At 44.3% G+C, this 72,089-nt stretch overlaps 1 long non-coding RNA gene across 1 annotated transcript; it reads left to right on the forward strand.

Annotated features, from left to right (window-relative positions):
• The first annotated feature begins 19,320 nt into the window (after positions 1–19,320).
• On the forward strand, positions 19,321–43,136 carry LOC116984702. Its single transcript, XR_004415103.1, has 3 exons — positions 19,321–19,332; positions 29,345–29,354; positions 42,970–43,136. It is a non-coding gene; the product is annotated as an uncharacterized LOC116984702 (long non-coding RNA).
• Positions 43,137–72,089: the final 28,953 nt, after the last annotated feature.

Raw genomic sequence — 72,089 nt, forward strand, 5'->3', positions numbered from 1 at the left:
CAGTTTGAAGTTTGATCTGTATTTTATGAGGAGTTACGATGAGGGATTACGTGAAGAGCCCGCTCAGCACGCATGCGCGGCATACTTCAAAGCAGCGGTGTGGAATCACAGATAGACCCAGTTATTGAAATAAACATAGTAAAGAAAAGGAGACATCAGTTATCAGTTTGACCCATATTATTGAGGGTGGGAGCGGAGGGCACGTAATCCCTCATCGTAACTCCTCATAAAATACAGATCAAACTTCAAACTGGTAAGTTCTCGTTTAATCTTACTATTTTACTTCAGAGTCACGTGAGTGACTACGTGAAGATTTTAAAGCTCTGTGATTTCAAACCGTGTAACAGTTATTACTTCACTCACTGCCGAAGTCCTTGAGGGAGGAAGTGTGTTATCGTAATCAACCAATGAATCTGTTTGTAGAAAAACACAATGGTATTTTTTAACAATAACAACAAAGAAATTAAATTGCTCCCCTGGGTTTAAATTAAATATTTGCTGTCTGTAAAAAAATTTCTGCAAATAAAGCAGGTTTTGCCAACAGCTTATTATAAAAAATTCTGAACGGTCTTTCCCCCGACCATCCTGCTGTAGCCAGGATGTGGTCTATAGGTACGTCCATTCTTTTGGCCGTCGACGTGGATGCTGCCCTGGTGGAGTGAGATTTGTACATGTTAGTGTTTATCCCCGCAGCTTTTAGCACCTGCTTGAGCCATCTCGAAATGGTTTGGCTCATCACCCGACCATAAGGTTTTTTATGACTGACCCACAAGGCTTTTTCACTCCCTTGAATATTTTTGGTTGTGTCTATGTAGGACAGTAGGTGGGTCATGGCACATAACCGTGGTTCTGGCGGGTAAGCCCGGAATTCCACGACTGGATTAGGTGTTCCTGGTCTGCTCTGTTTGATCAGTCCCTGGATAATGACAGAGATCTGGTCTGGAGCTGTGAGCATGCTGTCCAGTCGCAATAGGTGTAGTGACTGGACCCTCTGTGCAGATACAAGTGCCATCAACATGAGTGTTTTGAGCATAGATTGTTCCAGGTTGAGGGATCTGGCTGGTGGCCATCCCCTGAGGTATGTCAGGACCACACTGACATCCCATATATGGGTGTACCTTGGCCTAGGGGGTTAGAGTTGTAAATACCCTTCATTAGTTTGACCACCAGCGGGTGGGACCCCATGGCCTGTTGTCCTGGAGCTTGTTTTAAATAGACAGACAGGGCACTTCTAGCTGTGTTGATGGCACTGTAGCTGAGTCCTTCATCGTGGTGAAGGTTCGCCAGGAATTCCAGTACGTTGGTAACTGTAGCGGTTGAGTAGATGGTCCCTGTATCCAAGCAGTACTCCCATTTTTTGATGTTGGACAAGTACTGTTTTTTAGTGGATGTTCGGAGGGATGCTGACATGGTGTCGACGGTTTGTTCTGATAATCCCAGTCCCAGAAGTGGTCTGTTCAGAATCTGCAACCCAAGAGTTTGATTTTTTCATGGCACGGGTGGCTTATGCCCGACACTGGGTGTTAATAACTCTGGGTCACTGGGGAATACCATTGGAGTTTCAACAACCATGTCATGGAGTATTGGGAACCATGGCTGCGTAGGCCAGTCGGGTACTATCAAAATACCTGAAGCAGAGTCCATTTGTATTTTGCGTAGTACCCGACTGATGAGGCAGAAGGGAGGAAATGCATAGAAGAAAAATTTCCCCAATCCAGCGCGAATGCATCTACCGCTGCTGCCTCAGGGTCTGGTTCCCAAGCGACATACATAGGTACCTGGTGATTTAGCCTTGATGCAAATAAATCGATATCTGGCGTGCCATATTGCTTGATAACTTTTGCAAATATTTTGGGGTTTAACATCCATTCAATGTTGTCATTAAATTTACGTGACCTGGTGTCTGCCACTGTATTTAGCTTACCTGGCAGGTAAGTTGCTGATAGCCAAATATGTCTTTCGACACACCATTGCCAAATTGTGTTGACCAACTTGTCGCATGATAACGATTTTATGCCGCCCATATGGTTAATGTAGGCCACCACCGTAGTATTATCTATTTGTAACCGTACATGCAAGTGATGCATATTCGATGCATATGCTTTTAAACCATAAAAGGCACCCAACATCTCTAGATAATTAATACCCAGTGTAAGTAGTAATGATGACTCTGGGTTAGTCCATCTACCACCTGTGCTGGATATGGAGTTAGTTGCTCCCCAGCCTTGAGCACTGGCATCTGTTTGGATAACTAACGTAGGGTTAGTGATGACAGTAGGGCTGAAACTATGCCAAACTTTTTTTGCCCACCACTGTAGTTCTGATATTGCTTCAGTGGGTAACTTTATGGCACGATCGTAATGACCTGTGTGTCTTTTTATTGCCCGTACCTTTGCTCTTTGTAAGTTTTGATAGTGCAAAGGTCCGAATTGTGTAGCCGGAAATGCTGGTACCATTTTCCCAATTACTCTTGCTACTTGTCGAATAGTTGGTCGTTCGTTGACCATTAAATTGTTGCATGATTGTGCCAATTCAACTGTTTTATCTCTTGGCAATGTTACAGTCATGTAGACTGAATTAATTGTGAAGCCCAAGTAGTCCATGGTTGTGGATGGCTTCAACTTAGATTTATCTGGATGTAAGACAAATCCCAGGGTTTCGAACAACTGTTTGGTAGCTAATACAGCTGACATAGTCAATTCCATGGTCTTGCCTACTATTAAGATATCATCAAGATATGCCATGACAATATGTTTTTGTCTTCTTAATATTGCCAGAGCTGGTTTTAGTATCTTGGTGAATAATCTTGGGGCTGATGTTAAGTCAATGGGTAACGTTTTAAACTGCCATAGCTGCCCCATCCAGGTAAATTTCAGGTATCTGCGATGATCCTTGTGAATGGGTACTGAATAGTAAGCATCTTTAAGATCAATGCTTGCCATGAAGTATCCTTTGGAAATTAGTTGTTTGGCAGTAACAAACTTTTCCATTTTGAAATGAATATGCTTAACAAACATATTTAGTGAAGTTAAGTCAATGATGATGCGACATCCACCATCTTTTTTGGGTTTAGTGAATATATTTGATACGAATTGCAAGGGTTCATTTTTTGTTTTTTCAATGATACCCTTTGTAATTAGTCTCACCAGCAGCTTGTCCCTCTCATTTTTCTTTAACTGAGAGGGAAAATACCCTCTGGGGTGAATGTTGAACTGGTGGCAATTTCTCTAGTATGAGTTGTATTTTGTATCCACTAATACCATTGAGTATATACTGATCACTCGTGATAGACTCCCATGCTTCTTTAAACAGGTGTAATCTCCCCCCTGTTAGTATTAAGGCCCTACTTTCTATATGCTGGTAGGAACCAGACCCACCTACCTCCATGGTTATGGGTATTTCTTCTGGTTCCTCCCGGTCCAACAAGTCTTGCGCGTTGTCTGACGTGGCGGTGATGTTGGGGGGTGGCGCATTTTCCATGGGGTCCGCTCTGGGCCCTGGTCTAAAGAAGACTTCCAGTGATAGAATGCGGACCCCGAGCTTTCACCAGTCCCATATGGTAGACGTCGACTGGTGGACGCGATGGGGTGCTGCCGCTTGGGAATTATTGTTTTTGGTTTGCTCGTCCCGGGGCCTGCCCTCATGAGACCAAAGGTTTTTGAGACCTCTTCCATATCCTTCATTTGCTTTGTGAGGTTTTTGCCAAAGAGCAGTGTGTCTGGCTCAGTGGCTGGGGTTTTGCACAACCCCGCAAATTTAGGATTTATGGCAGGTCTTATGATTTGTTTACGAAGGTTGTGGTCATCTCCGTATTGTCCACGGAACGAGCAAACGATGTGATGGCTGACGTCAGGAGCCTGAGGATCCGCTGCAGTTTTAGCTCCTGGTTCCGAATATTTGCCCCAACGTGCCCCCAGATTTGGCTGTTTACAGCCGGCACTTTAAGGGACTCACAGTTCTCTGGCGCTGTATACGTTTCTAAGGCCTCATTGACCACCTGCTCCTGTAGGGGCCTGTTGGAGAGGTGGTTAATGCTGGCTGCTAGTTTGGCCTCTAACGGCCTTCCTGCATGTGGGGCTGCCACGTAGCAGTCCACCACACCCAGCAGCTCTTCCTGTTCCTGCACCCCTTGCATACTCTCGACATCTTCAGCCAGCGTCCCCTCTTCTTGACCAGCCCAGTCCTGGTCACCAAAGGAGGAAGCAATGGGCAGTGCACAAGACACTGTGGAGGGAATGCCTGAACTCCCCCTGCGAGAGCGCCCCTCACGCAGCGCGTCTCGCTGGAGCACCTGCTCCAGGAGCCGCTCTATGCGGCTCAGGCGGCTGTCTCTCCCCCGTGCGGGTGGAGAGACGTCCCCGTCCGACAAGTCGGAAGCCACCGGCCGGACGCTTCTTCGGTAGCTTTACATCCAGCCCGCTGCTCAGGTGCTAGCGGGACTGGGCTTGGCACGGTGTCGGGGATGGCGGGGCGCCCGGTAAGCAGTCCTACCGCCTGTTGCTGCCCCCCCCAGATGGAACGCTCCCCGTTGGAGTCAAGCGGGGGACAGGTTTGTTGAAGAGCCTTTGTTCTCTGCCTGAAATAAAGCAGAAGGCTCTCCTGTGAAAGAAAACCCGACCTCAGGGTACTTACCTGACGGTCTGTTCTTTCACCCTGTAGCGGGAGCGCCTGACTCCCGATGCGGCCGCTGTTGCACTGCTGAACGCAATGCCGCGCATGCGTGCTGAGCGGGCTCTTCACGTAGTCACTCACGTGACTCCGAAGTAAAATTAGTGTCTAGTAGGAGCTCACTTACAACATTTAGGCTCCAGTGAAGTTGTTAAACTGTTAAAGTTTACATTGGTTACACTGTAGTATTGTTTCAGAGAGACTTCAGAGCTGCAGACGCCTGCGAATGGAAGTGTGAGGTTTTGACAATTGAAAATAAACACAGAGTGCTTGAGAAGCTGGAGAAAAGTAAAACAACTCTCAATTTGGAAGTGTTGAACGGATAATTTGAGATTTTAAAAAGAACAAGATGACAATAACTTTGTGTGCTATTTCAAAGGAAAATTAGTGGGCAATTTACGAGGATTTGTGCAAAGCAATGCTGATAAGGTTCCAACAGCAACACTGTGAACTACACCATGTCCATTCCAAATTGTGTTAAGCAAGTTACGTTTTTTTGATACTCTGACAATGGAGTGCAATGTTAATGTCTGGTCAGGATGGTCGACTCAGTTTCAAAAATTGATGTGACACGCACAAGATCAGAGTTCAAGAAGTGCAGACAAAGTCAGCTCATGATGGACCCCAACAGAACCTGTATTCATTGATGACGAGTTACAACCAGAATAGATTTACACTGCAGATGGAAAGGAACTTAATTGGAAAATATTACTAACAATAACTTTGGAGTCTACACCAAGCAACGTGTACTGGGCCAGAAGTGAGTTAAAGAGGGAATGTATAATGGTAGCAGCTCACATTAATTTAAGATACAGAGTCATAGAGTTATATAGCATGGAAACAGGCCCTTAAGTTCAACTTGCCCGTGCCGACCAAAATGCCCCGCTAACACTAGTCCCACCTACCAGCGTTTGGCCCACATCCCTCTAAGCCATTCATATCCACGTACCTGTCCAAATGTCCTTTAAATATTGTTATAATACCTGCCTCAATTACCTCCTCTGGCAGCTCATTCCATCTCCCCACCACATTCCCCACCACCGAAAAATTGCCCCTCAGATTCCAGTTAATTTTTTCCCCTCTCGCATTAAACCTACAGTATGTCCTCTGATTCTTGATTACCCCAACTCTAACTATGCATTCACCTATCTATTCCCCTCATGATCTTATATATGGATAGGATAGATTTAGAGGGATATATAGGCCAAATGCAGGCAGCTGGGACTAATGCAGATGGGACATGTTGCGCCAAAGGGCATGTTTTCACTCTGTATGACCATGACTCAATTATACTCCTCTCATCGTCATGGAGGATCACTCCTTATCCTCCTGTGCACCAAGGAATGTAGACCCAGCCTGCCCAACCTTTCCCCATTGCTCAGGTCCTCAAGTCCTTTCAACATCCTTGTAAATCTTCTCTGCACTCTGTATGATCTGCAAAATGAAAAAAAAGTTTTGATGCAAAATACTTTCAGCTCACGGCAAGTAGCATTATTACATGACTTGCAGGTTCGTGTTGTAATAAAAAAAAAAAATGAATAAATAAGAAGCATAAGCTCCGAAAGGGAGCAGTTTGGCGACCGAAGTTCGGAGAAGGCCAAGGCCATAATGGCAAAATATGTCCAAAAGGACAATCCTGGGCAGGAAGGTACTGCCTCAACATCCATTAAATATATCATCTGTAGGCTCTCAAGACTGGAAAACCCGATTGAGAGGTTGATCGAAGGGAATGTACTCCGCACATTGGCGAGCGATACAGGTAGTTCCAGTCAGATGTCTGCGGCAGCAATACCTGGTCCAGGGTTGCATTCTGATATATACCGCTCAGAGAAGGGGTGTTTTGAGGAGTATTACATGGTAGACTCTGACTGTGGGGAAGTCAATAGCGAACTCGAATTCCCTCAATAAGTGGATGATATGCTTCAACTCAAGTCTAAAAAGGGACTTTTTGGGACGACAGATGGCACAATGGGCTAAGTCGTGGTAAGTACACCACGGGTGTTGTACTTCCGGTGGCGCTGGTGCCAGCAGCCTCCACCTACAGCCCGGTATTTTTTTGTTTTTTTGTTTATTTAGTTATGTAAAAGTGTGTTTTTTTTGTGTTTTTTTTGTGTTTTGATGTGGGGGAAGAGGGCACGGTGCGGGGGATACCGTCCTTCAGCCGCTTCCTGGTGAAGACGCGACTATTATTCGAGTCGCGTCCTCGCCCCCCCCCCCCCCCCCCAGCGGCCTACCTACTGGATTGGCGTGGACTTTCCTGCCGGGATCGACCAGAGCTCCAGCAGCGGCGGGACAGCGCTGTAACATCGCGAGGCTGGCGATGCCTTACCGGGGGTCGCCGTCTGGAGCCCGGAGTGCTGGACCTGTGGCACCGACATCATGGAGCTGCGGTTTGCGGAGCTCCCAACGCGGGCGGCGCTGATGGACAGCGCGGGGTCCTGCGACTCCGCCCGGCTCGGCCTGCGGACTCGGGAGCTGCGGACTCCGGCTGCGGGAGACGGCTGATCGGGAGGTCCGGGCCGCTGAGGAGGAGGATGTTCACCGTCGGGGTTCGGTGTCGGCGTTCCACCAGCCCGGCGTGAGGGCCTGAACATCGGGCCACCCAGGGCGGCGACTGCGGGTGCTAGGAAGGCCTCGACCACGAGTGAACATCTGGGAAGAACGGAGGGGAGGCTGGCTGGACTATGGTGCCTTCCTCACCTTGGTGCCGCTGTGTTATGTTGTGTCGTGAACTTTCAGTGTTTGTGCTTTTTTAAAAATTCTATTTTATTTTTAATATGTTTTATTATTTATTATTATTTATTTATTTTTATTTTTATTTTTATGATACTGCCTGTAAGGGAAATTCATTTCGTTGTCTCTAACTGAGACAATGACAATAAATTTGAATACAATACAATACAATACAATAAATGTTCGGCTGGCAACCAGAAGGTAGCCGGTTCGAATCCCGCTTGGAGTGTATACTGTCGTTGTGTCCTTAGGCAAGACACTTCACCCACCTTTGCCTGTGTGTGAATGTGTGTGAATGTGTGTGAGTGACTGGTGGTGGTCGGAGGGGCCGTAGGCGCAGATTGGCAGCCACGCTTCCGTCAGTCTGCCCCAGGGCAGCTGTGGCTACAGAAGTAGCTTACCACCACCGAGTGTGACTGAGGAGTGAATGAATAATGCGATGTAAAGCGCCTTGAGTATTAGAAAGGCGCTATATAAATCCCATCCATTATTAAAAAGGAGCTGCCGGCATTTGTAAGTAAATTTGCCTTCCCCTCGGGGATAGGAGAATCATTAGAGAAAGTACTGGCAAGTAGCATTGGTTACTTGACTTCTCATCAGCTGAATGAGAAGAACATGCAGTACACTGCTGGAAAGTATGCTAGTCCTGATAACTACCAGACACTGGAGCTTCGAAGGTTAATACCATCATTTGGGGCAATCTGAATGGCAAAAATGTCAAAAGACTTAAAACTCCAGTGAGTTCGGAGATTTTTCACAAGAGGGATTCGGCCTTTGCAAGGTGGGTAGTGGGAACTCAGCTGTATGAGTTGCAGTAGATGCCTTAGCACTTCTGTGTAATGCACAATTTGAGCTCAATTGTGTTGCAAAGTATTTGTGCAAGGCAAGTAATATGCAGTCTGCAAGTATCTCTTTGGAGAAGATTTGGGCAAGCAAGTAAAAGTCACGGCTGCGGTGGGTGTGGTAAGACACCCTTTGTGGGTAAGACTCCCGGCTAATGGCGTGCATATCATCACTACCAATTTAGCGGCACTGAGGCTGGTTGGAGCATTAGGCCTACACAATTAATACCAAGCCAGAGGCCTTTTTTATGAGCAGGTTCACAGCGCTCACCATGGAGGCAGCGGACTCCACATACTCAGCATCGTTCCCCAGCAGGCCACGATGCCAGAGCCAAGGGGACAGAGCATAATCTAGGGTCAATCGACTCTATTGATCAACTACCTAAGGCCATTTTGGTGTTGTCAGTCTCAGGGGTTGCTGGATCTTGGTGGTGGGGAGTGATAATCACCTCTCTCCTATTATTTTATTGGCAGTCGTGGTGGTTTTTTAGCAAGCTCTTTCTTAGAAACTGCCTTGATCACACCTACAGCCACCGTCTGTCTCGTCATGGATAGCAAAGCGACCAAGAGGTGGGGGCTGGTGAGATATGCAAATATGTTTCCATCAGACGCATGAGATGTGCTGACGATATTCAGGTCGGAGGTAGATTGAGACTGTTCATAAACAGGTGGGGGCAGATAACCTTTGATCCTTTCAGCTTACTAATCACAAATGGTCATAAGATTGAGTTTCTAGCTGATCAATTTCCTCCGCAGCAAGGAAAGCCAAGACTCCTGTATATACGGTCGTAAGAGGAAACTATGGCTATCCAAGTTTAAATAGAGAAACTACACAAACAGGGTGTGATTGAGCAGGCTGCCTATAAACAAGAGGGGTATATTTCTAATATCTTCTCAAGATTGAAGAATAGTCAATGCCGGGGTCGCCTCGCTGGAGCTCCGGTGAGCTGAGACCGCCGAGAAAAACATCGCGGAGCTGCGGGACTGTGGAGCGGCCAGCTGCGGGCAGTGGAGCTGAACTTTAACATCGGGAGCCTGGGATCTTTCGCCGAGATCGCCAGTGGTGGAGCTCCATCCAGCGCGGCCTTGTTCCAGGTTTCCCAAGCTGCTGTGAGGATTCTCCCGAAGCCGGAGCACCATCATCCGGCGAGAACGGCCTGGAACAGGCCGCGCCTCACCTGTTCCCGGCTGCTCGCTGTCTCTGCTCACTGCCACTTGTGTTTGTTCTGTCTCTGTCTCTGTTCGTGTCGCTGTGTGTGCATAGTGCACAGTCATTTATTTCTTACGACCGTCGGACACTGCTGGACATTGGTGGAAGAAGCCAGGCGCTACTGGACATTGGTGCCTTGGTGGCGTGCTCTCGAGGCCCCGGGGCGAGGACTTTCCATCGTGCCGTGCATCGGAGATTTCCTGAGGCAGCCGTGAATGCGTGCTGCAGCTGTCCCCGCAGGCGCAGGCGAACCAGGAGACGGGGAAAACGGGGAAAACGGGCAGGTGTCTCGGTGAGGACGAGAAGGATCGCCCGCTCTCACTCCTGCTCGATCTCGGCATGCACATCTCCTGCACCATGGCTGTTAGCGCTTCCTGGTCCCGCTGCGAGGCCGTCGTGCCTCCGGTTGGTTTACCCAGACCCTTTGCCTCCACTCTGGCTGCCGGCTACTCCCGGTGCGGTGCTGTCATTCCTCCGGCTGGCTCCCCGGGGCACCTCACATCCACTCTTCCCAGACCTGTCGCGTCAGCTGGCCGTCCCTGACCGAGTTTGCCCGGCGTTCCAGCTGCACTGTACCCGAGAGAGGAGGAACAGGGGCGCTGGAGTCTGTGTGGACAATCTGCGGTCCGTGGACTACACACCTCTACCAACTCTACCAACTGTTGCAAATCATGCTTTTAATACAAATATGGCATTACTGAACATTAGATCACTAGTAGGCAAGTCATTTTTAATCAATGATTTTATTATTAAGCACAATCTTGACTTTATCTTTTTAACAGAAACATGGTTAAGTGTAAATAATAGTGACACAGTTTTGATTGAATCAGCACCTCCCGGTTTTATTTTTATAAATGAAGCCAGAATACACAGAAAAGGAGGTGGAGTCGCCATTTTATATAAAGAGACTTTACAATGCAAGAAAATGTCCTGTGGAAATTTCAACTCCTTCGAATATGTCGCTGCTCAGCTGAGTTCTCCCCAGCGAACAATACTTTTAACTATTTACAGGCCACCAAAATATGATGCACAGTTTTTTGATGAGATTGCCAAATTACTGTCCATTGTATGCATTGATTTCGATTGTGTTGTCTTAGTGGGTGATTTTAATATTCACATAGATAATGCAGAGGATGGAGGTACAAAAGAGCTCCTGAACATTTTGGACAACTTTGGACTTAATCAGCACGTAACAGAGCCAACTCACAATAGGGGGCATATATTGGATCTGATTATTTCCAAGGGTCTCGACATTTCTGATGTTATGGTGACTGATGTTGCTCTTTCCGATCACCACTGTGGATTTTTTTAAACGACCATCTCTGCTAGCAGTATCAGAAAAGAACCAGAGGTGATCGAAAGGCGCTGTATCAATGAAAACACCGGCGCATTGTTTGCTCAGGCCTATAGACCACCAGCAACTCTGCCCTCGGCCTCTGTCGATGACCTTGTGGATGGTTTTAGCTCCAATGTTATGACTCTTATGGATGCTATTGCACCACTAAAGACCAAGGTTTTATCTGGAAGGAAAAAGTCACCATGGAGAAATGCCACAGCAGTGAGATCCCAAAGAACAAAGTGTAGACAGGCCGAACGTAGGTGGCGAAAAACCAAACTACAGGTCCACTACGACATCTACAAAGACAACCTCCGTATCTATAATCAGGAATTGAAAGGTGCAAGGCAGTCCTTTTTCTCAGAGGTTATCAACAAAAATAATAATTCCCGCACCCTGTTTGCCATTGTCGATAGACTGACAAACCCCTCATCATCAGTCCCTCCTGAGCTCCTGTCCAGCAAGTCGTGCAATGACTTTGCAGATTTCTTCACCGATAAAATTCTGAAGATAAGACAAACAATGTCTAGCTCCACCTCAGGGAACATGGCTTTGTCACCTATGCCTCCAGATTCACTAATGAATCTACAACATTTTAAACTTTTAGATTGTGCATCTCTGACTGAAACTGTTCAACAGCTAAAGTCCACTACCTGCTGTCTTGATCTGCTGCCCACAAGCTTCTTTAAAAATATTTTTAACAGTGTTGCACCAGAAGTACTGAACATAGTAAACACTTCCCTTCAATCGGGGCATTTTCCCGAAGCCTTAAAAACAGCAGTGATCAAGCCCCTATTGAAGAAGCCTAATTTGGATGCCTCAGCTATGAGCAACTACAGGCCCATATCTAATTTAGCATTTTTGGCAAAGATTATTGAAAGGGTAGTTTACCAACAAATTTACTGCTTTATGACCCAAAACAATATTTTTAATGTTTTCCAGTCGGGATTTCGGCCACATCACAGCACCGAGACTGCACTCACTAAGGTCCTAAACGACATACATCTAAACAGTGATGCATCAAAAGCTTCAGTTTTGGTACTGCTAGATCTCAGTGCTGCTTTTGATACGGTGGACCACAACATACTGCTTGACAGACTGGAGAAGTGGGTGGGACTCTCTGGTTCTGTGCTGGACTGGTTCAAATCTTACTTGAAAGATCGGGATTATTTTGTTTCCCTTGGTAATTTTGAATCAGAACGTACAAAACTCACATGCGGGGTTCCTCAGGGCTCCATTCTTGGACCCATTTTGTTCAACATTTATATGCTCCCCCTAGCTCAGATCATAGAGCATTTTAACATATCCTACCACACTTATGCCGATGACACACAACTATATATCGCAGTGTCACCACATGACCATAGTCCCCTACACTCACTGAGCCAGTGTGTCAAACATATCAATGAGTGGATGAACCAGAACTTCCTCCAGCTCAATGCAAATAAGACAGAAATTATTGTCTTTGGTCCCAAAAAATCAAGGCTAGATGTGAGTGCTCAACTCGACTCAATTGCACTGAAAACCACAGACAAAGCCAGAAATCTTGGTGTAGTTATGGACTCGGATTTGAATTTTAACAGCCATATAAAGACCATTACCAGATCTGCCTATTACCATCTAAAAAATATTGCAAGAATCAAGGGATTTCTGTCCAAAGACGACACTGAAAAACTTGTTCATGCATATATTTTTAGTAGGTTAGATTATTGTAATGGCATCTTTACAGGTCTCAATAAAAAATCAATTAAACAACTGCAGCTTATCCAAAATGCCGCTGCCAGAGTCTTGACCAACACCAAGAAAATGGACCACATTACACCTGTCCTTAAATCTTTGCACTGAATGGTCTAGGTCCAAAATACATCTCTGACCTACTTGTTGTATATGAGGCGCCTAGACTCCTCAGGTCTTCAGGGACAGGTTTACTCTGTGTTCCCAGGGTCAGAACTAAAAAGGCGGAAGCAGCATTGGGTTTTTATGCTCCACACCTGTGGAACAAGCTCCCTGAACACCTGAGGTGTGCACAGACTGTAAGCGCATTTAAATCAGGCCTAAAAACACTGTTGTTTACTATAGCTTTTACATAACCCGACATGCAGGTAATCTTAACCATCTAATTTTAACCCTTTTATGTGCTCTTTAAAATCGTTTTATTGTTTCATTGACGTTGTTTTATTATTCATACATTTGTCGTATTGCTTATTTTGCAATTTTTAATTATTGACTATTTTATTTTTTCTTTCCTGTAAAGCACCTTGAATTGCTGTTTGCACGAATGGTGCTATACAAATAAATTTGCCTTGCCTTGCCTTGCCTAACATTAGCTACCCTCCAATCCACAGGAACTGATCCTGAATCTATAGAACATTGGAAAATGATCACCAATGCGTCCACGATTTCTAGAGCCACTTCCTTAAGTACCCTGGGATTCAGACAATCAGGCCCTGGAGATTTATTAACCTTCAGTCCCATCAGTCTACCCAACACCATTTCCTGCCTAATGTGGATTTCCTTCAGTTCTTCCATCACCCCAGATCCTTTGGCCACTAGTACATCAGGAAGATCTTGGGATGCAAGTCCATATCCGTGAAGGTGACAACACATGTAAATAGGATGGTAAAGATGTTCTATGGCATCCTTGCCTTCATTGTTGGGGCATTGAGTATAAAAGTTGATAGGTCATGTTGCAGCTGATTAAAACATTTTTGTTTGGTCACATTTGCGCGTCTGCTCGTGACCGAGATAAATTTGCCGGCATGTAGCATCTCTCTATTTGTGCAGATTGATTGGTCGCTCATGAGCAGTAATCCTCTTCTCATGAAGATCTACAGACTGCTCTTGTGTACGATTAGTGTCATTGAGAGCAGTAATCTGCTCACAAATGGCACCTTGCTTCTCAGTCAGAAACTCCATCCGTTAACACATGAACCCTCTCTGCTCAGTGAGGACATCAAGACCATCATACCATTTATACCTCACGCTGCCTCGGCAAGGCCAGCAGCATAATCAAGGATGAATCGCACCCTGGCCACTCCCTCTTATCCCCTCTCCCATCAGGCAAAATGTATAGAAGTGTGAAAACACACACCTCCAGAATCAGGGACAGTTCCCAGCTTTTACCAGGCAACTGGATCATCTTACCACAACTAGTGAGCAGTCCTGAACTACTATCTCCCTCATTGACTTTGCTGGCATTACCTTGCACTAAATGATATTCCCTTATCGTGTATCTGTACACTGTAAATGGCTTGATTGTAATCTTGTATTGTCTTTCCGCTGACTGAATAGCAGGCAACAAAAGCTTTTCACTCGATACATGTGACAATAAACTAAACTGTACAACTGTACAAGATGCTTCTCCTATTAGTCTTCTTGTACACTTTCAAACTTATTTTATGTGGCAGATACCAGGTCTCTGGTTAGTTGAACATGAGACTGCCTAGGAGTAGCAAGGCACCAAGACCTCAGTCTAGATCTTCTGCGCAGCTTTTGAGACCTTCACTAAGTAGACAACGCTTGAAGAGATCGTTGCTCATCCCCAGGAAAGAAATTAGGAATCAGCCACCTCTGTGCTACACAGACTGAGACATGCTAATTCAGTTTAAGGCAAGCTTGAAATGAGCAAGTCTGGGTGTCTCCATACCAAATGCAGGAATTACCTAGTTAGACTAGGTGATTGCTCTCCAGATCTCTACTTTCTTCGAACCTATTTCTACATTCCAGTATGTCTACCAAAACTGAGACCATTGAACAACACAGGAATAAGGTTAGATGAAAGAAACAACTAAACAAAAGTAAGGTGCTGCGAGATATATCTGGTTATTATAAAGCCATTTCTCCCAGTTTCAACTTAACCATGTATATCTCTTCTCAGACATTGAATTGCTATTAAACATGCTCTCTTGTTCGATACTGAAGGCTTCCATTCCTCTTTGCCTTCACGTCTAAACTGGGCCATCATTGAATTTTGCATGTGGGGACAGATCACGTCCATAACTTCACATTGCGGTGTATTTAATAATCCAGAAGGTGGCACACCTTGGTGTGCAGAATCTCCACCGATCTCCACTGTGCAGAATCTCCACCGATCTCTCCATTCAGCCCGACTGGGTATGGAATGTTGTGGTTGGATTGCAGCAGGTTCATTTGATTCTGTTTAAATTCTCTAGTTAATATTCAATTTTTGGTGGGAATTTTGAGCCAAAACCTCTCCATCTCCCTGCCCCTTAACCGCTCTGGGTTAAACTTACCTCGTTGATTAGGTTTTTGCCTCTTATGCTACAGAGAGATGTTGGGGAGGTGGTGCAATTCTTCCAATTTTTTCATGGTCCTTTTGTAGCCCTCCTGATTCACTATTACTAAGTTCTTTCCTGCTTCCTTTATGGTCCTCAAAGGCTCAGTCTGATATCAGCTTCCTAAACCTTACATTTGCTTTATTTTCATTTGTGATTAAATTTCCAACATTTCTCGAAATGAAATGCAGACAAGGTTCCTGATTCTTGCCATCCATGTCTTTCTTCTTGTATTCTGAACATCTGGCCTTTAAATGACTCCCACGTGCCAGATGTGGACTTGCCTATTAACAGCTGCTCCCATACTAATCTTCCCAGCTCCTGCCAAATAGTGTTGTAATAAGCTTTATACCAATTTAGCACTTACCCCCGAGGTTCAGTCTTGTCCTTCTTCATAACTATCTGAAAACTTGCAGTTGTAAAACATGTGAATTCTGAGTGTCACTCTGCCAAGAGAAGACCTGTGAGAATTTGCTCTTAAGTCATTGCCTTTGGCTTCCATAGAAACAAAGAAAACATAGAAAATAGGTGCAGGAGTAGGCCATTAGGCCCTTCGAGTCAACACCGCCAATCAATATGATCATGGCTGATTATCCAAAATTAGTACCCCGTTACTGCTAATTCCCCATATCCCTTGATTCCGTTAACCCTAAGAGCTAAATCTAACTCCCTCTTGAAAACACCCAGTGAATTGGCCTCCACTGCCTTCTGTGGCAGAGAATTGGATCCTCGACTTCCACATCCACAGACCACAGTCTGTCCGTATTGATGGAAATGTGTCATCCTCGATAACAATCAGCACAGGAGCACCTCAAGGCTGCATGTTCAGCCCCCTGCTGTACTCACTCTATACTCATGACTGCGTAGCTGGGCATAGTGCGAACTCCATCATCAAGTTCACCGACGACACCATTGTTGTGGGACGAATCACTGATGGTGACGAGTCCGAGTATAGAAGTGAGATCGATCGATTCACCAAATGGTGCCAGCACAACAACCTGGCTCTCAACACCAGCAAAACCAAGGAACTGATTGTGGCCTTTGGAAGTGGTAGGATAGGGATCCACAATCCCATTTACATCAACGATGGTGGAAAGGGTTAAGAACTTCAAATTCCTGGGCGTGCATATTTCCAAAGAGCTTTCCTGGTCCCAGCACACTGATGGAATCATAAAGAAGGCACATCAGCTCCTCTACTTCCTGAGAAAATTACGGAGAGTCGGTATGTCAAGGAGGACTCTCTTGAACTTCTACAGGTGCACAGTAGAGAGCATACTGCTGATTGCATCGTGGCTTGGTTCAGCAACTTGAACGTCCAGGAGCGGAAAAGAATGCAGAAAGTAGTGACCACTGCCCAATCCATCATTAGCTCTGACCTCCCCACCATTGAAGGGATCTATTGTAGACGCTGCCTCAAAAAGGCTGCCAACATCATCAAGGACCCACACCATCCTGGCCACTCACTCATCTCTCTGCTGCCAGGGAGTGCAGAGAAGGTTCACCAGACTGATTCCTGGGATGTCAGGACTGTCTTATGAAGAAAGACTGGATAGACTTGGTTTATACTCTCTAGAATTTAGGAGATTGAGAGGGGATCTTATAGAAACTTACAAAATTCTTAAGGGTTTGGACAGGCTAGATGCAGGAAGATTGCTCCCGATGTTGGGGAAGTCCAGGACAAGGGGTCACAGCTTAAGGATAAGGGGGAAATCCTTTAAAACCGAGATGAGAAGAACTTTTTTCACACAGAGAGTGGTGAATCTCTGGAACTCTCTGCCACAGAGGGTAGTCGAGGCCAGTTCATTGGCTATATTTAAGAGGGAGTTAGATGTGGCCCTTGTGGCTAAGGGGATCAGAGGGTATGGAGAGAAGGCAGGTACGGGATACTGAGTTGAATGATCAGCCATGATCATATTGAATGGCGGTGCAGGCTCGAAGGGCCGAATGGCCTACTCCTGCACCTATTTTCTATGTTTCTATGTTTCTATGTTTCCTCAGATTTGGAGACCAAAACTGTACGCAATACTCCAGGTGTGGTCTCACCAAGACCCTGTACAACTGCAGTAGAACCTCCCTGCTCCTATACTCAAATCCTTTTGCTATGAAAGCTAACATACCATTCGCTTTCTTCACTGCCTGCTGCACCTGCATGCCCACTTTCAATGACTGGTGTACCATGACACCCAGGTCTCGCTGCATCTCCCCTTTTCCTAGTCGGCCACCATTTAGATAATAGTCTGCTTTCCTGTTTTTGCCACCAAAATGGATAACCTCACATTTATCCACATTATACTGCATCTGCCAAACATTTGCCCACTCACCCAGCCTATCCAAGTCACCTTGCAGTCTCCTAGCATCCTCCTCACAGCTAACACTGCCCCCCAGCTTCGTGTCATCCGCAAACTTGGAGATATTGCCTTCAATTCCCACATCCAGATCATTAATATATATTGTAAATAGCTGGGGTCCCAGCACTGAGCCTTGCGGTACCCCACTAGTCACTGCCTGCCATTGTGAAAAGGACCCGTTTACTCCTACTCTTTGTTTCCTGTTTGCCAGCCAGTTCTCTATCATAACAGCCTATTGCACTTTATCTGTTTATTTATGTGTTCTATGGTATATAACAGGCCCGTACGAAGCTTTTCAAAAAGGGGGTGACATGACAGGATTACAAAAAATTTATGTGAAATAATGTGCGTGCAGCGCACATCACGAGCGCGAAGCCCCTCGCGGCCGGGGTTTTAGATACTCTCTGGTGCATTCTGAGCCTTATTTTGGAACATTTTTGCAGCAAATTTATGACCAATATTTCAGAAATTTGGTTGAGTCAAGAGTAATGAGTGGGTGGAATGGGATGATTGGGGTCCTTGTTGTATACATTTTTTGTCAAGAATTGTCCTTGTTTTAATAATCAAGTTGTGCTGTTGTAAAATGTTATGCAAAATGTTATAAAGGAGCATGCAAAAACTGCAAATAAAATACTGTAAGTTTTTGCAGTAAAGAAAACCTTTTTTTAGAAAATGTTTTGTGTGTTGATTTGATTGCCTGTTACTGTTAGACTGTGTTAGTGTGTGCAGTGCACCTTTAATGGTCCCCCAGACCTAACAACTTCACATCACATCAATTTCAACATGGAATAGTGATGTTAATACAACATTTAGTTCAATTTCCATCATGAAAATTGAAGTCAAACTAAATGGTGCATTTACATTACTGTGATCATTTTCAAAATAACCTATTTTACTGTCATACTATTATAACAAATTCTAGTTCCATGATGACTCAAACAAGATCACAAATCACATTTTGAATTCTCAAACATAATGTGATTGTGAATAATTGCAGAGCTGCCAAGTTTCACCGAGCATTTCCGTATTTTGATGGCTGAAAATCCGTATTTTGTTGGGGAAATCGGTATTTCTCACATAAATGCAGAGCTGCCAAGTTTTGTCAGAGCATTTCAGTATTCTAGTACTTGAAAATCAGTATTTTGCTGAAGAAATCAGTATTTTTACGTGGTGCCATTTTGCTGAAAAAAGTGTTATTTGTTTATGTGCGGTCATACCCATGTAAGAGTACAAGAATACATAACTTTGCTACCAATTGACATGTCTTCTACACACCTTACTTGACAGTGCGTTCATTGCCATCTCTTTGTATACAGCCTAAACTGGCGGCCAGCATTGACTACCTGTCCTTTAAACCACTGCAAGAACAGGTAGTCAATGAGGCGTTGGACCTCTACACGCCTCCTGAAAACTGCATTTCGCTCAATGTACCTGCCGTCAATAGTCAAATCTGGGGGTACATTGGGCAGGGTATCAGAACCCAAGAATTAAAACTGCAGAAAATATTGAAGCTCTTGACGTCGGCTATCACCTGCTATGCTCGTTCCGTGGACGTGGTGGACATGACAACTAACCAGCAAGATACCCTGGCTCTACTGTGCAACACACAGTACAAGATTAACAACGTCCATAAGGAAGCAATAAGACCTTCCCTCAATCCTAAATTTGCTGGACTGTGTAGCACACCTGCCTCAGAACCACAGATCCTGCTATTTGGCAAGTAATTGCCCAAGCAAGTCAAAGACCTGGATGAGGAATCCAAAGCATTTGGCCTCATGAGGGCAGGACCCGGAACGAGCAGAACCACGCAACCCAGACGGCAGTACCCCATCGCATCCACCAGTCGGCGTCAACTTCATGGGACTGGTGAAAGCTTGGGGCCTGCACACCATCCCCGGAAGTCTTTTTTAGGACAGGGCCCAGAGCAGGCCCCATGGAAAATGCGCCACCCCCCAACAGCACCACCCGACAGACAATGAACCAGAAACAGAAGAAATGAATACACCACCAATAACAATGGAGGTAGGTGGGTCTGATTCCTACCAGTACATAAAAGCTGGGGGGGATTGTGCTAACAGGGGGGAGACTACACCTGTTTATGGAAGCATGGAGGACTATCACACTTGATAGTTATATACTTAACAGTATTCGAGGCTATAAAATTGAATTCATTCAAGAAAACATGCCACCAGTTCAGCATGCACCCCAAAGGGGTTTTACCCTCTCACTAAAAGAAAAACTGGAGGGACAAGCAGAACTGATGAGGTTACTTACAAAGGATATCATAGAGAAATCTGAACATGAACCTTTGGAATTTGTTTCAAATATATTTACCAAAACCAAAAAAGATGGTGGATGTCGCATCATCATTGACTTAACTACATTGAATACTTTCGTTAAGTATATACACTTTAAAATGCAAACATTTGTGACTGCCAAACAACTGATTTCCAAAGGATACTTTATGGCAAGCATCGATTTAAAAGATGCATACTATTCAGTACCTATTCATAAGGATCATTGTAGATACCTAAAGTTTACCTGGATGGGGCAACAATGGCAGTTCAAATCGTTGCCTAATGGCCTAACATCAGCCCCAAGACTGTTTACCAAGATATTAAAACCAGCCTTGGCAATATTAAGAAAACAAAAACATATTGTCATGGCATATCTTGATGATATTTTGATAATAGGCAAAACCATGGAATTAGCTAATTCAGCAGTATTAGCTACTAGACATTTATTTGAAACCTTGGGTTTTGTCATACATCCAGATAAATCTAAGTTGACGCCATCCACAACTATGGACTATCTGGGATTCACAATTAACTCAGTCCACATGCCTGTAATGTTGCCAAAAGAGAAATCAGCAGAATTGGCACAAACGTGTAACAAATTAATGGTTAACAATCGACCAACCATCCGACAAGTGGCAAAGAGTAATCGGGAAAATAGTAGCCGCATTTCCAGCTACCCAGTTTGGACCTTTGCATTATCAAAACTTACAAAGAGCAAAGGTGCAAGCGTTAAAACGACATGCAGGTCACTTTGACCGAACCATGAAATTGCCCATTGAAGCAATATCAGAGTTACAATGGTGGATAGAGAACATTTGGCATAGTTCCAGTCCCATCATTATCAAGTCCCCCCTTTCTCTGTAACTCTGAGACCAAATCTGGAGTATGGTGTACAATTTTGGTCACCCAATTATAGGAAGGATGTCAACAAAATAGAGAGAGTACAGAGGAGATTTACTAGAATGTTGCCTGGGTTTCAACAACTAGGTTACAGAGAAAGGTTGAATAAGTTAGGTCTTTATTCTCTGGAATGCAGAAGGTTAAGGGGGGACTTGATAGAGGTCTTTAAAATGATGAGAGGGATAGACAGAGTTGATGTGGACAAGCTTTTCCCTTTGAGAATAGGGAAGATTCAAACAAGAGGACATGACTTCAGAATTAAGGGACAGAAGTTTAGGGGTAACATGAGGGGGAACTTCTTTACTCAGAGAGTGGTAGCGGTGTGGAATGAGCTTCCAGTGGAAGTGGTGGAGGCAGGTTCGTTGGTATCATTTAAAAATAAATTGGATAGGCATATGGATGAGAAGGGAATGGAGGGTTATGGTATGAGTGCAGGCAGGTGGGACTAAGGGAAAAAAGTTGTTCGGCACGGACTTGTAGGGCCGAGATGGCCTGTTTCCGTGCTGTAATTGTTATATGGTTATATGGTTATTATCAATAACCCAACGTTAACTATACAAACAGATGCCAGTGCTCAAGGCTGGGGAGCAACTAAAACCATATCCAGTACAGGTGGTAGATGGACTAATCTAGAATCATCACTACTACAGACACTGGGCATAAACTATTTGGAAATGTTGGGTGCATTCTATGGTTTAAAAGCATATTGTACAAATATGCACCATGTGCATGTTCGTTTACAGATGGATAATACCACGGTGGTGGCCTATATTAACCATATGGGCGGGATAAAATCGATATCATGTGACAATTTGGTCAACACAATCTGGCAATGGTGTGTTGACAAACATATTTGGCTATCAGCAACTTACCTACCAGGTAAGCTAAATACAGTGGCAGACACCAGGTCACGCAAGTTTAATGATAACACCGAATGGATGTTAAATCCCAAAGTATTTGCTGAAATTACAAAGCAATATGGCACACCAGATATCGATCTCTTTGCATCCCGACTGAATCACCAGGTACCGATGTATGTCGCTTGGGAACCAGACTCTGAGGCAGCGGTGATGGATGCATTTGCGCTGGACTGGGGGAACTAATTTTCTATGCCTTTCCCCCCTTCTGCCTCATCAGTCGGGTACTACGCCAAATACAGATGGACTCTGCTTCAGGCGTTTTGGTAGTACCCGACTGGCCTACACAGCCATGGTTCCCAGTGGTCCTTGACATGGTCGTTGAAAGTCCAATGACCATTCCCAGCGGACCAGATCTACTGATTCACCCTGTATCAGGCGAAAGTCACCCATGCCATGACAGAATAAACTTACTGGGTTGCAGATTCTAAAAAGACCTTTGCTGGACCTGGGATTGTCAAACAGGACCATGGACACGATGACAGCATCTCACCGACTTTCCACCAAGAAACAATACCTCTCGAGCATAAGAAAATTGGAAACATACTGTTCGGAACAGGGACAACCTACTCATCAACCACCATAACAAATGTACTGGAGTTCCTGGCCAGCCTTCACCATGATGAAGGTCTGAGCTATAGCACTATCAATTGTGATAGAAGTGCACTGTCAGCCTACCTAAGACAGGCACCAGGACAACAGGCCATAGGGTCTCATCCGCTGGTGACCAGATTAATGAGAGGGATCTTCAATTCAAACCCCCCTAGACCTAGGTATACCAAGATCTGGGATGTCACGTGCCATTAGACCACATCCTGGCAACAGCGGGGTGGTCCATGGAAAGAACTTTTCAAACGTTCTACGACAAGCCGTTAGCAGAACCTGTTTTATTTGCAGAAATAATTTTAGACTATGCAAACATACAATTTAAGCCCGGGGGAGCATTATTTTTCTTTGTTATTGTTTTCAAATAAATACCATTATTGTTTTATAAACAGATTCATGTTTGATTACGATAACATACTTCCTCCCTTGGATGACTTCGGCAGCGAGTGTAGTATGAACTGTTACACGGTTTGAAAACACAGAGCTTTAAAACCTTCACGTAGTCACTCACGTGACTCCGAAGTAAAATAGTAAGATTAAACGAGAACTTACCAGTTTGAAGTTTGATCTGTATTTTATGAGGAGTTACGATGAGGGATTACGTGCCCTCCGCTCCCACCCTCAATTATAGAGATTAACTGGTAATTTAGTTCTCCTTATCTTTACTATGTTTATTTCAATTATTGTGTTGTTTCTGTGATTCCACACCGCTGCTTTGAAGTATGTCGCGCATGCGTGCTGGACGGGGTCGTCACATAATCCCTCATCGTAACTCCTCATAAAATACAAATCAAACTTCAAACTGGTAAGTTCTCGTTTAATCTTACTATTATTACTCATAAGTGCAGTTCTCTTTCGCTCAATATGTTTTCGAACATAATTCAATCCAGCAGTCACTGGCAGGATTCTGTTTCCATGTACACAATGGATATCTGTCCACAGCTCCTTACAAGATGCCAAAGTTTACCCTGAATCCTTCTAATTGCATTTTAGAAAAATCACACGTAAGACATGTTGACTGATGCTACTCACTCCCTGCCCCCCCTTTGATTATATTTCAATTGTCATAATTTCATAATTTACTTCCCTTTTTATCTTGTCAGTCTTCATATTCAATGTATCATACTTTGACATTTCTACCACCTTCAACAAGATTCCATAGCAGATATATTTTTCCAGAAGACGTATCTTACAGTAAGATCTATCTCACACGAAGGATGTGGAGGCTTTGGAAAGGATGCCGAACAGGTTTGCCAGAATGCTGCCTGGATTAGAGGGTATTCGCTGTAAATTCCTAATCTGAGGAAACTCCTAATCTGAGGAAAGACATTCTTGCCATAGAGGGAGTACAGAGAAGGTTCACCAGACTGATTCCTGGGATGTCAGGACTTTCATATGAAGAAAGACTGGATAGACTCGGCTTGTACTCACTAGAATTTAGAAGATTGAGGGGGGATCTTATAGAAATTTACAAAATTCTTAAGGGGTTGGACAGGCTAGATGCAGGAAGATTGTTCCCAATGTTGGGGAAGTCCAGAACAAGGGGTCACTGTTTAAGGATAAGGGGGAAATCTTTTAGGACCGAGATGAGAAAAACATTTTTCACACAGAGAGTGGTGAATCTGTGGAATTCTCTGCCACAGAAGGTAGTTGAGGCCAGTTCATTGGCTATATTTAAGAGGGAGTTAGATGTGGCCCTTGTGGCTAAAGGGATCAGGGGGTATGGAGAGAAGGCAGGTACAGGATACTGAGTTGGATGATCAGCCATGATCATATTGAATGGCGGTGCAGGCTCGAAGGGCTGAATGGCCTACTCCTGCACCTATTTTCTATGTTTCTATGTTTAAAAAGAGGTTGAACAAACTTTTTTTCTGTGGAGTACTGAGGGGAGACCTGGATAGAAGTATAGAAAATTATGAGAGGCACAGATAGGGTAGACAGTCAGAATCTTTATCCCAGGGTGGAAATGCCAAAGGCCAGAGGTCATAACTTTAAGGAGAGAGGGACAAAGCTTAAAGAAGGTTAGCAGGGCAAGTTTTTTTACTCACAGGCCTGTGGGCAAGTGGAATACAGATATGATGTCAGATACAATAGTGATATTTAAAAGACTTTAAGACAGGCACTTGGATATGCAGGAAATGGAGAGAAATGGATCATATGCAGGCAGAGGACATTAGTTTAACGTCATCATGTTTAGTGCAGACATTGTGGGCTGAATGACCTGTTCCTGTGCTTCACTGTTCTATGTTCCCTTTCCCTCCTCTTTCAGCATTCATAAGGGGCTGTCCGTGGTCTGCCATCTACTTTGATTATTCCCTTCGTTGTGACGCTTTCCTATGCAACCACTGGATATGCAACCCCTGTGCTTTTACCTCATCTCTCCCCACCATCCAGGGACACAGACAATGTTTTCAGATGAAACAGCTCCTAGGCACCACATTTGGTTCTCACGATGTGGTTTTTTCTGCAATGGAAACATCAAACACAGATTAGTGGAGTACCTTTGTTAAGTCCACAGGGGGCATACCTGAGTTTGCAGTTCCCTGTCAATTTATTTCACCATCCCACTCCTACCATCTGTGTGCACAGTTCCAATGGGACCTAACACAGGCACACGAGATAAAAGGTGCTGGAATAAGGAGTTGAAGAGGAGAGCCATTGGAGGAAGTCAACAAGTGAGGTAGCATCTGTGGAGGGAAATGGACAGTCGATATTTCAGGTCGAGACACTTAGTCTAGTCCAAAAGAGTAGCCAGTATATAGGAGGTGGGGGAGAGGGGTGACCGGGGAGGAGGGGGAGAAGGGTCAAGAGCTAACAAGCAATAGGTAGATATTGGTGAGGAGAGGAATAACAGTCAGGTTGGGAATGGAAGGGTGGAGACAGCGACAGAAACAATAGACAATAGGTGCAGGAGGAGGCCATTCGGCCCTTCGAGCCAGCACCGCCATTCAATGTGATCATGGCTGATCATCCGCAATCAGTACCCCGTTTCTGCCTTATCCCCATATCTCCTGACTCCGCTATCTTTAAGAGCCCTATCTAGCTCTCTCTTGAAAGTATCCAGAGAACCGGCCTCCACTGCCCTCTGAGGCAGAGAATTCCACACACTCACAACTCTGTCTTCCTGTTTTTGCTACCAAAGTGGATAACCTCACATTTATCCACATTAGTCAAGTCAAGTCAAGTCAAGTTTATTTGTCACATACACATACGAGATGTGCAGTGAAATGAAAGTGGCAATGCTCGCGGACTTTTGTGCAAAAGACAAACAACCAAACAACCAAACAAACTATAAACACAATCATAACACACATATTATTTTACATAATAAATAATGGAAGGAAAAACGTTCAGTAGAGTTAGTCCCTGGTGAGATAGGCGTTTACAGTCCGAATGGCCTCTGGGAAGAAACTCCTTCTCAACCTCTCCGCTCTCACCGCATGGCAACGGAGGCGTTTGCCTGACCGTAGCAGCTGGAACAGTCCATTGCAGGGGTGGAAGGGGTCTCTCATGATATTGTTGGCTCTGGAGTTGCACCTCCTGATGTATAGTTCCTGCAGGGGGGCAAGTGAAGTTCCCATAGTGCGTTCGGCTGAACGCACTACTCTCTGCAGAGCCTTCTTGTCCTTGGCAGAGCAATTCCCAAACCAGATGGTAATGTTCCCGGACAAGATGCTTTCCACCGCCGCTGCGTAGAAGCACTGGAGGATCCTCGGAGACACTCTGAATTTCCTCAATTGCCTGAGGTGGTAAAGGCGCTGGCTTGCCTTACTCACGAGTGCTGAGGCGTGTGATGCCCATGTCATATCCTCGGAGATGTGGACTCCCAGATATTTAAAACAGTTCACCCTATCCACAGGATCCCCATTTATCCTCAATGGAGTGTACGTCCTCGGATGAGCCACAGAGGTTGGGAGGAGATAAATGGAGAACAAAAGGCTGCAGATGCTGCAATCTGATGGGAAGGATGGTGAAGAGCGCAAGCAAATAAGGATAGAGGGTGGCAGATGGAACAACATAGGAGAGGGTGGGGTCAGCCATGGGGGGAGTGTGTGGGTGATCGGCAGATGGGATAGGTGCAGGGAGAGGAAAGAAACAACCTGATAGGAGGCTAGGGGGTAATGTAGAAAGAAGGGGCTGTGTGAGAGGACTAGAGCAGATAAGAGTAGAGAAAAGGGGTTGGGGAGGGGCAAGTGTGGGATAATGTAACATTGTGTAATCTTGAGGAAGCGCACTTCATTTAAATCTGAGGACATTACAGCTCAATATTGAATTCAGCAACTTCAGGCAGATGCATTATTAATCGCAGAACTGGCCATTTGCAGATATTTCACATCCTTTATATGTCTCTTCATATTTAATTTTTTTCCAACCATTCTCATTAACGTATTAACCAGATGGTTTCAACTCCAGATTGTCACCATGGCAATCCTGTCTTACTTTATCAGAGATATTACTTTTGCCCTGCAACTTAAAAATGTTCTCTCTATCAAGTTCAAACAGATATGCCAACTGTGTTTCCCTCTCCGCGGATGCTGCCTGATGAGCTGAGTGTTTCTGGCAGTTCTTGTTTTTATTTCAGAATCCCAGCATCTGCAATTTCTTGATTTGCATTGATCTTCATCTTGTCTGCCTGCTCTGAGTTTGTCAAAATGTCTCCTTCTCAGTCGAGTGTTGAATGCTATTGCCCAAAGGTAGTCAAACAGGGAGAGTTCTGAGTTTATTACCTGATGAATGAGATACAATCCAGTAGCACATGGGTTCATTAACCTTTCCAAGGTGTTTGGTGATTAATCCAGAGATGGTGTAACCAAGGTTGCTCTGTGTCAATGGTGGGGTTGTGGACAGCTACACTACAGGGATTCATAGAAGGAAACAGACTTCAGCTTACTAACAATTTTAAATATTTGGATAAAAATGCATATTTGGATGGAAATATTTCATTTCACCAAAAATTAATTTTAAAGTAAAGGGCCTGTCCCACGAGCATGCGACTGCATGCGGCAAGCGCGACCAAACCGGAAGCAGGGGCCATGCGGGTGTCGCGCGGAGGTCGAGTGATCCCGTACGAGTTGACGTGAAGTTCGAGCGAAGTCCGCGGGAAGTTCGTGCTAGGCGTACGCCGTCAAGACGCTGCGTACGGCGTCAAGACGCTGCGTATGGTGTCGAGACGGTGCGTACGCCCGTCAAGGTGGTGCGTACAGCCTCAATGCGACTGCGGGCCGGCAGGCCGTTGCTGCGCAAAATTCTTGAACAGTGTCAGTTTTTCGGATTGAATTCCGCACAACTCCATACGGCTCCGGCGATCGAAGTGGGACCGATCCCGCGAGGCCGTACGACTCAAGCGACCACGTTAGGTCGCGCTTGCCGCATGCAGTCGCATGCTCGTGGGACAGGCGCTTTACACACCTGGATTGTTTTCCCTACCGTGACTGAGGCTCAGGGGTGAACTGATGGAAATATATGAGAAGCACAGACAAGGTAGCTCGGGCAGAGTCTTTTTCCCTGGGTGGAAATGTCAAACACTAGAGGACATAGTTTTAAGATGAGAGGGTAAAGGTTTACATTGAACGTAGAACATATAACAGTAAATCGCAGGAACAGGCGCTTTGGCCCAAAATGTCCGTGCTGAATATGATGCCCAGTTAAACTCTGCCTGTAATTGATACATACTTCTCTATGACATGCATATCCATGTGCCTATCTAGAGCCACTATTGTATTTGCCTCCACCAATACTGTGTTCCAGGCCACCCACAACTTGTCCCGTACACTTCCTTCAAACGTTGCCCCTCTCACCTTCAAGCTAGCCTTTGATATTTCCAACCTGGAATTAAATTCTGGCTCCCCACCATATTTATGCCTCTCATAATTGTATAAAGTTCTATCAGATCTCCCTTCAACCTCCAACATTCCAGAAAAAAAATCAAATTAGTCAAATCTCTCCTTATAGCTAATATCTCTACTCCAGGCAGCATTCTGGTAAATCTCTTCTGCACCCTCTCTAAAGTCTCCACATCCTTCCTGTAATGGATATATACATGGAGATGTGTTTATAGTCATCGAGTGATACAGCGAGGAAACAGGCCTTTCGGCCCAACTTGCCCATGCTTGCCAACATATCCCAGCTACCCAACCTGTCCTATCCCTTAAAGGGGATATATGAGGCAGAGTTTTTGCACAGAGATGGTAGATACCTGGAATGTTCTGTCAGGAGAAGTGGTGGGTCCAGACACCGTGGCAATATTTAGAAGGCAGTTACACAGGCACATGAATAGACAGGGGATGGAGGGACATAGACCATGTGCAGGCTGAAGGCATTAGTTTAAATTGGCCTTGTGGTTGGCACGGGCATGGTGGAAATGAAGGCCCTGTTCCTGTGCTGTACTGGTAAGGTGTGCTGAGTTCACACCTTACCAGTCTCTCCCCCAGCACATGGATTTGACAGCAACATCTCCCCTTCAGAAAGCTGCCTCCAGGTAACCAAGGTGACAATCAGCCACATTCAATGCCCACATGCACATCAGCAAGAGCTTCTGGTGAAATCAATTAAAAAGTATTAATACATCAAGGCCAGGCTGGTGTCCTGGCAACCAGAGGCTGCTTGGTCACCTTTGAACTTGAGGTTTTTTTCTGAAAGCAATTACAGAGCATCTCTTAACCCAGCCAAGAGGCACGGACCGGGCGGGAACCAGGATTTAAAGTGACCTGTCTCATCTTGGGAATAGCTACATTATAATTATATAAATTCTCTGCTGATCTGAATTGCGATAGAACTAAAGGAAGGAACAATGTTATTGGCACAAGGTGCAGGGCAGAATCTCAGTGTTTCGGGCGGGGGTATTGGTCATGTTGGGAAGGATCTGCTGAAAAGCCTTTTACAATGCAACAATTATTCAATAAAAATGCTGAGCTACATATTGTTATTGTTTGAATCATACGAGTATCATTGGCAATTAAACCATTTAAAACAATGGCTCACCCCATAGCAGATCCACTATCTCCTGGAATTAATCTTGAACCCAGAAGCAAAGAGAATTTCAGTAATGTTGGTGGGATGCAAGTGTTCATGTTGAGTGTGTGTGCATGCATGTGCACACTGCACAGGATCCCACCTCTGACACCATGTTGAAATGATCAGACTCACACATAGTAATTAGAATCCATAGTTTTTTATTAGCAACTCTACAGAGTAAACACTAGGTGCTTTCGTCTCCATGCATTCAGCTAGTCTAACTAGAGAGAGAGAGAGAGGGAGAGAGAGAGAGAACTCACTATCAAGACTGTATGCATTCTTGTGGGAGTGGATACTGAGCTACATGAAAGGAGTATGTCATCCTCCTTCCTCTGTGAGGTTGATGTTAAACCGTGCTCATACGGTGTGAGTAGGTACTTTAAGTTGGTTACAATGTCCCACCACTGCACCTCTCACCATTGTGTTTGTTGCAGAGCATAGCTGACCCAAACTGGAATGAGGTGATTTCCAAGTATAAACCACAGCCCATCGAGTCCCCATTCATTGTGGAATAGGCACGGCTTCTTATTTTCACGAAAGATAAGTTTGTATATTCGTTTAATGTTCTGAAATATGTTTATCTGTATTTGGTGACTTTTCTGTTTTTGAGATCCTTGAGGTTTGAAATTGATGTTTCACATTTTGTCAAGTGGCAACCATTAGTGCTTTAATTGTCACATCTGCAACTGCACGGTGAAATTCATCTTGGATAATATATACACATGTGGGCTCTGACATTATTGGCGTCATTATTCAAAGTCTAAAGTCCGGTCGGCCCACACGCTCGGAGTACTGGAAGAGTTCCAGCGAACCAACGTCTCTCTCCTCTCCTCGCCCGGCCATCTCTGTGTCCCGGGGGCACCTCCCACAGCCCACTGAAAGGTGCTGGAGATATTATCTTGGTTATTTCTCCTCCTGTGTAAAAAAGTGTGTATAAAATATTCAACGATGCAGAACAAAAGATTATCATACAAAGTCATTTGCCACTAATGTTGGATAGAATAAGTCAAAGTCTTTTGTTCTTTACATCTCAAACTTTTTGAGTGTACTGTGCTATTATGTCTGTTACTTTATATTTCTCTGATCTAACTCTCTAAAACTATATCACCTGCCATGGCCATCTGTGAGATCTCATTACATTTCTGTTCATGCAAATTGGTGAATAACAGACACACGTAGATTATCTGGCTAATAGCTGGGAATCTCCAGCCTTCAAAGCTTTCAAAATGATCTTGCCATTTAAGTATATTATAAAGCTATCAACAAAGGATCCCCGGAGAGCCAAGAACATTACTTACAGTATGTCTCCAACCCCACCGGCTTATCTGCAAAGTAATGCTAATTTTTCCCAGAGAGTTTTCTGAGGCACTGCTGAAGTTTTTTGTTCTTGAAAGTTTAAGACTATTTATTTAATTAAATTCCATTTCAGCACGCGATTACCATTTGGCAGACATTGCTCTGAGCTGATGAGCCCTTTCCCCCATGTCGTTATCACCATCATCAGAACGAATGTTTTCCTCATTCCTGCTCTGCTAAGTTGTGAGACTCTCACAACCAAATCCCCATGGCTTGCTCAATGCTGTATTTAAAGTTGGCCGATTGTCAAAAGAATGCAGATCTTATCGCAACAAACCAACTTGGGACCCATATTTAACCATTACTCATCAAAGTCTTCATGCACATCACACGCAATAGAAATTAAGACTGCTCTGCATTGTAGGCATTGCTTACATACATCATAAAACACAGAAGGCCATTTGGCCCAACATTCTTGCTCTTTGAAAGAGCTGCGTTTTCCCCTGTGGCTCTGACAATTTATTTTGAAATCTCCAAATACCATTTAAACGCTATAATTGAATCTGCTCCCTACTTTTCAGGCAAATCCTCCTCATCTATTCCATGGTACTTTTTGTCAATCTTCTTAAATGTAGAAACATGGAAAATAGGTGCAACCAGCTTCATTCAATACGATCATCCAAAATCAGTACCCCGTTCCTCCTTTTTACCCTTATCCCTTGATTCCGTTAGCCCTAAGAGCTAAATCTAACTCTCTCTTGAAACCATCCAGTGAATTGGCCTCCACTGCCTTCTATGGCAGATAATTCCACAGATTCACAATTCTCTGGGTGAAAGAACGTTTTTTCTCATCAGTCCTAAATGGCCTACCCCTTATTCTTAAACTGTGATCCTTGGTTCTGGACTCCCCCAACATGGGGAACATTTATCCTGCAAAATGTTTTATTCAATACATTATTTAAGGGGACATTAAATCCATGTTCCCAGGTGACTGACCCCCACCCATTCACCGGTGGAAATGATTTCTCCCAATATACCTTCAGAAAACACTACATCATTTTTAGCACCTATCTAATCATTCTGTGCACCAAGCAGAATGATCCCAACTTTTCTAGATTTTCCATGTAAAAGTTGTTTTAAAGAACATGTTCTTCTCTGGCTGGTTGCACTAAACATACTGTAGAACAGTTGAAATCAATGGAATGAGTTTCAGAGTCAGAGTTAGAGTGCGACTGGCTGACGGGACCTCAGAGTATGTTTAAGGTTTAAAGTTACCAGCCAGAGTTGAATTTCAGGGGCTGAAATTGCTTGTCTAGTGCGCGGTGATTTTGAGATTTCAACGAGTGATTTCTGCACCGCCAGTTTACAGGGAATTCAATCATGGTTGGTTGCAGTGCTTGACGTAAACTACTGAGCTGGCATATTATAAGTTTAGTTTAGAGATACAGTGCGGAAACACCAAGTCCACACCGACCAGCGATCCCCGCACATTAACACTACCTTACACACACTAGGGACAATTTACACATACACCAGTCCAATTAACCTACCTACCTGTACGTCTTTGTAGTGTGGGAGGAAACCGAAGATCTTGGCGAAAACCGATGCGGTCAATCAAGAGTCAAGAGTCAAGAGTGTTTTATTGTCATATGTCCCGGATGGGCCAATGAAATTCTTACTTGCTGCAGCACAACAGAATATGTGGATATGTAAACATAGTACATAACAGAAAAAAAAAGAAAAATTTCAATAAATAACAAATATAGTGCAAATAACAAATAAAAATATAGTCTTTTGCAGTTCAGAGCTCAGAGCTTATTCGTTGTTGTGTTTAATAGCCTGATGGCTGTGGGGAAGAGCTGTTTCTGAACCTGGACGTTACAGTTTTCAGGCTCCTGTACCTTCTTCCTGATGTCAATGGTGAGATGAGTGTGTGGCCAGGATGGTGTGGGTCCTTGATGATGCTGGCTGCCTTTTTGAGGCAGTGACTACAATAGATCCCTTCGACGGTGGGGAGGTCAAAGCTGGTGATGGACTGGGTCACAACTTTTTGTAGTCTTTTTCGTTCCTGGATGTTCAGGTTGCCGAACCAGGCCACGATGCAACCAGTCAGAATGCTCTCTACCGTGCACCTGTAGAAGTTTAGGAGAATCCTCTTCGACATGCCGAATCTCTGTAATCTTCTCAGGAAGTAGAGTCGCTGGTGTGCCTTCTTTACAATTGCATCGGTGTGCTGGGTCCAGGAAAGATCTTCTGATATATGCACACCCAGGAATTTGAAGTTATTGACCCTTTCCACCATCATCCCATTGATATAAACATCCTTCCCCTACCAAAGTCCACAATCAGTTCCTTGGTCTTACTGATGTTGAGAGCCAGGTTGTTGTGCTGGCACCATTTGGTCAGTCGGTCGATCTCACTTCTATACTCTGACTCTTCCCCAACTGTGATTCGTCCAACCACAGTGGTGTCGTGGGCGGTCAAGGGCAGAACGTACAAACTCCATACAGACTGCATGCGGAGTCAGGATTGAACCCGGGTCTCTGGCACTGCAAATACTGTGGGGCAGCAACTTTGTCGCCTTGCTGCCTTAGCATGTAGGCTGTTCCTGAAAACACAATTGACAAATGCTACCTTGCTCCATAGCCCCGTGTTGCCTGAGCCAAACCCAATGACAATAACTTAGAGATCCTGAGGTTATCAGAGGTTTCCGTAGCCAGGAAAGAGAACTTTCGTCCTCTGCTTACAATTTTGACAAGATATAACAAGGTCACCATTGGGTAATTGAAGAGGTGTCTGGGTTTCAATGAGCAGAACAGCAAGGTGTTGGAGTTGCCAATGCCGGTGGATTTGTTGTAACCGACTGCACTCCAATGCCCATTAGAGAGGAGGAGTAAATTAAAGGAATATAAATACCGTATTGCATCAGACATGTTTTCGAATGACATAATCACATAACGGGAACATGAGATAGGACAAAACGTCAAAGTGAATAACCTCAGGCTAAGGGTCAACTAATAATTTATTATGACACAAGGATAACTTTTTTACACGAAAGGTGATGGGTGTATGGAACAAACAGCCGGAAGAGGTAGTTGAGGCAGGTGCTATCGCAATGTTTAAGAAGCGTTTTAGTGAGGTACATGGATAGGATAGGTTTTGAGGATTATGGGACGAACAGGGGCAGGTGGGACCAGAGTAAATAGGGCATGTTGGTTGCATGTGTATGTTGAGCCAAAGGGCCTGTTTCCACGCTGTATAACTCCATAACGAACTGAATCTTGAGCAAATACAAAGTGCTGGAGGAACTCAACAGGTCAGGCAGCATCTGTCGAGGGAAATGGACTATAAATGAATACTGCCTGAGATGCTGAGTTCCTACTTTTTGTTGCATTAATACATTTTTGATGTCCAGTTTGAAAAAGAAACAAATTGCATAGACCAGTGTCATCTTTGGCTTGATTCCTGTTAAACATGTTGATTTCCATTTTCTCAGGTTTGGAGATGCCCAAAGGACTTTAAAGTTGGTGCAATACAAGAGATAGTTCTCACTTCAATCACATTCATCCGCTCTGAAGAATACTATACGATGCAATACACTTTATTCATAAAACACAAAATACATGCCACATTAAATTAAAGTGATGAGTGGAAAGGCTTGGAGATGTGTAAAGATTGGGAAGGGGGGGGGGGGGGGGGGGGTTAATCTACCCCACGACAGAAGGGGGAGGAGTTGTACACTTTGATAGCCACAGGGAAAAAGGATCTCCTGTGGCATTCTATACCTCATCTTGGTGGGACCAGTCTGTTGCTGAAGGCACTCCTCAGGTTGACCAGTGTGTCATAAAGGGGGTGAGCTGTATTGTCCAAGGTGCTCCGTGGTTTTAAGAGCATCCTCCATTCCAAACCCCTCCCGTGAATCCAACTCTGCCCCTAGGACGGAACCAGCCTTCCTGATGAGCTTGCTAATCCTGTTGGCATCTGCAACCTTCGCCCTGCTGCCCCACCACATGACAGCGAAGACGTTGGTACCAGCTACCACCATAATGAATATTGCCCGTGGACAGATTTTCCTCTTTCATTGTAAAATAGGACAGATGCCTGCCCGCACATTGCAAAGGTTCCAGTAATAAATTGATTATTGCAAGGCAATTAATACAGAGGTAAAAGTAGGAAAGTTTTACAAATGCTTAACTTGCCATATAAAACATGAAAAGAGAAAACACCATTAATACTTCAGGTGAATGGTCCTTTGCCAGTTTTTATTTCAAATTTCTAATGTTTGCAGTATTTTGATGTGAATTAATCCAGTGGCCTGCACTAATGCTCCAGAGGACACATTCAAGTTCCACAATCCCAGTTTGAGAACTTAGTTTGAGTTTTTTTTTAATGTAATGTATGATCATAAAAACCCAACTGTTTCACCAATAATCATTAACGAAAGGAGCTGTTCTTCTCTGGTGTACCTTGGATGTGATTCCAGACCACACCAGTTCTTAAGGGCAGCACAATGGCACATCTGGTAGAGCTGCGGCGCCAGAGTCCCGGGTTCGATCCTGACCTCGGGTGCTGTCTGTGTGGAGTTTACAGGTTCTCCCTATGATTGCGTCGGTTTCCGCTGGGTGCACCGGTTTCCTCCCACATCCCAAAGATGTAATGGTTTGTAAGCTAATAGACCTCTGCAAATTGCCCCTGGTATGTAGGCAGCGGATGCGAAAGTGGTATAACAGAGAACTAGTGTGAAGGGGTGATTGATGGTCAGCATGGACACGATACGCCCATCAGCCTGTTTCCATGCTGTATCCTTAAACTAAACCAGTTATTACCTACTTTCTGAAGTGGCCTAGAATATCTTGCCTGCATGTCATGGACTGAACGAATGGTGTGGGCTGAGCATTGCATTATGAAGATAGACACACAAAGCTGGAGTACCTCAGCAGGACAGGCAGCATCTCTGGAGAGATGGAATGGGTGATGTTTCGGGTCGAGGCCCTTCTTCGAAACCTTCCTACGCATTGCATCATGAAGTTTGGTACTATCTCTTCTGCTTGACATTGTGCGCACAGTGACACCCTAATAAATTTGTAGCTTTCTGTTCAACATATTCTGCTCGAAGTTTATTGAGATTTCCAAATCTCTTTCAACACTTCCATTAGTTATTTCAGAACCAGATGTTATATCACCATGAGTGATGTTGCTCAGAGACAGCCTGTAAATGAGAAATAGGAAGGGGCCAAAAATAGGTTTGTTGACTTGGTGAAAGGTATTTCAGTGCAAATGGCCATTGACACGAGTGAACGTGGAAGTGGTGTCCCTTCATAAATTCATCTCACTCTCTCATCCAATGTAATTGAAACCATGTGGAAAGCCTGATTAATACCCTTGCTGTGGTTTCAAACATAATGCGGTAGCAACAAAATAAATCTTGTGGACTATAAGCTTTCAACATCAAACCTAAATATTTTAGTTTGCAATATTGGAAAAATTCAATCCAAGGTTAACTGATATTGTTGCCTTTACGACAACCAGTGATGGGTGGCACAGTGCCACAGCTGGTATAGCTGCCGCCACACGGCACCAGAGACCGGGTGTTCCATCCTGATCTTGGGTGTTGTCTGTGTGGAGTTTGCACGCAGTCCCTGTGCCCACGTGGGTTTCCTTTGGGTGCTCCAGTTCCTAGAGATGCATAGGTTTGCAGGTTAATGGGCCTCTGTAAATTGCCCTAAGTGTGTAGGGAGTGTATAGGAAAGTGGGATAATATAGAGCTAGAGTGTGAGCGGGTGATCGATGGACGGCGTGGACTCGGTGGGTCGAAGGGTCTGTTCCTATGCTGAATCACAAAACTAAACTAAACTAAACTAAACAAAACACTAAGCGCAAACACAGGGCAGAACCACTTTGTCCAACTAGACTAATTCCCTTTTCCTCCCATCCTTCCCGACTCACTTTTGCAAAAGTGAGCACTTGGCTCTTCTCCAATACTCTAGTGCACACCCACATGCCAAGGGTCTGAAATATAAATGTCAATAACTTTGCCATTCCCTCCCTCATATTCCCAGAATGTATCCTGTTAAGGTCTGGTGTTTTATCTTTCTTTAACCCAAGTAATATTATGTTTTACCACTGAGGCACCACTTTATCCCTTTTTTTTCATTCCCAGTACTCCACTATTCTGCTCCTCTCCTTCAGTCTGATGCAAAGTATTAATTTAATATCTCTGATCTTTCTCTATCATTCTCTACAGAATCTCTGCGTCCTCTACAGAGGTGGTTGAGGCAGGGACTATTGCAACGTTTAGAAACATTTAGACAGGTACACGGGTAGGATAGGTTTGGAGGGATATGGACCAAACACAGGCAGTTGGGCATAATGTAGATGGGACATGTTGGCCGGTGTGGACAAGTCAGGCCGATGTGCCTGTTTCCACGCTGTATGGGCTTGTTTCACAATGACTCTATAACACAGAGGTTGGTGATACCTTGCTGATCAAGAGTCAAGAATGTGTCATTGTCTACAAACCAGCAATTCATTCCTCTTGATGATTTTACTTGACAATTTTTATTGTTCTGATGTCAATGTGAAAAACCACAATAAGTTTTATTACTTATTCCTTCTTTACAGATAGTTACATACTGTAAACAGCGTACATCCAACCATGGGGTTCTTGTCTTCCTCCCACCATTTAAATGCAGCATTGTAACCTTGAAATGAAAATTAAACTTCAAGTGACAGATAAAAAACAACGCAAAGCGCTGGAGTAATACCCCTGTACCACGGTACGAGTTCATTCCAAGAGTTCTCCCGAGTTTGCCCTGATTCGAACTCGGAGATTTACGGTAATGGCCACTCGTCGGTACTCGGGGCTCTCGTGGACATTTTTCATCATGTTGAAAAATCTTCTCGAGTCTTCCCGTGCTTACCTGCCGCTAGCGAGTCTTCCCGAGTTCCTGCCGTTAGCGCTAAGAGACGTCCCCGAGCTCCGACGTACCCGCTACGTTCATTCTCCGTGCTTACCACGAGTTTGATTTTTTTTAAACTCGGGAGAGCTCTTGGAATGAACTCGTACCGTGGGACAGGGCTTTAATTCAGCGGGTTTAGAAGGGACCTGACCTAAAATGTCACCTATTCGTATCTTCCAAGATGCTGCCTGACCCTCCGAGTTACTCCAGTACTTTGTGTTCATCTTTTGTAAATCTGCATCTACAGTTCCATGTGTCTGCAGATGCTACAAATGTGAAATAAAAACAGAAACACTCAACAGGTCAGAAAGAAAAGCAGAGTTAATATTTCTGATTTAGTCCTTCATGCACTTGTCTAACTTTCTCTTAAATTTGACTCAAAGTTTCACTTCAGCCTTGTCTGTAGGTAAAGTTGTTTCTTCTAAATGCATGCTGCATTTCTTGCTGGTTATCTTATACTGATGACCTAAAATTATGCTCTTCCCACTAATGGAAACATTGTCTCTCCTTTCACTCAGATAAAATATTACAGAATTTTAAAGATCTTTATGAAGTCACCGAAGAATTTTCTTTTCTCAAGGGAAAAAAATGACATAATCTGTTCATTACATTTTTATTATCTCATATTATATATTTCTTTTTATTCTCCTTTCATCATTGCTAGGTAGCTTTTCAATCTTTTGGTTTCAAACTTCATTTTGTTACAGCAAAATGACCTTCAAGTAATCTCTGCCTCATTTTAAAATGCTGTATGCTTATTTTCCACCCTCTGCACTAATATATATACTAGCCTATTCACTTTTAAGCTGGCTCACTGAATATCAGCCCTCTTTTATTTTTGAGCAGGTAATGGAGAAAGTAATAGGACTTATAGAACAAACAAATCTTGGGATTTGGAGATAGAAGGAACTGCAGATGCTGGTCTACAAAATATGACATAAAGTGCTGCAGTAACTCAGCGGGTCAGGCAGCATCTGTGGAGAACATGGATGGGTTAGAACCCTTCTTCAGTCTGATTGTACTGGGGCTTTGGGGGCAGGAGTGTGTGTGTGTGTGTGTGGGGGGGGGGGGGGGGGGGAGGTAAGATAGATGGAAGAGAGGTGGAGCAGGACAAAGCCTGGCAAATAATAGATGGATATAGGTGATAGCGACACCCCAGCAGTCGTTCCAGGTGAGACAGAGCTTTCATGCTACTCCTCTACCCTCATCTATAGCATCCGGTGTTCCCGATGCGGCCATCTTTAAATCAGTGAGAACAAACTGTTAGACATGGAGACCATTTTACTGAACTCTTGCGCTCAGTCCGCCAGTGCCCACTGGGTCACCTCGATGCTAAAATGTTAACCATTTTAACTCCCCTTTCCATCCGTTCAGTTCTGAGCCTCCTCCATTACCAGAGTGAGGCCACATGCAAACCGGAGGAACAGCACCCAACAGCACAACAGTAGTTTACATCCCAATGGTGTGAACATTGAATTCTCCAATTTTAGGCAACTAACTAATTCCCCTCTTCTTCCCCTACCCCCTCCAACCCCCTCATTTTCCAACCCCCTCTCTTCCACGTGCCCCACCTGGACTTGCACCCATTTCTCCCCTTCCTCCTCCCCTTCCACCGACATTCCTCCTTCTGGCTTAATTACAAGTAATAAGTAATTACAATGGTGTGGAATTTTGGAATCTATCTTCAGAGGCAGAGTGGAGAAATATTTGATCAGTTATCAGGCAGTCTAAGCTCCAGAGTTTTCCGAGATGATCACTTGCACACTGGACTATGTATTTCCTATATAAACAAACAAGGTATTTTACTTCAATATTATATCTTTGCACTCAATGTTGCACCGTTTATTCTTTATCTGTGCACCGTGGACAGCTTGATTGGATAGCACGCAAACAAAGGTTTTTCACTGTACCTCGGTACACGTGACAGTAATAAACTAAACTAAATGAAACTAAACTAAACTACACTAGACTAAACTAAACTTAAACTGGACTAAACTAAAGGGCGACATGGTGGAGCAGCGCTGAAGTAGCTGCCTTCCAGCGTTTGCAGCGCTGGAGACCCAGGTTCAATCCCGACTAGGGGCGCTGTCTGTACGGAGTTTGTGCGGTTTCCCCGTGACCGCGTGCCTTTTCTCCGAGATCTTCGGTTTCCTCCCACACTCCAAAATGTACAGGTTTGTAAGTTAACTGGCTTGGTATAATTGTAAATTGTCCCTGGAGTGTGTAGGATAGTGTTAATGTGCGGGGATCGCTGGTCGGACTTGGGGGGGGGGGGGGGGGGGGCCGAAGGGCCTGTTTCTGCGCTGTATCACTAAACTTAACTTAAACTAAACTAGACAAAGATCCATCGAAAAGATTAGCAAAAATGTCAAGGATACAGTATTGGACATTGTTCAGTAATTGAATCTGATGTAAGATAGAAAAGAATAGGAAAGAAACACACTGTTTTGATTAGCAGTGTGTGGTAGGTAAAATTCTCCAGGTATTAGTAATACTGTAGACCACATCTTTTCCCCATAAGATAATTCATTGGCTTAAGGTATAGTAAGATGCACAATCTGATGAAGCAGGAACTAGTGTAACTGTGAGTGAGAAATGAATGGACAAAACTTAGATGGATAGAATTTCCTGTAGGAAATACTGGCACTGTGGTTGAATTGCTGGGCTTTCATCCAAAAGCTCAAACCACTGATCCATGCAAATGATGTTAAATTCCACCATGAAAGTTGGAAAACATGGAAATTTGAAATAAAAACAAAAATTGCTAGAAACACTCAGCAGATTAGGCAGCATTTGTGGAAAGAAAAACAAACGTGACCTGCCAGGTCAGGAATGAGAGAAGCCAAGGAAAGACACAATGTGCTGGAGTAACTCAGCGGGTCAGGCAGCATCTCTGGAGAATATGCGAGGAAGGATCATCAATAAAATTTGATTGTACGAGCCAAAAAAAACACAGAATATTTTGATTTAACAGGAACCTTAGGGGAAATTTTCTCAATCAGAGCGTGATGGGTATATGGAACAAACTACCAGAGGATGCATTTGAGGCACTTCTTCATCTTAGGTCCCCTTCGGTCATGGTTGACCATGGGTGTCTCCAGGGTTCTATTCCCTATATGGAGGACGCCTGTGCGTGACTTCGTTTAACGTGGGGGACTGGTGCACAGACAGCCACCCCACGGTCCTTGACAAATCTGGGTCAAGATCCAGTGGCCTGGAGTCCAAGATGATCGGAGACCCTTTTCTGCGGCAGCCTTCATCCGCCTTCCCAACCGTTGCGACGCTCCACTAAGGTCAACCATCATCCTCCGCATGTTCCACTGTTGAGGTCTTGGTTGGATTGCTATTTGTCAGAACTCCCCCTCGACCTTACCGCCATGGATGGCCCTACCAGGAGCATAGCTCCAGGCGGCATCACTCTCAGGATCTCAGGTCCACACAAACCTCCCCATCATAACGAGATGACAATCCATGGAGAAGAATATTATAAGGTACTATAATAGCATTTAAAAGACAACGGAGAAGGTACTATAATAGCATGTAAAAGACATCCTGGACAGGTACATGGATAGGAAAAGCATAGAGGGATATGGACAAAACATGGGCAAATGGGACTAGGTTAGATGGGGCATCGTGGTTGGTATAGATGAGTTGGGCCGAAGGGCTTGTTTCCGTGCTGTATGTCCCTATCACTCCATAACTATACGAGCTGGGATCACAAATAGATACCCCACCATTCCAACTTAACCAATTGATTGACACAATCTGGAATTAGCAAGTGACTAATCTGAGGAAAGACATTGCCATAGAGGGAGTACAGAGAAGGTTCACCAGACTGATTTCTGGGATGTCAGGACTTTCATATGAAGAAAGACAAAATTCTTAAGGGGTCGGGGGCGATTAAGGATGGCAAATAAATGCCGGCAAAATCCACATAAGTGAATGAATAAAGTAAATGAATAAATGGAAACAGAGTGAAATTATCGAGAATTATGAGGTCATTCAGATCTTATTAGTTGATGGATAATTAAAAGTATACAGTCTACCCTCATTATTACAGAACTTTGTACAATGGATTCTGATTATAGTGGACAAAATCTATTGTAACCGAGATGTCCGTTTGTATTGGGAACAAAAACTCAGTTTGTTGTTTCACAGAGTGGTTGGAGCAAGGCTTGTCTGAGTCTGTGTTTACCTTTAATGTACATCTGATCCTTGGTTATGGCAGATAATCTGCAATAACGGACACCATTTTCACACACCCTCCCCCCATGGTCCATTATAACGAGGGTTATCTGTTGAAATTAAGAAATTAGGAAAAAGAAAAAAAGGGCAATGCTTGAAGCAGCAGAATTTGAACTTTTTTCTTTGCTTCATCGAGATCACAAGGTGGAGGATTGCAAATTAGCAGGTGACCTACAATTCCAAACTAGACTTTTGTAAAATAAAAAATTGCCATGAAACAAAATGTGCATGCTACAAATACATGAATACAGCTGCATTCCTTTTTCCCATCCAGAATATTTAAATGGCACTTGAGGTAATTAAGCATAATAGCACCCTCAGATAATAGCCACTGAGCCAAAGCGTAATACCGCGTGGAAAACAGGCCCTTGGGCTCAAGACTCAAGGCTCAAGGCCCATCCCGACCAACATGCCCCATCTATTCTTGTCCCACCTGCCTGCATTTGGCCCACATCCCTCTAAACCTATCCTATCCATGTACCTAGCAAAATGTTTCTTAAACATCGTGATAGTACCTGCCCCAACTACCTCCTCCGGCAGCTCGTTCCATATATCTACCATCCTTTGTGTAAAAAAGGTTGCCCCTCAGGTTCCGATTAAAACTTTCCCCCTCATCCTAAACCTATGCTGCCTGGTTCTCGATTCCCCCACTCTGGGGAAAAAACGTTGGCATTTTTCTTATCTATTCCATAGAGTCCTAGAATTGTTCAGCAAAGAAACAAGCCTTATGACCCAACTTGCCGATGCTGACCAAGATGCCCCATCTAGGCCCATATTTCTCGAAACCTTTCCTATCCATGTACCTGCCCAAATGCCCTTTAAATGTTTAATTGTCTAAATTAAATAAAAGGAAATCCAAACTCCCAACAGGAGGGCAAATATTCAAACGGATTGCATTGTCACCAATACTAAAACTCAAAGTTAATCTTCAAAACACAAATTGCTCAACCCACATTAGACAAGCCCAAAATTAACGTATATACCAATTATTGCTGATCTCACCTGAAAGATTGTGTGCTCTAATTACAAATGATGGCTTGAATTAACAAAGGCTGAGTTCCAAAGATAATAATCATTTCATTATCCAAAGATGCTGCCAGACCAGCTGAGTTATTCCAGCACTTTGTGTCTATCTTTGGTATAAACCAGCATCTACAGTTCCTTTCTACATATTGGCTGTATCCATAGCCTTACAAGTCACTACTCTTCAAGTACACACCCAAGTACATTTTATATGGACATTATAAAATACAGCAAGGAAGGACATTCTTGTTATTGAGGGAGTGCAGCGTAGGTTCACAAGGTTAATTCCTGGGATGCCTGGACTGTCATATGTTGAAAGAATCGAGCGACTGGGCTTCTATACATTGTAATTTTGAAGGATGAGCGGGTATCTTATTGAAACATATAAGATTATTGAGGGATTGGAAATGCTAGAGGCAGGAAACATGTTCCTGATGTTGGGGGAGTCCAGAACCAGGGGGAAAACTTTTTCACCCAGAGAGTTGTGAATCTGTGGAATTCTCAGTGGAGGCCAATTCCCTGGATGCTTTCAAGAGGGAGTTAGATAGAGCTCTTGATGATAGCGGAGTTAGGGGATATGGGGAGAAGGCAGGAACGGGGTACTGATTGGGGATGATCAGCCATGATCACAGTGAATGGCGGTGTTGGCTTGAAGGGCCGAATAGCCTACTCCTGCACCTATTATCTATTGTCTATTGTCTATTGTCTATATGTAAGGAGGGTTCTCTGCTTCTAACACAGAGGGTGTGCCAAACGTTTCTGGTCGGGACCATATATCAAACTGGGCACAGTAAGATGGTTCTTCTTTTACCAGCACGGGCTTGTGAGACTTAAGGTCCTTTCTCTGTGCCATAAATTTTCAATGATTCATCCCAAGTGCGTGATAGGAGGTTTATGCTTGACATTAGAACTCTGGAACCAGGGAGGTAGAACAGGAAATCAATTAGTTTAATTCTCACACTACCCAATAATAACCAGGTAACTTGTGCTTCAGCTGACATTCAAATTACGTAATAATTAATGAAAATCAAAAATAAAATCCACAGGTTGGAATCGTGAAATAAATCAGTGGATATACTCAGTTTAAACTAATGTCCTCTGCTTGCACATAATTCAAATCTTTTCACCATGGCCTGTCCATAAAATAAACCTCTCCTCATCTCCACTCTAATCTTTCCACTGATTACTGTAAATTCATGCCACCTTGTTTTATTTTCATTTGCCAGGTGAACTAAATCTTTCCTATCTCTCTCTTATCTCGGCCCCTCATAATTGTACTCCATTTTATTTTCCCAGATGCCTGTTGCATACAGATCAACCTCAGACTATCCAACTATTCCATAATGCTACAATTTTTCATTCCTGGCAAAAACCTTTATGTTAAAAAAAACCCCAACACAAATGAGGACATCAGCAGGGCAGGCAGCATCTGTGGAGGAAAATGGATGGATGACTTTCAAGTCCCAGAAGGTCACCTATCCATGTTCTCCAGAGATGCTGCCTGATCTGCTGAGTTACTCCGGCACTTTGCAACCCACCAGCAGGCACTGTCCACCCTTGAATGTGAAATCTAGCTGATGGTGCAGAATGCCATGGAGGAGTCAGTGGCATGGAAATGTGTCATAACATGAATTCCAAGGAAAGGACGAAAATGTGGAAAACATTGAGGAGAATTTGTTTTCTCCAAAATGAGCGCTATTTACTTATGCACGATTTAAATACTGTGCTGTACGCACAATGCTGGAGTAACCCAACATGTGTTTAGTTAAATGTAGTGTTTGGTGTTTTTTAACATTGGTTTTAAATGTGTATATGTGGGGGGCGGGGGGGAAGGGGGAAACCGTTTAAAATCTCTTCCCTGTACGGGAGACCCGACCTTTTCCCTGTCGGGTCTCCATTGTCGTTGGGGCCTAGCACCGTGGAGCGGCCTCCAACCTGAACGACCCGGGGGCTCGGGAGACTGCGGAGCTGTGGAGCTGCGGACTACTCACCATCGTGGGGCTGGCCGGCCTCGGAGCGTGGGGAGCGGTGGTGACTCGCTGCTGCGACTCGACTCCTGGGGCTCGGAGGCTCCAGCAACGCAGCCGCAGGTCTGGTGGACTGTCGGGGTATCGGGAGCTCGCGGGTCCGGTTGAGGAGACCGCATCCCGGAGCTCCCGCAACGCGACTTCTCCAGCCCGTGTCGCGGGGTTGGAACGACCCGGAGCGGGGTCGTACATCGCCCGGCGCGGCTTCATGGCCGTGGGACATTACAGCGCCCGCCGGGGCTCCAACACTGTGACTTTTAGACCGGGAGTGGGGCCGTAAATCGCCCGGCACGGCCTAAAATGGCCGTGGGACTTATCATCGCCCGCCTGGGGCTTGGACATCGGGAGAGACATGGAGAACAGGGGAGAGAATATACTTTGCCTTCCATCACAGTGGGTTCACTGTGATGGATGTTTGTGTGAATTAAATTGTGTGTATGTCTGTAGGAAATTGTCTTAGTTTGTATGGCTGTGGAAACGGAATTTCGTTTGAGCCTCACTGAGGCTCAAATGACAATAAATATTGTATTGTATTGTATTGTATACCCCATAATGAGTGAGCCTGAGACACATATAAAGGTCATAGACCCAATGATGCCTTTCTGGGACTTCTTCCATTCATCTAATTGAGTACCATCATATTGTCAGCAGTTAAATGAAGTGGGGAAAATTGAACCTTTTGGCTCTGCTCCTACAAGTTGATCTTTCGTGGAGACAGCCCTGTAAAGGCTCAGTCTAAAGAAGGGTCTCGACCCGAAACGTCACCCATTCTTTCTATCCAGAATTGCTGCCTGTCCCGCCATGTTACTCCAGCATTTTGTGTCTATCTTCAGTGTAAACCAGCATGTGCAGTCCTACACCTGCAAAGACAAGCAGTTTACAGAGATCATTGCACTGAATGTATGCTGGGGTGAGCACTTTTGCAAAGGGCACCTTGGTCATTATATCACCCCCTCAAACACCACTTCCCCTCCCCCCTCCGCTCCTCCCTTTCTTACCCCGTTACCTTTCTTATAGAAACATAGAAACATAGAACATAGGTGCAGGAGTAGGCCATTCGGCCCTTCGAGCCTGCACCGCCATTCAATATGATCATGGCTGATCATCCAACTCAGTATCCTGTACCTGCCTTCTCTCCATACCCCCTGATCCCTTTAGCCACAAGGGCCACATCTAACTCCCTCTTAAATATAGCCAATGAACTGGCCTCAACTACCTTCTGTGGCAGAGAGTTCCACAGATTCACCACTCTCTGTGTGAAAAATGTGTTTCTCATCTCAGTCCTAAAGGATTTCCCCTCTATCCTAAAGCTGTGACCCCTTGTCCTGGACTTCCCCAACATCGGGAACAATCTTCCTGCATCTAGCCTGTCCAACCCCTTAAGAATTTTTTGTACGTTTCTATAAGATCCCCCCTCAATCTCCAAAATTCTAGCGAGTATATCTGCAAAGGCTTCAGGCAATGGACGTGGATGCTTCATTCTATAGCATAACTGTTGTAATGGCCTGCATATTTCTTGTGGTTAACGGTTCCACAGACGGGGTGCCAAGGCACCGAATGTGTGCTCGAAGGAAGGTGTGGAATTGTTGAATTTCCTGCTCTTTCTTGCATGTCGAGTCCAATTTCTTTAATAATTTTTGCATAAATTCCTTTCCGTTCAAAAGTGCGGTGCTGGAGGTTCTGAATTTCATCGAAAGACATAAATTACACTTTTATAAAGTTTCTTTGAGACATTCAGACAATTGGCTTCTGTCTTGCGTTCTAGCTGGGAAATTAATGTTTTACTTCTTAAAGCAGACTGGTGACTCAGTGAACGCAATCCTACAGTTGCAGCTCAGGAGATGGCTATCAATCCGGTAGAGTACATTAAACATGCAGAGCAGTTTTTGTTATGATATTTAATGACAGAGGGAAAGGGAAGACTGCCAAGACGTAAGCATCAACTCCTCTTTTATTCCCATGAATTTTGTTTCATAGAAACATAGAAACATAGAAAATAGGTGCAGGAGTAGGCCATTCGGCCCTTCGAGCCTGCACCGCCATTCAATATGATCATGGCTGATCATCCAACTCAGTATCCTGTACCTGCCTTCTCTCCATACCCCTGATCCCTTTAGCTACAAGGGCCACATCTAACTCCCTCTTAAATATAGCCAATGAACTGGCCTCAACTACCTTCTGTGGCAGAGAATTCCACAGATTCACCACTCTCTGTGTGAAAAATGTTTTCCTCATCTCGGTCCTAAAAGATTTCCCCCTTATCCTTAAACTGTGACCCCTTGTTCTGGACTTCCCCAACATCGGGAACAATCTTCCTGCATCTAGCCTGTCCAACCCCTTAAGAATTTTGTAAGTTTCTATAAGATCCCCCCTCAATCTTCTAAATTCTAACGAGTACAAGCTGAGTCTATCCAGTCTTTCTTCATATGAAAGTCCTGACATCCCAGGAATCAGTTCTCCATACCATAGAGGCGGTTAACATTGAAATGATGTACGTTTGGCCAATTTTTCAGCAATTAAAAACACTTTTGTCAACTTGGCACAGGATGGTGCATATTGTATAAACTCATTCAGTCAGCTCTGAATTTGCCTGTGTTGAGCTTGCTTTGTAAATACAGTCCTTGCCAGAGCTACTGAAGCTTCCTCCAGCTGCAATGACTGGTTTGCATTTTACCTTGTGAACTGTGTACATTTTTGAAATCGTACACAAATAAATAAATAGTGATCCATTTTTGAGCAAACAAATTCTCCCCAATTTTTTCCACGCTTTCGTTCTCTCCTTGTAATTCATGTTATGGCCACATTTCCACGCCACTGATTCCTCCATGGTATTCTGCACCAGGATAGATTTCACATACAAGGGTAGACAGTGACTGCTAGTAGATTACATAGTGCCGGTGTAACTCAGTAGGTCAGGCAGCATCTTTGGAGAACATGGATAGGTGACCTTTTGTGTTGAGTCCCTTCCACAGATTGATTGCAGGTGGGGGGGGGGGGGGGGGGGGGGGGGGAGGATCAGGGGAGAGAGAGCTAACCAAGCGGTATGTGAGATGCTGTTCAAAATGTGTAGGAAGGAACTGAATATACTGGTTTAAACCGAAGATAGACAAAAAAAGCTGAAGTAAACAGGATAGGCATTATCTCTGGAAAGAAGGAATGGATGACTTTTCTTCTTCAGTCTGAATCATACACATAGAAACATAGAAAATAGGTGCCTTAGAGCCAGCACTGCATTCAATGTTATCATGGTTGATCATCCAAAATCAGTACATCGTTCCTGCTTTCTCCCCATATCCCTTCATTCCATTAGCCCTACGATCTATATCTAACTCTCTCTTGAAAACATCCAGTGAATTGGCCTCCACTGCTTTCTGTGGTAGACAATTCCACAGATTCACAACTCTCTGGGCGTAAAAAATGTTCATTCATCTCAGTCCTAAATGGCCTACCCCTTATTCTTAAACTTTGACCCCTGGTTCTGGACTCCCGCAACTGAAGAAGGGTCTCCACCCGAAATATCACCCATTCCTTCTCTCCAGAGTTGCTACCTGTCCCGCTGAGTTACTACCAGCTTTTTGTGTCTAATTGATGTTGATCCTCCAGTTTGCATGTGGCCTCACTCATTCTGGCAAATGGATACTGCCCAGCTCAGAAAGGTCATTATGGAACACTTTGCTTTTCCATGTTTCTACTGCTAGTAGGTTACTTGATGATAATGAATAGGTTACTTGATGGATAGTAGGTTACTTGATGGCTTTGAGTATAGGAGCAGGAAGGTTCTACTGCAGTTGTACAGGGTCTTGGTGAGACCACACCTGGAGTATTGCGTACAGTTTTGGTCTCCTAATCTGAGGAAAGACATTCTTGCCATAGAGGGAGTACAGAGAAGGTTCACCAGACTGATTCCTGGGATGTCAGGACTTTCATATGAAGAAAGACTGGATAGACTCGGCTTGTACTCGCTAGAATTTAGAAGATTGAGGGGGGATCTTATAGATACTTACAAAATTCTTAAGTGGTTGGACAGGCTAGATGTAGGAAGATTGTTCCCGATGTTGGGGAAGTCCAGAACAAGGGGTCACAGTTTCAGGATAAGGGGGAAATCTTTTAGGACCAAGATGAGAAAAACATTTTTCACACAGAGAGTGGTGAATCTCTGGAATTCTCTGCCACAGAAGGTAGTTGAGGCCAGTTCATTGGCTATATTTAAGAGGGAGTTAGATGTGGCCCTTGTGGCTAAAGGGATCAGGGGGTATGGAGAGAAGGCAGGTACAGGATACTGAGTTGGATGATCAGCCATGATCATATTGAATGGCGGTGCAGGCTCGAAGGGCCGAATGGCCTACTCCTGCACCTATTTTCTATGTTTCTATCATCCTACCATGACTGCATTATTCACCTGTAATTTTTGAGCAAATTTAACATCAGCAAATATCCAGAAGTCCACTTGTAAAGGAGTCCAGTCTGACACACTGTAACTTTACTGAGTCTTTAATAAAAGCACATGTCAAACACGTCCCAGTACTGACTGCATCTAGTCTTCAGGCGTACTGGAACCAAGGGAGGAGCAAGGGGAAGATATCACAGTTATACTGAGATGACTGGGCGTGGTTAGTGGTATTGAGGTAGCTACATTATAGGTTGCATGTGTAAACCATCTACACCACTCAAGCATTGTTATCAGTAAACTTCACACATACTGTAGACATTGCTATCAGCTTGGAATTTCCTGAAAACGCTGGTATTTCTCAGTGGAATATCAAGCATTCTTGTGCAAATGCCCACACATTTGGGGTTTCCATACATCTCCAGTGATTTCTATTTCCCTAATTACCCTCCCTTCTCTCACTCTGAGGCCAACATACCTCCCCCTGACTTTGCAGACTGATCACGCTGTGTCAGTGTGGATGCTGACTTTGCATGAGGTGCAGAGAGATGGAGATTATCCAACCCTCCTGCACCAAACCCTCCATTATCTAAACCCTCTTGCCAAACGTTTTCTAGGTTAATCTGATTGATAGCACAGCATGAGGGCAGGACAAGCAGTGTTATCTGCTTACCCTCTCCATTCTGCCTTGTGCTGAATGATGACCTTGTTTTCCTTTTGGAACCTACCAACCTCCTAAACTTCAGGACACTGTTATTTTTTGTTGGGGTATGTGTGTGGGGGGGTGGGAGGGAGGGGGTAACTTTTAAATCTCTCCCTGCACGGGAGACCCGACCTTTTCTTTGTCGTTGGGGCTGCAACGAGGAGCGGCCTCCAGCAGGAAGACCGGGGGCTCTGATGCCGACTACTCACCTCACCGTCGCGGAGCTGGCCGAGTCCAGAGCGGGTGGAGCGGTGGTGGACGCTGCTGCGGCCCGACCCCCGGATATTCGGAGGCTGCAACTGCGGGTCTGGCGGACGGCGGCACCGGGAGCCCGCGGGTCCCTGGAGGGAGACCGCTTTTCAGGGCTCCCGCAACGGCGACTTCTCCCGCCCGAGTTGCGGGGTTGAAGAGCTCCTGGAGCGGGGCCTACATCACCGCCCCGCGCGGCTTGGAATGGCCGCGGGACTCTGCAAGCGCACGCCGGGGGCTCTAACAACAAGACCCGGTGTGCGACCTTGCATCACCCGGCGTGGCTTTAATGGCCGCGGGACAATTCGCCATCGCCCGCCGGGGGCTTTGACTTTGACTCTGACATCGGGGGGAGAGTGCAGTGGAGAGATAAGTTTTTTTGGCCTTCCATCACAGCAATGTGATGGATGTTTATGTAAATTATGTTGTGTCTTGGGTCTATTTGTTTGTAATGTATGGCTGCAGAAACGTCATTTCGTTTGGACCTCAAGGGGTCCAAATTACAAATAAATTGTATTGTATCGTATCGTATCGTACTCCCTTTTTTGGTCAGCGGCGATAGATTAATTGATCCCAAAGTGTTGAAGGGTGATATCAGAGTTTCCAGAACTCTGGTACCACCTCTGTTTATTGATCAGAACAAATGTATCATTGTAAATATCAAGTCTAAGTATGATAGGTATGGTTGAATTAAGAATTTCCATTTGGCAAATTTTAACTTGGTCATTCCAGGAAAAGTCTTATCTGATGCAATCACACTTCAAATCAGCAGGAGTTATTTTTTATCTCAATTGGTTATGCTCTTAGTCTTGCCTCTGTTTCAAGATGTCTCCATTATGTTCATAGTAGGCATTTAAATGGTGGTCCTTTATTTCTTATCATAGATACATAGATACATAGACAATTGTTGCAGGAGTAGGCCCATTCGCTCCTTCGAGCCAACACTGCCATTCAATGTGATCTTGGCTGATCATCCACAATCATTGCTGTTTTCTTTCGTGCCCCCCTCCCAGTCTTTGAATATGTGGGATTATTCGATGATATATGACTACGTTAAATAATTGTCAACTCTCAGCCAAATGTAAAATTGTTTACTCTTTAATACAGGTAGCTATTGAACCAGAGCACACACTTTGAAAATGTGTAATATTTACTGTAAATAGAAGTTGAATGCTGGTGCATCAAGGTTTAGGTAATGGAAATGTTGAAAGGATGTTTATATCACGTCATTTATCGTGTGAAACTATTAGTCAGGTTTGTATACAGATTCAGAGCAATTAGACATCATAATCATAATCATAATTACTTTATTAGCCAAGTATGTTTTGCAACATACGAGGAATTTGATTTGCCATACAGTCATACCAATAAAAAGCAACAAAACACACAAAATACATTTTAACATAAACATCCACCACAGTGACCCCTCCACATTCCTCACTGTGATGGAAGCGAAAAAAAGTTCAATCTCTTCCCTTCTTTGTTCCCCCGCGTCGGGGGCCTCGAGCCTTCCGTCGATGGGACGATCTTGACTCCCGTAGCCGGCGGCGGGCCCTCCGTGTCGGGGCGATCAAGCTCCTGCATCAAGGGGGAATCTCAGATCCCCCCGCGCCGGGCGATCTACCCTGGTCGGGGCTGATCAAAACCTTCTGCAACTGGAACTTCCCGACATCAGCCTCTACCCGAGACTGCGAGCTCCTTGATGTTGGAATCCGCAGGCTGTGGTTGGAGCGTCGATCCCAGGCAAGGGATCGGGTCTGATGGTAAGTCCATGTCCTCGCAGTGGGGCATAACTCAGTCCAGAGGAAGGCCTCCAGCTACATGATGTTCGATCGCAGAGCGACCGGAGATACGATCCGGAAAAACAATCGCACCTCCGGCAAGGTAAGAGATTGAAAAAAAGTTTCCCCTGACCTCCTCCCCCACCCCCCACATAAAACAAACCAGCGAACATTAACACCCTTTTAAAACACACAAAAAGTAACGAAAATGACGGAAAAACCGTTGGTGAGGATGCCATCGCTGACGGCACCACCCGGTAGCGTGTGATTTTTGTTTATTCATGCAAAGTTTTAAAAAAAGCATTCAAAGGTTTTGTGTTTGCTGCCAAAGCAACTCGTTGTGTTATTTCCTTGTGAAATATAAATAAACTTATTAAACACTGTCATTTATTCATTTATTTCTTTGTTTGTTTGTTTTATTTCATTCTTTATTTCGAACAGAATAAAAGAATAAAAAGCAAGTGTGAAACAGCATACAAAAAACAAAACAAGAATATTTATAAAGTGTCATAAACAATATCTATAAATAAATGAAATCGTATGTGTCCGAAAAGGTGCAGGAAGAAGCCAAAGCTTATTAATTCCCACCCCTTATTCAACTGCTTATAATTATCATACAAATTTAGCAGCTATATGTACACCATATATACACCAGCAGCTATATGTACACCAAATTATTTACATTTATACACTAATCAAATATTTACAATGCCATACAAAAAAAAAAAAAAAATTTAATCTATTTCAAAACTGTAATTAGTGATATAATAACAAGACACGATGACTTGCTCCCAGAGTATTTGAACATGTGGTTTTGAACATGTCAAGCATTTATCATTAAATAGATAACAGCAACTGTGAGCCAAGAACATCAGTACATTTTGAAATAGATTACATTTTTTGCCATGCTAGAACGGGTGACATCAGTTGGTTAGAATTGGTGATAACATTTCCTCAAACTCTACAACAATGATGAGTAGAAGTACAGGAAAGGGATTGAGAACCGAGTGTTATAGTGTCAGGGCGGCGACCCGACCTTTAACGACAGCAAGATAAAAGAGCTGCTTGTTGACCTAATGCCCGTCCCACTTAGGAAACCTGAACGGAAACCTCTGGAGCCTTTGCGCCCCACCCATGGTTTCCGTGCGGTTCCCGGAGGTTGCAGGTGGTTGCCAGAGGTTGCAGGTAGTGGAAGCAGATAAGGAGACTGACAAAAACCTCCAGGAACCACACGGAAACCTTGGGTGGGGCGCAAAGTCTCCAGAGGTTTCCGTTCAGGTTTCCTAAGTGGGACAGGGGCATTAGGAAGTGAGGGGTTGAACACTGCCCTGTCCTCATCGAAGCAGCTGCTGTGGAGTTGGATGACAGCTTCAGGTTCCAAGACATCCATATCACCAGCAATCTAACCTGGTTCCTTCACACTGATGCAGTTATCAAGAAAGCATACTTCCATTCTTAGGCATGACCATGAGGATTCTCTCGAACCCCTACAGATGTGCTATAGAAAGTAATCTGATGGAATGCATCTCAACTTCATGTAGCATCTGTGTAGGAAGGAACTGGCAGATTCTGGTTTACACCAAAGATAGACACAAAATGATGGAGTAACCCAGTCTGAAGAAGGGTCGCGACCTGAAACGCCACCTATTCCTTTTCTCCAAAGATGTAGCCTGACCCGCTGTGTTACTCCAACATTTTGTGTCTATCTTTGATATAGCAACTGCTCTACTCTTGACTGTCTGAACTTGGAGAGAGTGGTGAACACAGTTCAGTCCATCATAAGCTCGTCGCTTCCTTCCATCCAGTCCATCTTAATGGTATGTTGCATCTGGAAGACTGGAAGCATTGACATGGATACTGTTCATCCTAGCCATTCCCTGTTCTCTCTTCTACATCCTGGGGAAAGATACAGGAACATGAAAGCTCAGATTTCCAGACTTAAGAACAGCCACTGTTATCCAACTCCTCAGCTAATCACCTCCTTCATATCTTCTTCCTGTCAAGATGCTGCGTACGCCCGTCGAGACGCTGCGTACGGCCTCAATGCGGCTGCGGGCCGACAGGCCGTTGTCGTGCAAGATTTTCGGACAGTGCAAGATTTTTGGAGCCCCGCGCGATGTCGGGACCATCCCCACATAACTCCGTACGCCTCCGCCGACCGAAGTGGGACTGGCCCCGCGAGGCCGTACGCCTCAAGCGACCATGTTTGGTCGCGCTAGACGCATGCAATCGCATGCTGGTGGGACAGGCCCTTTAGTGAATATAAGCCCAGTTGATCCATTCTTTTATCATATGTCAGTCCCGCCATCCTGGGAATTAACCTGGTGAACCTACGCTGCACTCTGTCAATAGCAAGAATGTCCTTGCTCAAATTTACAGGCATGTTCATAGGGAAGTAATTTTTCAGCTGCTGCTTGATGTTCCTCATCAGTTTTAGTTGGGATCCTGGTCTATTCACAGCTGAGAGGTGCGGGCAGGACAAGGTCAGGCAAGCGAAAGGTAAATACAGGTGAGGAGGGTTCGATTGGCAAATGTATGGACAAAGGCCAGAGGTGAAAAGGAGACAAAAGGCTGTGAGATAAGGAGAGAACAGCGTAAAATGTGAGGCCAGAGGAATACATATTTTAAGTACATATTTTAATAGAAAAACACAATTACTTCTCCCCCCACCGCCTCCCACCAGGGCCAGATTTAGATGAAGAGAAGCCCTAGGCTATTCCACTTATGAGACCCCTCCCAATCCCCCACCCCCACGACGAGAGGAAGATGGAAGAGTCCACCAGATTGACACTGATGTGCAGCCGAGCATGGCCAATAAGATAAGGACTGGAAAGCTGCGCTTTTTATTTATTGCCAATGCTAGTGTCGAGTTATCGGCTTAAAACACTATTATTCTGAAATGGAGGGCAAGGAAAATTACTGAAGTGTTGTTTAGAGACTACAGTTTGTTGTGACAGCATATGTAAGAAAGGCCTCTGAAAGTGTCAACAATATTATACACCAGGCCCATACGAAGCTTTTCAAAAAGGGAGTGGCATGGCAGGATTGCAAACATTTTATGTGAAATAAGTGCATGCAGTGCTTATCGCAAACACAAAGCTCAAAGTCCCTTGTGGCCGGGGTCCAGGGCCCACTTAAGGGCCCTGGAAGCTCTGGGATTTTAGATGCTCTCTGGTGCATTCTGAGCCTTATTTTGGAGCATTTTTGCACCAAATCTATGACCAATATTTCAGAAATAATTTTGGTTGAGTCAAGAGTAATGAGTGGATGGGATGATTGGGGGTCATTCTTGTATACATTTAAAAAAAAATCAAGAATTGAAGCTGCCCTGGTTTTAATAATCAAGTTGTACTGTAAAATGTTATGTAAAATGTTATAAAGGAGCATGCAAACACTACAAATAAAATACTGTAAGTTTTTGCAGTAAATAAAACCTTTTTTTAGAAAATGTTTTGTGTGTTGATTTGATTACCTGTTACTGTTCGACTGTGTTAGTGTGTGCACATTAAAAATATGATGCAAAATGAAAGTCGCAAACTATGGAATTCATATTTTTCAGTATTTTGTTATCAAGGAAAAGAAAGCAGTTCCAATTGTTTGATATTATTCATATGGAGGAGAAAATATAATTGCTCTAAAACCAACCTTAATTTTGCAATCTCACTAAAGATATTCCCCCTTTCCCTCTCCCCCCTCCTCCTTCCCCCTCCCTCTCCCTCTCCCTCCACCTCTCTCTCCCTCCCCATTTCTCTCTCCCTCCCCCTCCCCTTCCCCTCTCTGTCTCCCCCTCTCCTCTCTCCCCTTCCCTCTCTCCCCCCCTGTCTCTCCACCCCTCCCACATCTCCCCCTCTCTCTCCCTCCCTCCCCCTCTCTCTCCCTCCCACGCAGTGAGGCTCCGACTCCGCACCGCAGACACCGCAGCCACCCTCCCCCCCCCCCCCCCCCCGCCGGCCCGGAGAACCGGGCACTCCCGCAATGCAATATTCCACTACTTACCATCTTAATTACAGCGCCAACCTTCCTGTTCATCGCGGTTTGTTTCTTTATCACATTGGCTTTGCACAGTGTGAATTTTACTCAGACAGCGCTCAACCCGCTTGCCCTGTCCCCTGCCTGCAGAACGGGCTGGTGACGGAAGCGATGTGTTTGTGTGTGTGTATTCCACTCTGACAGTCGTCGTTCCAAGCGCCAGCTTTTCAGGCGACAGTCGCCTGAAAAATCACCTAAGTGGGACAGGCCCATAAGCCATTCAGCACCTGATGCCTGTTCCACTTTTCAATAAGATTATGGTTGATCTTATAATCAACTCCATTTACATGCACAAACCTTTTGGGCCTTGAATTCCTTACTATCTAGAAATCACTTTCAGAAACTTTGAGCCCCAATACAGAACTGATTATTTTCGGATCAATGGAAGATGGCTGTAAGCTGACTTCATTTCAAAAGTGTCTCCTTAATTATGGCTTAATAACGGCAAAAAAACTTATACTTAAATTCTGGAAAAATGCACCCACACCAACGCTTAAAATGTGGATTTCAAACATGCCTGAAATGTTACATCTCGAAGATATGAGATTCGTCCTATCAGGCAAATCAGACCAATTCTTAAAGATCTGGTCTCCCTTTATCGACTTATTACAAGCATATGGTGCAACACAGCCTTAGAAATTAACTGTTTCAGAACCGGGTGAGGGGTGTGTAAAGATACGAATCAGGTATATCCCTTTTAATTAAAAAAAAATGTTCCTATCTTTTTTTTGTTTCATCTCTCCCTTTTGTTTTTTCCTCTCGGGCTTTACATCTTTATGGGCTCTTTCTATCTATTTTTTCATGAACTATCAATATCGCTACTTTATTTAATATTCTCTTTCTCTCTTTTTCTTGCTTTTGTTACTTTTTTACTACTACATTTAAAACAAGTTGTACATGAAATGTATTATGTTGTTCATGCTTTATATTATTGTACATTGCTTCCAATAATAATATTAAAAAATTAAAATTAAAAAAAAGAAACTTTGAGATTGAGTGTTGCACTCTCCCGTGCACTGTTACAGCAATGCACTGAATCGTCCAGGCTCTCTGCAGTATTCCATAGAGAGTTACTGCTGCCATGTAGGACATCACCCTTCCATTGATTCCATTTACACATCACACTGCCTCGGCAAGGCTACCAGCATAATCAAGGACGAGTTGCACACTGGCCACACCCTCTTCCTCCCTCTCCCATCGGGCAAAAGATATAGAAGTGTGAAAATGTACACCACCAGATTCAGGGACTGTTTCTTCCCAGCTGTTACCAGGCAACTGAACCATCCTACCAACAACTGGACAGCAGACCTGAACTACTATCGACCACATTGGAGACCCTTGAATTATCTTTGACCGGTCTTTACTGGCTTTATCTTGCGCCAAACATTAATCCCTTTATCAAGTATCTGTACACTGTGGATGGCTTGTAATAATGTATTGTCTTTCCATTGACTGATTAGCACAGTACAAAAGCTTTTCACTGTACCTCGGTACACGTGATAATAAACTAAACTAAACTCAAACTCAAACTGATCTCAGTAATGGTTAATCCTCTCCAAACACACACATGACAAGCTCTACCAAGCACCCTGGCCAAGGTCATAACTTCAGCACCCACCCTGAGGCTAGCCTAGTACCTTCAGTTCCATATAGTTTTACATTATTGTCATGATATTATTTTTTCCACAAGGTCATTAGGAGAGCACTAAATAGCCTGACTTGCTCTGCTTGTGTAAAAGATATTATTGCCATGGTCACATCACAGCAAGAATTTCAAATGCAAGAATAATGTTTTCCTTATAACTGACAATCACAATTAACTATTGGAAATCTGTTCCAAATATCTTCTGCTCTGTGGGAAAAAATTCTCCTAATCTTTAATCTCGCACATGATACATTTGGTTTTTTATTTATTTCTGGCTCGAGTGTAATGTGGAAAATTTTACAAGACTTTTTGACCATGTAGATCTCAAATCATTCTCAATTATTTGCATAAGAAGCTGAGGAAAACACCAAGCTGACTGAGCTTGGGAAAGTAACTTACATTTATTAGCAAACAGACGATATAGAGGGAGTACAGAGAAGGTTCACCAGACTGATTGCTGGGATGTCAGGACTTTAATATGAAGAAAGACTGGATAGACTCGGCTTGTACTCGCTAGAATTTAGAAGATTGAGGGGGGATCTAATAGAAACTCACAAAATTCTTAAGGGGTCGGACAGGCTAGATGCAGGAAGGTACACAAAAAAACTGGAGAAACTCAGCGGGTACAGCAGCATCTATGGAGCGAAGGAAATAGGCAACGTTTCGGGCCGAAACCCTTCTTCAGATGCAGGAAGATTGTTCCCGATGTTGGGGAAGTCCAGAACAAGGGGTCACAGTTTAAGGATAAGGGGGAAATCTTTTAGGACCGAGATGAGAAAAACATTTTTCACACAGAGAGTGGTGAATCTCTGGAATTCTCTGCCACATAATGTAATTGAGGCCAGTTCATTGGCTATATTTAAGAGGGAGTTAGATGTGGCCCTTGTGGCTAAAGGGATCAGGGGGTATGGAGAGAAGGCAGGTACAGGAACCTGAGTTGGATGATCAGCCATGATCATATTGAATGGCGGTGCAGGCTCGAAGGGCCGAATGGCCTACTCCTGCACTAATTTTCTATGTTTCTATGTTTCTATATAAACATTTATAGACACAAAAAGCTGCAGTAAAGCAGGCAGCACCTCTGGAGAGAAGGAATGGGTGACATTTCGGGTTGAGATCTTCCTTTACCTGTTTACACGTTATGGCTTTCCAACCCACTGCTGTCTCTGAGCCAACCATTGTCATCAGTCAGTTTGTCCAATGAACAGTCAAAATACAGCAACTGTTTGAGTCTAGACCCGAAATGTCACCTATTCCTTTTCTCCAGAGATGCTGTCTGGCCCACCGAGTTTCTACAGCTTTTTATGTCTATCTACTGTTTTATTTAATTGTTCATTCACAGGCACTGGACACAGTGTCATGAGAATGCCAGCATTTATTGTCCATCCCTAACTGTCTTTGAGCTGACGAAGGTTCCCAGAGAAAAAAACAATGGTGGATCTAATGTCCATATAGGCATTCCCAGTCAGGACTAGGTAAGAATGGGACAAGGGAAACCAATACTGTTGTGATGTTCATTGTGTTATTAATTTTGTTGTCTTGGATTATTTGCCTTGATTTTCATGTTGTTGTCTTTTTTTTAGCACAAACTTCTCTCTTTTCAAAATGTTATGCATGATTTTGTTCTTTGAGTCTCAGTGCCTACGATGCTGCTGCAACAGATTTTCTTCGTCAAAAGACAAAGTGCTGGAGGAACTCAGCGAGTTAGTCAGCATCTGTAAAGGGAATGCACATGCGTCGCTTTGGGTTGAGACCATTTCTCACTGTCCCTCACCATGCTTGTGCATATGATAATAAAATCAATTTAACTTGTCACTGAAACTTGCTTTTAGTTCCACATTCCTTGAATTTAATTGTCTGAATTTAAAATCCCTAGCTATCATGGTAGGTCGGATTCAAACTCACTGCTCTCGGACAATGGTCCAGAACTTTGACTGCTGGTCCAGTTAAGGGCCTGTCACACTTGGGCGCATTTGTGCCTCATTTACGCGCCATGTAGAAAATTGGTCGAAGCGTCGTGACGCGTGGGGGGCGCGTGGGTGATGCGTGCATAGTGCATGGTGAGGCGTGGAATCGCATGTAGTGGCACGAGGTATCGTGCGGCGCTCCAGGATTTTGTAGTGTACCGAAATCCTCGCGCGCCACCTGCATGACATATCGCTTACACACGCTGACGCATTTGCTACGCACGCTGATGCATTGGCGTCACACGCTGACGTCCCGACGTTGCACGTGTATTACGTGGTGACGTCACCGTGCGTCAACGTCCGTAAACATGCGACGCCGCGCGCTGCACGCCGCCCATACGTAGTCGGCCCGCCTTTTATGCGTCATGTAACCTCTAACCTCGTCCACACAGACATCTTCCTGGGTTTCTTGCTAGCGTTTCTTGTTGTACTCCTGCCTGGCTGATCTGTAAGTATGAGGGCTGCTGCAAACAGACGTCTCAGTTGTTGCTGTAGCAATAAAATCTGTAGTTCTTCCATGATGGTCGTGATGCAGATTAGGGGAAGCAGGGTATTCTAATGTTGTCACGCTCACCTGACGTCTGTGCTGACGCGTGATGACATGTGATTTGCGCGCAACCGTCGCGCGTCAGTCACTACCGGCCAGTCACGTAAATGACACGCAAATGATGCCCAAGTGGGACAGGCCCTTAACGTGAACTACCAGAGTGAAGGTGGGTCACTGAGTTCCTTTGAACCTGCTCTTCCATTCAATGCCATCTAATTCTCTATCCTCATTCCTTTAGCTTCCAGCCTTTATAAACCCCCATAGGTAGTATCGTAGACAGTAAAGATGTTTATCAAAAATGTACAGCAGAATCTTGATCAGGCGGGTGAGGACTCAGGAATGGCTATTGGAATTTAATGCAGATAAGTGCAAAGTGGTGCAATTTACTTCAGAGACAGCTTGGATACATGCCTTTCAGCCCACTGAGTTTGTGCTGGACATTGATCACCCGTTCACAGCAGTTCTATGTTATCCACATTTCACATCACATACACGCAAGAGACAATTTACGGAGGCCATTTAACCTACAAACCTGCACGTCCTGTCATTGGAACAGCCAGTGGAAATCCACGTGGTCACAGGGAACATGCAAACTCCATAAAGACTGCATCCGAGGTCATGATCGAACTCTGGTCTCTGTCACTGTGAGGCAGCAGCTTTACCTGCTGTGCCTGTGTCCTGCCCTATTTTGGGATGTGAAATCAGGACAGTATCTCCATAATGAATGAAAGGCCTTTGGGTGCATTATAGAGCAGAGGGATATAGGAGTACAGGTACATAGTTCTTTGAAAGTGGCATTACAGGTAGGTAGAGTGATAAAGAATCCTATTGGTACATTGGCCTTTATCAGTCGGGTATTGAGTAGGGACATTATGTTGTAGTTATACAAAGCATTGGTCAGGTCACATTTAGAGTACTGAGTTCAGTTTTGATTACCCAGCTATAGGATGGACTAAGTGGGACCCATTGGGTCCCATGTTCACAGGGGAGGGCTGGTCACACAGCGCAATATTCCACCTCTCCACCAATTTCAATATTGGTGGCCAGTGGGGGGGAGCACTAGTATGGGTGTTGTGGGCCGAAAGGACTAGTTTCCCGAGGGCTAGTATGGACATTGTGCGCCAAATTGATTCTTGGGGTGGCAGCTCAGTCACTCAGGCCTGGTAGGCTGGCAGCTCAGTCACTCAGGCCTGGTGGGCTGGCAGCTCAGTCACTCAGGCCTGGTGGGCTGGCAGCTCAGAAACTGCCAGAAATTCTGCCCAAAACAGGTGAGAGACTCTGTGAGAGAGAAGGGGGAGAGGATGGAGAATCAATTTTAGACATTTTTCATCTTTTATTGCAGTTCACAGCAATGAAGGAGGGAAGTCTATCCTGGCCTGGATCTCACAGGGAGCCAATGAAGGGAGGGAGAAAAATACTGGGGTGAGGTTTAATACTTGCAGGGAGAATACTTACTGATGGGCTGAAGGGACTCCTCCAGGGCTAGTACAGGCCTGATGGGCTGAAGGGGCTTTAAAAATAATAATATCAGAATGAAATATCAGTGAAAGGCACTTTTTCTGGATTTTTCCTGGCCTGGCACGGGCCATTTGGGCCAAAATGCTCCTCCTGTGCTAATACGGGCATTTTGGGCAAAAGGACTGGTTTCTGGGCTAATAGGGCCTTGTGGGCCGAAATTAGTGGTTTCATGCAGGCCAAACAACTAATTTCATTTCATTTGCATTTCAATTTCAAGCACAGGGCAGCCCAAACAACTGATTTTATTTCCATTTCCATTTCCATTTCCATTTCCATTTCAATTTCAAGCACAAGGCAGCCTAAACAACTCATTTCATTTCATTTCTATTTCAATTTCAAGCACAGGGCAAGCCAAACAACTCATTTCATTTTCATTTAATTTCATTTCCATTTCCATTGCAATTTCAAGCACAGGGCAGGTCAAACAACTCATTGCATTTTCATTTCATTTCCACTTCCATTGCAGTTTCAAGCACGGGGCAGCCCAAACAACTAATTTCATTTCATTTCCAATTCAATTTCAAGCACAGGGCAGCCCAAAGAACTCATTTCATTTCATTTCCATTTCAATTTCAAGCACAAGGCAGCCCAAACAACTCATTTCATTTCATTTCCATTTCATTTTCAAGCACAGGGCAAGCCAAACAACTCATTTCATTTTCATTTCATTTCATTTCCATTTCAATTGCAATTTCAAGCACAGGGCAGGTCAAACAACTCATTGCATTTTCATTTCATTTCCATTTCCATTGCAGTTTCAAGCACGGGGCAGGCCAAACAACTCAATGCATTTTCATTTCATTTCCATTTCTATTGCAGTTTTAAGCACGGGGCAGGCCAAACAACTCATTGCATTTTCATTTCATTTCCATTTCCATTGCATTTTCAAGCACGGGGCAGGCCAAACAAGTAATTGCATTTTCATTTCATTTCCATTTCCATTGCAGTTTCAAGCAAGGGGCAGGCCAAACAACTCATTGCATTCTCATTTAATTTCCATTTCCATTGCAGTTTCAAGCACAGGACAGGCCAAACAACTCATTTCATTTTCATTAAGGGCTAACAAATCATTTATTGCAAGTACATTGCAGACTCACAGTTCAGTTGATTCATAGCTTAGAATCACAGTTGTGACCTCTCCCTCGCGATCTTCCAGAGTAACTGACTCACGTCCAGGCATCCAGGGTTTTATCGTCCAGCCCCCTCCCCCCCACCCCCACCCCCCGGAAGGGGCGTTACCGTCATCATGGTGATTGTCAGGCGAGAGGACCAATCAGCTGATCTCAAGATCTTTTAAACACTCATAACTTTTTTTTTTGTTGAATCGATCGGAAGAATCCTTGTGGCTGCCTCAGCGGAGGAGGACTGTGAGTAAGATGGCCAAAACTCATAGCGATATAGTGTAGTGTTTTATCTAAAATCAATATACAGCGCAGACAAGAAGTGGTCAAGATGAGACTTTTAGATGTCAGTAAACTAGAAAGAGTGCAGAGAAGATTTACAAGTATGTTGCCAAGGCTCGAGGGCCTGTGCTATAGGGAACGGGTTGGCTGGTTAAGACTTTATTCGCAAGGCAGCTGAGAGGTGATCTTGTAGAGGTGCATCAAAATCATGAGGGGAATAGATAAGGTGAATTACCTAGATGAGGGGAAAGATTTAATAGGAACCTAAAGGACAACATTTTTTGGTGGGCAAATGAAATGAGCTGCCAGAGGAAGTAGTTGAAGCAGGTACTATACAGCATTTAAGAGACATTTGGACAGGTACACGGATAGAAAAGAATTAGAGGACGATGGGCCAAATATGGGGCTAGCTTAGATGGGGCATCTTGGTCGGCATGGACAAGTTGGGCCAAAGGGCTATTTCCGTGCACCATGACTCTATGACTCAGTGACTCCATCTCAGTAACTGAGCGTCTAACAGTCATCTAGGCTAGAGATTCACAACCCTACAAGTGCAGACATTTCTCTTTATCTTAATACATAAGAGCCAACCAGTTATCCTGGAATCATGACACTGATATTCCACCGTGCGAGACACATTATTGTGCATAATAAAGTTCATAATGAGGGGGCAAGCTACACTGGGGCACAAAGAGGGCTTCAGGCATGTTCAAATTTCTTGGCCAGTATCCCAAAAATAACAAATCACTGACTTGCAGAAATTAATGCTCGTGTCTGTTTTTGTAATTAGTACATTTGGTTATTGAATCTTGACCTTTTGATTATTGAATCTAGTTACCTCTCACTTTTAAATATTTCCATACTGTAGCCTTAAATACTGGCAGTGCTTCATCCCTTTCAAATTATTTCCCAAACATCATTTATTTCCACCAAAATTGTATAATTTTCACCATATAGTGGCTTAGTGTCTCTCTTGCTACAACAGTTTTTTTTCCCTAGAATATCTTTCATTATGTGAGAAATATGTTATACGTTGGTTCTGATGAGATGCTGAGGCATTTCTTATTTATTTAGTTAAAAATAGGCAGAAAATGCTGGGAATAAAATTAGAGGATCAGATGGCATTGATGGAGAGAGTAGCAAACTAAATGCTTCTGATCAATGACTTCTCAAAAGCACTGGGAAAAAGTTTACAAAGACAGGGAATGGTGGAGAGGAGGAGAGAACACAATGAGACCTCTGTGGCAGAAGCCAAGGCAGGAGACATTGGATAGCAAACAGGGCTGTGTGGTCTAGTGTGAAAGAAAGGAGTAACAAAAATAAAAATCTGACTGGAAAAGCTATAAATGGGGGAAGATGAGTGAATATCTGAAAATAACCAGAAGTAAAAAGAATGTGAACACTGTAGCTGTGAAATGCACATACTGGAAATGTTGATCACCTGAAATGGTTAGCAACACTACGTCCAGAAGGCTGGAGTGTGCCAAGTTGGAATGTCAGGTGTCAGAATCATAGTGTCATCTTGCCATAGAATTATACAGCAGAGAAACAGGCCCTTGGCCTAACACATCCATTCCAACATTTTTGCCCATTTCCACTGTCTATTTGCCTGAATTAGGTTTGTATCCTTCCATGCCTTGTCTATTCAATTGCCTCTTTTTATGTAGTAATGATTTATCTTATTCTAATACATAGAAACATAGAAACGTAGAAAATAGGTGCAGGAGTAGGCCATTCGGCCCTTCGAGCCTGCACCGCCATTCAATATGATCATGGCAGGATTTCTTCTCAAGATGAGCAGGGGCCAATTGAGCAATTCCTTTGTCGCCTATTACAATATTTTCTTGGGAGACATTATGGAAGTTAATAAAATTATGGGAGGCATATATAGGGTCGATAGTCACAATCATTTTCCTAAGGTAGAGGATTCTATAGCTAGAGGGCATAGTTTTAAGGTGAGGGGGAAAAGATGGGCAGGTTTTTCACACAGAGAATGGTGGGTGTATAGAAACATAGAAACATAGAAACATAGAAAATAGGTGCAGGAGTAGGGCATTCGGCCCTTCGAGCCTGCACCGCCATTCAATATGATCATGGCTGATCATCCAACTCAGTATCCTGTACCTGCCTTATCTCCATACCCCCTGATCCCTTTAGCCACAAGGGCCACATCTAACTCCCTCTTAAATATAGCCAATGAACTGGCCTCAACTACATCCTCTGGCAGCTGGTTCCAGATATGTAGTTTTAATTTAGTTTGGAGATACTGTGTGGAAACAGTAGCTACGGCCCACCGAGTTGACACGGCCAGCGATCCCTGTTCACTAGAACTATCCTACACACTTAGTCGGTGGGGGCGCTGCAAGCCGGCGCCCTGTCAGCAGCGTGTCCGTTTTTTTCAACTTTTTTTGTTTTTTTAGTATGTTTTAAAGTATGTTTTTTGTGTTTCTTTGTGTGTTTTGTGTGGGGGGGTAAGGGGGAAACTGCTTCGGTCGCCTCCTCCATGGAGAGGCGACTTTTTCCAGGTCGCTGGGGCTCGCCGGAGAGGAGTGCTCCGTTTCGCTGGCCCATGGCAGCCGGCAGCCTGAAGTCGCGGTCTGCAGAGCTCCAGCTGGCGCGGCGTCTACAGCCCGGGATCCCTCGTGGGGGACCCGGGGGAAGAAGAAGCTCCATCGGCCGGCCCGCGGCCAACTTCTACCGCGGGCCCGGCGAGGACTTACCATCACCCCTGGAGGGGAGCTTCGACCGCCCTCCCTGCAGTCTGCGGTGCTTCTGGCTGCGGCGGGGACTTTAAATCTTCGACCGCCGGCCTGCGGCCTACACCATCCTGAAGCTGCGGTCTCCGGTGGGGAAGTGCCGACTATGGACTGGCTATGGACTCTGGTCCCGACCACGGGGGGAAATGGAGGAGGACTGGCCAATTTTTGTGCCTTCCATCACAGTGATGAATGCTGTGGTGGATGTTTGTGTTAAATTTTTATTGTGTATTGAGTATTCTTTATCATTGTACCGCTGCTGACAAATTCATTTCACTTGCACTTTATGTGCAATGTGACGAATAATCCCGTATTGTATTGTATTGTATTGTACTTAGGGACAATTTACAATTCTTACCAAAGCCATTTAACCTACAAACCTGTACGTCTTTGAAGTGTGGGAGGAAACTGGAGCACCCAAAGAAAACCCTCGCGGTCACGGTGAGAACGTACAAACTACGTACAGACATCACCCGTCGTCAATATCGCACCCCGGTCTCTGGCGCTGTAAGGCAACAACTCTTCTGTACTAATCACTCTCGGTATAAAAATCTTTCTCATCAGACTCCCTTTAGAAATTCTTTCCTCTGATGTTAAACCTTTGACCTCTTACAATGTTTCATGCCCAAACCACTGAGAAAAGATTGTAACTACTCTATCAATGCCTCTTATCATTCTCAACATCTCTATCAGGTTATCCTTCGCTGCAGGAAAAACAAGTCCAGCCGGTCAATCTCAGTCCATAACTAAAGTCCTTGAATCCAGGCAACATCCTGGTAAAATATCCTGTGTCCTCACTCCAGCTTAATCAAGGTTTCAAGGTTTCAAGTTGAGTTTATTGTCACATGTACCAATTAAGGTACAGTGAAATTCAGATTGCCATACAATCATACCAATAAAGACCAACAAGACACCCAATAAATACTTTTTATGTACTGGTAATCATTTCAGATTATCCATGTATCCCTCCTTGAATTCTTTGTCTTCCACACCCTTCTCCTTGGTGAGCACAGTTGAAAAATAATCATTTACAACCTCACCCACATTGACTGGGTCCAAACATAAATGATCCCTATGGCCCTGAAAGGGATTCACTCCTTCCCTGGCCACGATTTTGTTCCTAATATAATTATAGAATATCCCGGGATTTCCCTCAATCTTACTCGCCAAGGATATTTCATGGCCCCCTATTTGGTATCCTAATTTGTTTCGGAAATGCTATCCTACACCCACTATATTCCTCAAGAGGCTCAAACAATTCAATTTGGCTATCTTTGTTACATGCTTCCTTTTTTATTCTGATCTGTTCAATATCCTTTGCCATCCAGAGTTCATTGATCTTGCCATCTTTACCTTTCACCCTTACTGGATGGCGGTGCATCTGAGGAGACAAGCTTCCAGCGGAGGGATTATGACTGAACACTTCTAAGTCAGAATAGCATCTGAACATAACTAACACACTACTACTCTGTTTTTTAAAGGATTCCCACTGGCCAGGTGACATTTTACCTGCACGTTTTACTTACTACCTAGCTACATTCACCAATTCTTCTCTCATGCTATTGAAATAAATCTTTCCCGAGATTAGGTTCTTAACTTGAAGATCAAACTTAACCCTTTCCAAAACTATCATGAAAACTACTGAGTTATGGTCACTTTCACCAATGGTTCCACCTGTGTGCGGATGTGGCGTCGACGGATGAGAAGCCGAAGCAAAGAAGTCGAAGCCAAAGAAAGGAATGGAAACGAGGCCGAAACGACAATAAACGGAAAGAGTCTGAAGACGAAACGCCTACTAACCGAAAGGATGGGACGCCTAAATGCAAACTAACCGAAAGGGCGGGACGCCTATAACCAAAGGAACCGAAAAGCTGCGTCGCCTAAAAGCAAACTTACCGAATGGCCGCTCTGTCGAAACGCCACCTACCCGAAAGGCGGCGTCGCCTACAGGCTGAAGGACCGACTGCCGCTCAACAGAAAAGTCCAATAAGTGGACTTGATGTTGCCGGGGGGCGGGACTTGTCAGCGATTGGTCCAGACCCCCACGTCCATCACATAGAAACATAGAAAATAGGTGCAGGAGTAGGCCATTCGGCCCTTCGAGCCTGCACCACCATTCAATATGATCATGGCTGATCATCCAACTCAGTGTCCTGTACCTGCCTTCTCTCCATACCCCCTCTATCTCTCTCTCCCTTCTCTCTCTCCCTTCTATCTCCCCTCTTCTCTCTCTCCTCCTCTCTCCCCCCCTCTCACTCCCTTCTCTCTCCCCCTTTTCTCTCTCCTCCTTTCTCTCCCCTCTTCTCTCTCTCCTCCTCTCTCTTCCCCTCCTCTCCCCCCCCCCTCTCTCTCCCTCCCTTCCCTCTCTCTCCCCTTCTCTCTCTCTCCTCCGTCTCCAACCGCGGGAGGGTCCCACAGTCACTGACCACGATGCACCACCATCAGACACCAACCTCCACACCAGGGTGAATTCCCCTCCGACCACGGTCAGTGACTGTGGGACGCTCCCGTGGGTGGAGACGGCGGTGAGAGAGAAGGGGGAGAGAAGGGGAGAGAGAGATGGGAGAGGGGGGAGAGATGGGGGAGAGAGAGGAGAAGAAGAGATAGGAGAGTGGAGAGAGAGGAGGAGAGAGAGAAGAGGGAAAGAGAAGAGGGGAGAGAAGGGAGAGAGAGAAGGGAGAGAGAGAGGGGGAGAGAGAGAAGAGGGGAGAGAGAAGGGGGAGATGAGAACGTGGGGTTCATTTTCCCACACAAGCCTTAGGTGACTGGGCAATCTGAACCCAAGTCAAGTCAAGTCAAGTCAAGTTTATTCGTCACATACACATACGAGATGTGCAGTGAAATGAAAAGTGGCAATGCTCGCGGATTGTGCAAAAAATAAACAAACAAACTACAAACAAAATGGAACAGAATCACATATTCACATATTACATAATTGAGGGAGGGAAGAAAAAGGGAAAAAAACGGCAATTTTAAAAAGACACCACACAACAGCAGAGTGGTTCAGTAAAGTTAGTCCCTGGTGAGATAGGAGTTTACAGTCCTAATGGCCTCTGGGAAGAAACTCCTTCTCAATCTCTCCGTTCTCACAGCATGGCAACGGAGGCGTTTGCCTGACCGTAGCAGCTGGAACAGTCCGTTGCTGGGGTGGAAGGGGTCTCCCATGATCTTGTTGGCTCTGGAGTTGCACCTTCTGATGTATAGTTCCTGCAGGGGGGCGAGTGTAGTTCCCATAGTGCGTTCGACCGAATGCACTACTCTCTGCAGAGCCTTCTTGTCCTGGGCAGAGCAATTCCCAAACCAAATCGTGATATTTACGGACAAGATGCTTTCCACAGCCGCTGAGTAGAAGCACTGGAGGATCCTCGGAGACACTCTGAATTTCCTCAAATGCCTGAGGTGGTAAAGGCGCTGCCTTGCCTTACTCACGAGTGCTGCGGCGTGTGATGTCCATGTCATATCCTCAGAGATGTGGACTCCCAGGTAATTAAAACAGCTCACCCTATCCACAGTATCCCCATTTATCTTCAATGGTGTGCACGTCCTCGGATGATGTGCCCTCCTAAAGTCCACAATCAGCTCCTCAGTTTTTTGGATATTCAAGAGGAGGCTGTTGTCCTGGCACCAGAGTGCCAGATCAGCCACCTCCTCTCGGTAGGCCTTCTCATCGTTGTCTGAGATCAGGCCCACCACCACAGTGTCATCAGCAAACTTGATTATCGAGTTGGAGCTGAACCAAGCCTCACAGTCATGTGTGTACAGGGAGTACAGTAGGGGGCTGAGGACGCAACCCTGGGGGGGATCCTGTGCTCAGGGTGAGGGACTTCGATGTATTTCCTCCCATCTTGACTGCTAGGGTGACGGAGGAACTGAAGGAAATTTTCATTAGTAACAAAATGATGTAGGGTAGACTGATGGGTCTGAAGGCTGATAAATCCCCAGGTCTGCATCCCAGGGTACTCAAGGAGGTGGCTCTAGAAATCGTGGACGTATTGGTGATAATTTTCCAATGTTCTATAGACTCTGGATCAGTTCCTGTGGATTGGAGGGTAGCTAATGTTATCCCACTTTTCAAGAAAGGAGGAGAGAGAAAGCAGGGAATTATAGCCTGACATGTTAGCCTGACATCCGTGGTGGGGATGATGCTGGAATCGATTATCAAAGATGTAATAGCAGTGCATTTGGATAGCCGCAACAGGATCGGTCGAGTCACCATGGATTTACGAATCAGTATGCCCCACCTCTGATAGGGCCTGCCTTTGGCAACCTCTCCTTCTGCTGCCCTTGGCAACGTCCCATTGCGATGTCATTGTTGCACTCGGCAGCTTGAGAACCCATTGTGATTGGTGCACTTTGGGTGGCATTGTGACATCATCACTGGAAGCTCCTGGAAAAATAATGTGTGAGAACCGTTTTTTGCCTTTTTAAAAAATTTGAATCATCAATAAGTTGCGAAATGTGGGATGAAATCTTAAGTGAACCTGATTACGTCATGGAGGGGAAAAATGTGAGTCAGAATATGTAACAATTTAAGCGCTAGTGCGTAGTGTTTTGAGGAAGATACAAAGTAGCAATGTTACAATATTTTGAGATTTAAAAAATCAAGTCTGTAATTTATCCCATCAGATAAAGCATAAAAATAAGTTTAATTTGACACCTAATTCACTTTCATATCTTCAGTATTAAAAAACTTATGGCCATTTTCATACTCGGAAATTAGCATCTTGTTCCCTATTGATTTTTCATTGACAACACAAAAGCTGTGATCGAGAACAGTCAAACGCCCATAACTTTGTTAAAAATTAAGAGAACTGAAATAAATTTTCAGTTATTATAGATTGAAGCATTCTGAAACAAATATGAAACAATCTTACTTAGATGACTTGAAATTAAACATATAATTAGTTAGTTACCTAATTGTAGCTAATTACAAAATTCAATTACTAGATCTAAACATCTATCCATTTCTTAAGAATAGATTAACATTTTTAAATAGCCTAAGTGTCCAAATAACATTTACACAAGAATTCAGAATATAACATAATTTTTAAATCTCATTGTCATGGGTTTATAGGCCAAATGGAAGGAATTTAATGTTTAATACCTGTAAATTAATGGCCATTTAAATCAGCTTGCGAGTTGGTTTTTCTGGAACGCGATCAATTGGAATGTTGCTGTTGCGGTGAATTTAGCCCCCCATATCGGCAGCAAAAACACTGCCGGTTCGTTCGGCGAAAAAAATCACCGTTTCGCAACTTAAAATGTGAATTAAATGCATCTCAAGAAACACTTTTATTCATAAAAATTAACTACTTTCGTTTACCTGTTCCCTACGTAAAATCCGGCCCCATTGTCGGTGTTGACGGCTTCAGAAGCTGATTTTAAAATCACTCCAGCGATTAACTTGTCGGGCAATTTTTTAAAAAAAACACACAGAACGGCCGTTGGAACGATTCTTCAGTAAAAACTTGTACTCCAACAAAATATAATCCAGGACCAAGTCGGAGAAAACCGCGTTTTAACCCCGCCCCCCCCCCCCCTCAAACGCACCAAAATCGCGCACACGGCCAGTGGCAGAATTGCAGCTTCGCTGAAGGTAAGTATTGTAACATACCTAAAGAAAGCAAATGGCATGTTGGCCTTTATAACAAGAGGAGTCGAGTATAGGAGCAAAGAGGTCCTTCTGCAGTTGTACAGAGCCCTAGTGAGACCACACCTGGAGTATTGTGTGCAGTTTTGGTCCCTAGTTTGAGGAAGGACATTCTTGCCATTGAGGGAGAGCAGCGTAGGTTCACCAGGTTAATTCCCGGGATGACGGGACTGTCATATGCTGAGAGAATGGAGCAGCTGGACTTGTATACTCTTGAGTTTAGAAGGATGAGAGGGTATCTCATTGAAACATATAAGATAGTTAAGGGTTTGGACACGCTAGAGGCAGGACACATGCTCCCGATGTTGAGGAGTCCAGTTCCTCGCGGCCTACCACCACCATGTAGCAATGTTACAAAAGTCTGTAATTTATCCCATCAGATAAAGCATAAAAAGAAGTTTAATTTGACACCTAATTCACTTTCATATCTTCAGTATTAAAAAAGTTATGGCCACTTTCATACTCGGAAATTGGCATCTTGTTCCCTATTGCTTTTTCATTGACAACACAAAAGCTGTGATCGAGAACATTTAAAAGTCGATAACTTTCTTAAAATTTAAGAGAACTGAAAGAAATTTTCTGTTATTTTAGATTGAAGCATTCTGAAACAAATATGAAACAATCTTACTTAGATGACTTGAAATTAAACATATAATTAGTTAGTTACCTAATTGTAGCTAATTACAAAATTCAATTACTAGATCTAAACATCTATCCATTTCTTAAGAATAGATTAAC

Source organism: Amblyraja radiata, chromosome 2 (genome assembly GCF_010909765.2).
Source record: "Amblyraja radiata isolate CabotCenter1 chromosome 2, sAmbRad1.1.pri, whole genome shotgun sequence".
In the NCBI taxonomy this organism is placed as follows: Eukaryota; Metazoa; Chordata; class Chondrichthyes; order Rajiformes; family Rajidae; genus Amblyraja; species Amblyraja radiata.